A 72,089-nucleotide genomic window follows, 5' to 3' on the forward strand; every position below is an offset into this window, starting at 1 on the left:
GTTTTTTTTTGTTTTTGTTTTTTGACAATAAAATGGTGATAGATTTTGTCTAAAGTTTTTTTCTAATGTATCAATTGAGATGATTAATGGGGTAGTTTCTTTGTTTTATTAATAGGGTGGCATAATAATTGTTTTTTTGTTTGTTGAACCAATCTTGCATCCTTTGGATGAATCTCACCTGGGTATGGTATAACAATTCTATTTATAAGCTGCTGTATTTGGTTTATTAACATTTTGTTGAGAATTTTTGCATCTTTATTCATAAGAAATATTGGTCTGTAGTTTCCTTTTCTTGTGATGTCCTTGTTCAAGTTTAGTATCAGGGTAATACTAACCTCATAGAATGAGTGGGAAAGTGTTCCCTCCTCTTGTGTTTTTTGGAAGAGTATGTGAAAAATTGGTGTTAATTGTTATTTAAACTTTGGTAGAAGTTACCAATGAAGCAATCTGGTTTTGGGTTTTTCTTTGTGGGAAGTTGCTTTATTGCTAATTTAGTCTCCTTACTTCTTTGATATAGATTTATTAATATTTTTTGATTGTTCTTGAGTCAGTTTTAGTAGTTTGTGTCTTTCTAGGAAATTGTTCATCTATTATAGCTATTGTTGGCATAGATTTGTCCATTTTATTCACCATAATATTCTTTTATAATTCTTTTTATTTCCTTAAGGTTGGTAGTAAGATTCCCCCTTTCTTTCCTGATTTCAGTAATTTGTGTCTTTTCCTCTTTTTCCTTGCTCAGCCTAGCTAAAGTTTTGTCAATTTTGTTTTCTTTTCAAAGAACCAACTTTTCATTTCATTGACCTTTTTTCATCTTAAAATTATCCTTTATTTATGCCTTAACCTTTATTATTTTATTTCTTTTGTTTGTGTTGGGTTTAGTGTGTTCTTTTCCCAGTTTTCTAAGGTAGAAGGTTAGGTTATTTATTTGTACATTTTTTTTTTTAAATGTAGGTGTTTATGGCTATAAATTTCCCTCTGGGCACTTCTTTTGCTGCATTCGATAAGTTTTGGTATGTTGAGTTTTTGTCTTCATTCATCTCAAAATATTTTCTAAATTTCTTTGATCCATTAGTTACTTGGCAATGTTTTGTTTAATTTCCAAATTTTCTTCCGTTATTTATTTCTAATTTCATCTTATTATTGTCAGATAACATATCTGATATTGTTTCAATTTTTAAAGAATGTATTGAGATTTGTTCTAACATATGTTATATCCTGGGGAATGTTCCATGTGCACTTGAGAAGAATGCATATTCTGCTCTTGTTGGATGGAGTATTCTATAGAGGTCTATTAGGCATAGTCGGTTTTTATCGTGTTTTTCAAGTCTTCTATTTCCTTGCTGATCTTCTGTCTAGTTGTTCTATCTTTTGTTAAAATGCAGTATTAAAGTCTCCATCTATGATTGTTGAATTATTTCTTTCTCTTTTTAATTCTGTCAGTTTTTGCTTCATGTATTTTGGTGCTCCATTAGATGCATATGTATTTATCTTCTTTTTTTTTTTTTTTTTTTTTTTTTGAGACAGAATCTGGCTCTGTTGCCCAGGCTGGAGTGCAGTGGCCGGATCTCAGCTCACTGCAAGCTCTGCCTCCCGGGTTCATGCCATTCTCCTGCCTCAGCCTCCCGAGTAGCTGAGACTACAGGGGCCCGCCACCTCACCTGGCTAGTTTTTTATATTTTTTTTAGTAGAGACGGGGTTTCAACGTGTTAGCCAGGATGGTCTCGATCTCCTGACCTCGTGATCTGCCAATCTCGGCCTCCCAAAGTGCTGGGATTACAGGCTTGAGCCACTGCACCTGGCCATATTTATCTTCTTGATGAACTTACCCTTTTGTCATTATGTAATGTCCTTGTTTGTCACTAGTAACAATTTTTGTCTCAAAATCTATTTTGTTTGATATTAGTATAGTTACTTCACCTTTGTTTTGGTTGCTGTTTGCAAAGCATATCTTCTTCCATTTCTTTATTTTCAATGCATTTGTGTCTTTGAATCTAAAACCAGTTTCTTATACTTAATTATAGTTGGATCACATATTTTATCCATTCTGTCAATCTCTGTGTTTTACTTTTAATTTAATTATCAACGAAAAAGAACTTCTTCCACTTTGCTGTCTGTTTCTATAGGTCGTGTGTGGTGTGTTTCCTATTCTTCCATCACTGCCTTCCTTTGTGTTAAGTAGATATCTGTTAGTGTACCATTTTAATTGCCTTATTGTTTCTTTTACTATGTGTTTAAAAATTATTTCTTTTAGGTTGCTCTGTCTGATATTATTCCAGAGATGTCTTAAATTTTGACATGGTCAAATGCATCTATTTCCCTTTACAAATCAGTTTTTGTAATTTTCTAAACAAATGCTTTCCCATCTAGGAGGATGTTTTTCTATTAGATTCCGCTCACAGAAGGAACTACCAGTTAGCAAACCTAGATGTGCTTCACATGGACCAACCCCCACACCTGCACCTTACTGCTTTCTGTAATTTTTCCTTTCCCTGACTCCACTGAGTCCTTGCTTAGCCCCCTCCCTCATTCTCCCTTTAAAATGCCCAGTTATCTGTTTACAAATAGAAGTTGAGTTCGACTCTTGTTGGAGTCTGTTCTTTATTGCAATAGTTATTACTGATTAAGATCTGTCCTTATCACTTTAACTAGTGTCCAGTTTAGTTTTTCTTTGATAATATCACTGCCCAGATCCTAAACTGAGCCAAGGGTGGCACACATGCAGGATAGATTAGAAATGCATGTCAAAAGCTTTGAAAAAATAATTAACATTGAAACTATAGCCAACAAAAAAAAATGGGCTGTATCTCATTGGATTGACTGCCTGCTAAAACAAACAAACCAACAAGGAAAAAGGTTATAAGATGACCCACTATCTTACAACATAGTATTCAAAATATTCAGAATACAATACAAAATTACTCAACCTACTAAGAATAAGAAAAACATAAACAGCTACCAATGGAGAGGGCAATCAAAAGATGTCAACCCCAAGATAACCCACATGTTAAAATTATCACACAGACTCCACAGCAGTTATTACAGATATATTTCAAGAAGAAAGACTGAATAATATTGAAACAAATGGAAATATAGAGCTCTTGGCAAAGAAATAGAAGCATTTTTTAAAAATAAAATTTTAGAACTGAAAAATTCAGTAATTAAATAAAAAAGTCACTAGAGTGGCTCAATAGCATAATGGAGATGACAAATGAGAGTGAACTTGAAGATACAGCAACAGAAATTCTTAAATCTGAAGAACACAGAGAAAGACAAATAGAAGCAAAAGAAACATAGCCTTGGAGACTTATGGTACAATACACAAAGATGTAATATTTATGTCATTGGAGTACCATAAAACAGTGGAATAATATTTTTAAAGTGCCAAGTAAAAACAACTGTCAACCCAGAATTTTATATCTGTTGAAAACATTCATCAAGAAGGAAAAATAAAGACATTCTTAGTGAAGGAAAAATCACAAGAATTCATCTCCAGTAGACCTGCTTTAAAAGAAATACTAAAGTAAGTTACTCAGGCAGAAGGGAAATGATGACAAAGGGAAATCTGAAACGTTAAAATTAAGGAAGAGCATCCAAAATGGGAAATATCTTGGCAAATATAATAAACTATTTTCATCTTAAATTCTTTACCTATGTATGACTGCTGAAATACAAAATTATAACATTGTTAGTTAGGGCTGAGACAGCCAGGTGGGAAGGGCTCCCTGGTAGAACCTCCAACCAACCTGCACACTGGGAGGAGTGGGCACTGAGGCGGAGCCCACAGCGAGGAGGAGCCTAGCTCTTCCTCTTCCTGTGTAGAACCCGAGATTCAAACTGTGAGGCGGGAAGCCCACCAGCAGGGACTCTGGCTTTGTGGAGGGTCCCTGTTTCCCTTTTGTCCCTTTTCACCCAATAAAATCCTGCCGTACTCACCCATCAAATCATCTGCAAGCCTAAATTTTTGTGGCTGTGTGATAAGGACCCCATTTTTAGCTGAACTAAGGAAAAGTCCTGCAACATTTTTGGCATGCAGCATGGGGGCTCGAGAAGTGGTGAGTGAAATGGGGACTCAATCCTCTTGCTGTCATTTCTACGCCTTTTCATCCACAGACTTTTGAGCTTATGGGAAACCATGCCTCCACCCCTGTTGCTCCCGGGGGTTGGTAAGATTGACCTTGGTCTCCATGACCTTTTCCTCCCTTTTTCAGGACAGACCGGCAAGCAGCAGCTCCCCTCCACCCTTCCCTCCCTGCCGGGGCTGGAACATATGGTCCAAGGTGCCCCAGGCAGCTGGCTGGCATATTCTGCCACGTGCCCATGGAGTCTCTCCATCCGTGGACCAGGGAGGCCAGCTCTGACCCACAGCAATTAAGCTTGTCTCCCTGGTGGACTTGCCTAAGAATAAGAGGTTCTTCTCCAGACATTTTAAAACATTTTTTCTTTCCTTTTCTCCACCCCATCAGCAGTTAACTTTTAAGCAAGGTTTTTTTTCCCCCCCCTTTTAGAAGACGTTTTACTAGGCCAGCCCCTGAAACTAACACTGTTTATATTCTCTGTAAAGCTTTAATTGTGAAAAAGGATTTGTGAGGCTGGTCTTAAGCTGTAGCCAGTCTGGTGTGCTTTGCATGTCTGTATAGCTCATAGCAAACTTCCCTGCAAGCCTCCATCTTGTTTTACATACTGGGGGCATGGCTTGCAACTCTAGGGGCAAGGCTTTGTTTAGCAATCCTGCCTTAAGGAATAAGTTCCTTTCTGGCCCTGTTTCTTAAAGGGCCCCACCCAGCGACTGGGTTTTCTCCTGCCTGTCATGCGTGTGTGTGTGTGTGTGTGTGTGTGTGTGTGTGTGCGTGCGCGCGTGTGTGCGTGTGTGTGTGTGTGATGTCTGTAAAAATAGCTCTAATTAATTTGGCCTAAAGAAAAACAAATGCTTGGATCCAATTTTTTTTTAAAGGGAAGATAAAATATGTAGTACCTTTCAGTTCATGTGACTTTAATCTTTGAGAAATAAGAACAGCCTTAAAGATTATTGGTAAAATGCAGGTGTCGTTAAAATGTAAATAGGTGAACTAGATTATGCAGGTCAGATGCAAGGCTTACTAAATATTTTAAGGTTATAAACTGCTTTTTGGGTTTTGAAAACTATTTGACTTGCTGGCTTCACAACTGGTAAGGCCTAGGGACATATGGAACTAACCACACCCTTAATTAAGAAGGCAAACCTTGTCTGCACCTAGCACACAATTAAAACTATGTTCCAGGTTTTACATTAAAGGTAAAAATTGCTAGGAGTTACCATTTTAACGTGTAATTGAGACTACTGGAAATAGATTTACATGTAAGGTGTGTAAGAACAATAAAATGCGTTTTTCAGCAAAAGGTTATTGTTAGGCAGGAATCTAGACCCAACATGGCAGCATTACCTGGCGTAGCAGGCCTTTTGTTAAAGACTCCCTTCACCCTTGTACACACCCGCAGACTTACATGCATCAGAGTTCCGGCTGGGCAACCACAATCCCCCATGACCTGCAGCTCACCTGCATTCCACAAGTTCGTAAACAGCAGTTTCCATTAACAGTTTCCAAAGACCCCTTCCTCATGACCCTTACTCAATTCCTGCCCTAGTAGTTTCAAGACCTCCCAGGCCCTGTTTGCACAACCAGCTTCCCTACCACAGTCATGGGAATTGATGGCACTCCCTCCACCTAACACCAGACTCCTCCTCTGTCTTGCCACTTGGATGGCTCCCTCTTCTCGCACTCATTTCTTATCATTCCTTTGTGCCCAGTCCCCTTGTTAGGACGAGATCTCCTCTCCAAGCTAAGGGCCTCAGTTCATTTCCAGACCAACCCCTCCCCACACTTCGCGTTCCTCTTCCCCCTTCTCTCACCTGACAAACCCCGCCAGACTGACCCCCCACTCCCGTTTCCAGTCCCCATTAACCCTAAGGTGTGGGACACCTCCATCCCGATCATTGCCCAGCACCACACTCCGGTCCGCATCCGGCTAAAAGACCCTTCCAAGTTCCCCTCTAGACCCCAGTTCCCTATCTCCCTTGAACATCGACAGGGATTAAAACCTATCATTACACGCCTGCTCCGGCAGCACATTCTAGTTCCAGCCAACTCACCATGCAATACTCCTATCCTGCCTGTACGGAAAAGCTCTGGGGCCTATCGCTTCGTGCAGGACCTATGCCTCATCAATGAGGCAGTAGTCCCTACCTTTCCAGTTGTTCCTAATCCATATACACTCCCCTCACACATTCCCCCAGACACCACTCATTTCACTGTCCTTGACCTGAAAGATGCCTTCTTTACCATCCCTCTACACCCAGACTGCCACTTTCTGTTTGCCGTCACAGGGGAGGACCCAGACACTCATGTTTCTTTCCAGTTGACCTGGACTGTCTTGCCTCAAGGGTTCCGAGATAGCCCCCATTTTTTCGGACAGGCACTGGCACAGGACATCCTCCTCTGCCTCCTAACCCATAGCACCCTTCTACAATACGTAGATGATCTATTACTATGTAGTCCTTCCTTGGAGTGCTCCCTTGCAGACACTGCTACACTTCTAAATTTTCTAGGCAACCGAGGTTATTGGGTTACCCCGGCTAAGGCTCAATTTTGCACCCCTTCTGTCACCTACATAGGCATACTCCTCACACTCACTACAAAAAGCCTCACAGCAGATAGAATAAGCCTCATTGAAACTCTCCAGCCTCCTCAGGATGTGGAAGAGATCTTGTCCTTCCTAGGACTGGTGGGCACAGTGAATCTTATCCCGTGGCCTGACTCAGGATCTTTAAGGCCTACATCAAGGTCGTAAGCAGCCTCGTCAGCCTGGCCTCTGACATCAGACAACAGGAGGAAGCCATCTCAGCTCTAGCCCAGGCAGCAAGCCCCAGGACAGCAGCAACCCTTTTTCCTGGCTAACCTTAGTCAGGGAAGGGGCTCAAGTGGTACACATGGCCGAGGTACACAACATCTCTTTGTTTCTTGTGTGCAGCCTTGAATAAGCCCCCACTGGTTGTGGTACCCTTACCCAGCCCTTTTAACTCCTCTAACCTAACCCCCTCCTTTCCCCTTCCCAGTGGAACACTACATCAATGAGTCAGTACTAGTAGAAACCAATCTCCTCACTCTAGAAAAGATTCAGGAAAGACTCCACCAGAAAAACCTCGGATCAAGGCCCTCACTTAGGTGGTGGCAGTTGTCTGTGGCCGGTTAAGTCCTACCCTTTCTAAGCCCCTTATTAATCATTGGCTTCTTGCTACTCATAGCTCCCTGTGTCCTCCGCTTCATCCAGGACCACATGAAAGAAGTCTCCCAGGTCACTTTCAATCAGATGCTGCTCCACCCCTATACCCGAGTTCTGACCTCCGAAGAACCCCACGACGACCCATATCAGCAGGAAGCAGCCAGATGAACACGTTGCCCCATTTTCTTATCAGAAAGAGTTCGGAATGTTAGCCAGGAATCTAGACCCAACATGGCGGCATTGCTTGGCATAGCAGGCCTTTTGTTAAAGACTCCCTTCACCCTTGTACACACCCGCAGACTTACATGCATCAGAGTTCCGGCTGGGCAACCACACTCCCCCATGACCTGCAGCTCACCTGCATTCCACAAGTTCGTAAACAGCAGTTTCGGTTAACAGTTTCCAAAGACCCCTTCCTCATGACCCTTACTCAACTCCTGCCCTAGTAGTTTCAAGACCTCCCAGGCCCTGTTTGCACAACCAGCTTCCCTACCTCTTGGGCTATAAAAAGCCCCGACCCTCCTCCCTCAGCGCAACTTCCTCGGCCCGCACCTTTGGACCGAGGAACCTCGCCCGCGAGTCCTAATAAAGGCTATTCTCACTGCCATTTGCCTTGTGTCTTTGTTCCCGGTTTGGCTCCAGCCTCAGTTTACCTTTACAGTTATAATAAGGCTTGGAAATGTAAATTTTTGCCTAGGGTTAAATAATTGTTTTAAATTAGATAAGATAAAGCTGAAAGTTCAAACAAGTGGTGGAAGGATTGTGGAAATTAATCTTGCAAAGGAGTTCTCTGTGTGAACATACTGACTAAGTTCAAAAGAGTATTATATGGTTTTTCTGTAAGTGGAGCATTGAAATAAAAGCACAAGGTATTCTTAAGGCACTAATCTGCTCTTTGGCAAAATTTGTAAAGGGTTATAGAAGGTTTTTGCTTCTTTAAAATTTTGGAGTCATCATTTTGGTAAAATAAATAGTTTATGGTAATCTGGAATTCTATTTCAAAATATCAAGTTTTTATTTATTTATTTATTTTGACGGAGTCTCACTCTGTTGCCAGGCTGGAGTGCAGTGGCACAATCTTTGCTCACTGCAACCTCCACCTCCTGAGTTCAAGTGATTCTCCTGCCTCAGCCTCCTGAATAACTGGGACTACAGGCGCATGCCACCATCCCAGCTAATTTTTGTGTTTTTAGTAGGGACAGGGTTTCACATGTTGGCCAGGATGGTTTTGATCTCATGACCTCGTGATCTGCCCACCTCAACCTCCCAAAGTGCTGAGATTACAGCTGTGAGCCACCAGGCCTGGCCAATATCAAGTGTTTCAAACTGTGAACATATTTTTTTTTGACAACTTTTAATGCATTTATATTTATTATATTTATTTACTAAAACTTTGAACATATTTAATAGCCTTCCCAAAATCAAACTTCAGTTTCAAAATTGTCTTTCCTGATGCCTGCCTTTTTGGATGGTTCAGAGAGCCCCTGAAACATCCAGAAAAGAGGTAAATGAATTATTTGACATATTTAGGTACATGGAATTGCCAAAATGATGTTCAGTCTTCTTTAGGTTATATTTTGGTGAATGCTAGTATATGTTCCAACATTATATGGGATGTCTAAAATTCTTGTGTCTGAGTATATGCCATCAATCATAATTAAGGTTGTTAAATTATTGTAAACCACAGAGAAAACCAAACTTCTTTGTCAATTGTGTTTCTAACTGTAACTACCCAGGACATTTTGTTATTCACAGACAGTTGTTGTCTTGTTTTAATCCTTTTCAAAAGATGGTTTATAATAAGCTATAGGACTCTGACAGGTGCTCTCAAATACAGATTTCTGATAACTTTGGAGATTGTGACATAGGGATAAAGAAAAAGTACAGGACTTAGGAAGAGCTGAAATGTTCACAAATATCATGCAAAACAAGAATTGACTAAATGGACCGAACTCAGAAAGCTGAAGCAATCTTTTTGACATTTGATTGGAAAATTGCTGATCCTTATTTTGTTTCTCAGAGCCAAGGAAACGTATTTTGAACTACTTACAGCCTTTAATAATTAAGCAAGGTATATTCCTGTAATCAAAATTTGGAGGATGTTTGTTTCTCTCTGCCTGGTTCCCCTAGAATTTGGAAACTGTCTGTGAGTATTCTTAACTTATGGCAATACAGTTGTTTGCATCAGTGCAATAAGAATCCATTTCTCTTTTGCAATAGGACACAATTGGAAAAAATGGTTATTTTACCAAGGATTTGACAGGGAAGGTATGCTTCCCTTTAAGGAACCAAGCTTGATTTGCAGAGTCAATAGAAGCCCAGTGGGGAGACCAGCTTCATACCCTCATCTACGCAGTCCCTGTACAGGGTTCCTGACCTGTGGTCAGTAAAGAATGTCACTTTCTGGCTGGGCTCAGTTGCTCACACCTTTAATCCCAGCACTTTGGGAGGTTGAGGCTCTGGATTACAAGGTCAAGAGATTGATACCATCCTAGCCAACAGGGTGAAACCCCATCTCTACTAAAAATACAAAAATTAGCTAGGCATGGTGGCATGCACCTGTAATCCCAGCTACTCTGGAGGCTGAGGCAGGAGAATCACTTGAACCTGGGAGGTGAAGGTTGCAGTGAGGTGAGATCGCACCACTCTACTCCAATCTGGTGACAGAGCAGGACTCCATCTCAAAAAAAAAAAAAAAAAAAAAAAAGAATGTCAGTTTCTAACAGGTCCCAGAGCTCCAAGCTTATCTTGGGACCTTAAGAGGAGAGGATCAGCCAACTTGCAGGTATCTGAGGATACAAACCCATGGCTGGTGGCTGGGCTTGGCTTTAAAAGGTTTTATCTGAGATTCCTTGTGGAACAGACTTCTATCAAAGCCAATCCAAAAAGCCTATGTAGAAATAGTTATTCTTGCTGCACTTTATGCAAATAATAAGGCTACATATAAAACTAAAGTCTATTTTGCAAACCACTCAGTCCTATGATCACTTGTTTCTTAACAAAAATGAGAACTGGAGAAGGAGAAATTATGTTCCAAAACTTATCATACATTTGTCATTAAATTATAAACTTACTAAATGTTTTTAAGTTTTCACCCACATTGTAGACTAATCCTGTTTTTTCCTGTGAACCAACCAGCAATCTCCAGCTGCAGTTCAGAAAGAAGAAGGGGATGGGTAATGTAAAAGTCTGGATCAATATTCTAGTTTTGAGCAATTATCCTGCAAATCCTGCCAGGTGATGGGAATAAATAGGATGCCCATCACTCAGAGGTTTCCTTTTTGGGAAAGTAAGACCAAGGGAGCTAACCAAAGCCAAGCTCCATGCACCCAAATTCTAGAAAACATAACTTTAGTCTCCAGTTATCTGGGCATGTCATAAGACATCCTTTTCTCTCCCTTGTTGGAGAAGGACTCAGTTCCACAGTTGCACCTTAGCATTTGGCTTGTGATAAGGAGTCTATGCAACACTCCTGATCTACATTTTTGTCCCAAACTCAATCCCAAGCTTCCGGTCAAAGCCCTAGGAAAAAACAACTGGATCTGAGGAATCCAGAGGCAGATGATAATGGAAAACAAGTTAAAAGGCACAGCGGAGATAAGCATGGCTGATTCCTGCCTATTAAGCCAAGCTTTCAGTTTCGTGGATGGCCTGGTGCCTCTTCCATGATGGATACTCCCTGGCAGGTGCTAACATGTCTTACAAAGATCTTTACACTTTACTCACATTCCCATAGGCTCATTCACAGGCCTCTACTACAGAGCTCATTGTCCTAATCTTCCAATCTTTTACCTTCTAGGTCCCTGACCGATGGACCAAACCATTTACCACTGTCTATGAACCTGAATATATTTTAACTTCAGTTCCCCATAAACTGATGATAAAGTCCACTGCCCTAAGTTCTCTTCTTTAGGAGGACTTCTCCTCACTTCCATCTTTTAAGACCAGCCTTGAGTGAGACCACACTACAGTGTCAGGCCAGTTTTGCCTTGTACTTACATATTGAGTCAACCTATCTAGGAACCAACATCAATATTTTCCTCTCCCAATATCTGATCATAAGAGAATCCCCATGCACATGCAGGTGTAAGCTAAGGGAGAGGCACTGATGGAATGGTGGTAGATGACACGGAGCTCTGGGCTACCTGCTAACGCAGCTTTCTTGTTTCCCCCAGCTCTGTTCATGTTCAGTCAGGAACATCCCACTTCCGTCTTATGATGGATTGATGCTGGGCTCACTCACCCTGTGGATATGACAAAAACTAGATTATGATAGACATTTCCAGTTGCATGATCACTTGGAGTTCCATGGTTGGGCACATCATCTCTATCATAGCCCAGTGTCACACAGGGAGCTATTTGACAAAAGGTGTATAATTTATTGTAGGTGGCATAGAATTGCTCCAGAATCCTAGGAACCTGTGCTATGATTCAAGCAATAAAGTTTGCTATTAAGTTTATATGGCATCTTTTCCCACCACCACTAGAAGTATATTCTAAGACCTACCAGCTCATATGACCCAAGTGGCAGAGTTACTTACACCATGACCCAGACCTGCTGCAAAACATTTCCTGCTGAGTCTGATTCAAAACTGACAGCCATTTATGAGTCTGATTCAAAACTGACAGCTCTCCATTTATTACCTGGTTTCCATATGACCTTACTCTAACATGGGGGCCCTTGATGATGCCTTGGATCCCCAGGTATCAATGTCAACTCAGACTCAGTGCCCTTTTTCCTTTCGCTAGTATATGGTCACATAATATATACAGAAAAACTGGGTAAATCATTAGTTACTGTGTTGCAGAGTCCTTCCTTCTGAGGTCCCAGGCTCTCCTTTGATCAATAAGCATAATGTTTAAACTGGTTCAGATACAGAAACCAGATAAATGCTTGTGACTCTATTGGGATGGTGAATTTTAGCCTCCTGGCAATCTATCTTTGATTTCTTCTGGTTGTATATATTGAGCATACGCTTGTTGGCTGCCTACCTGCTTTGCACCTAGATTTACCACATCCATCTCCAGATCTCTCTGTGGGTCAAGACCTGTGAGTGCTACCCCACTTTTGCCATTCTTCACATTAATTGTACCTTTCTGGTTTACGATAGATGTATGCTTCCGCCTCTATCAATTTAGGATCCTATTATCTGCATTGCTTTCACTGACACCAGTTGTATAGAAGCATCTCTTACTAGTAGCCCTTGCCTACCAAGGAGATACCACATTGAGCTTTTCTCTCCTTTTTATTTCTTCCAGAATTCCTGACGATAGGGAAACACATTGTTGTGGGGGTTTTTTTGTTTGTTTTGTTTTTTGTTTTTTGTTTAGACAGAGTCTCTCTATGTTGCTCAGGCTGGAGTGCAGTAGTGTGATCTTGGCTCACTGCAACCTCTGCCTCCCGGGTTCAGTTGATTCTTGTGTCTCAGCCCTGAGTAGCTGAGATTACAGGTGAGTGCCACTGTGCTCAGCTAATTTTTGTATTTTTAGTAGAGATGGAGTTTCACCATGTTATCCAGGCTGGCCTCAAAATCTTGGCCTCAAGTGATCTGCCTGCCTCAAGCTCCTAAAGTGCTGGATTTGTGGGCGTGAGCCACCATGCCTGGCCCAGAGTAAGCTTTTTAAAATTGATGCTGGTGCTTTTCTCACTAGTACATTTTTTATTGATTCATAAAACAAAATGTCCTTTGGGTTTTCCACAGGATATAGTCAACTGGTGGGTTTTCTGGCTTTATGTATTTACTGTAGCATGCCCACTGCTTCTTTAAGCCTTTTTTTTTTGTTTGTTTGTTTGAGATAGAGTCTCACTTTGTTGCCCAGGCTGGCATGCAGTGGTGATCTCGGCTCACTGCAAGCTCCGTCTCCTGGGTTCACGCCATTCTCCTGCCTCAGCCTCCCGAGTAGCTGGGACTACAGGCACCTGCCACCACACCTGGCTAATTTTTTTGTATTTTTAGTAGAGACGGGGTTTCACCATGTTAGCCAGGATGGTCTCAATCTCCTGACCTCGTGATCTGCCCACCTCGGCCTCCCAAAGTGCTAGGATTACAGGTGTGAGCCACCGCATCCAGCCATAAGCAGATAAGGACTTTAAAGCAGCCATTATAAGTGTGCTCAGGGACTTCAGATGGGGAATCCCACTGGTGCCTGTAATCCTAACACTTCGAGAGGCTGAGATGGGAGGATCACTTGAGCCCAGGAGTTTGAGACCAGCCTGGGTGAGACCCCCATCTCTACAAAAAATTTTAAAAATTAGCCAGGCATGATGGCAAGCACTCGTGGTCTCAGTTACTTGGGAGGCTGAGGTGGGAGGATTGCTTGAGCCCAGGAGGTCAAGGATGCAGTGAGCTGTGATCATGCCACTGCACTCTAGCCTGGGTGACAGAGCAAGATCCTGTCTCAATTAAAAAAAAAAAAAAGAAAGAAAGAAAGAAAGAAAAGAAAAGAAAAAAGAAAAAGAATGTCCACAAACCCCAAATAAGAGAAATACAAAGAAATCTACATTCAGGCACATAATTTTAAAACTGCCAAAAATCAGAGAAAAAGAGAAGATCTTAAAAACAGCTAGAAAAAGAACACATTACATATAGGGACACCACAATATGAAGTTGGCTGACTTTTAATGAGAAACAATGGAACCAGAAGACAATTGAACAGCAACTCTAAAATGCTGGGGGCTGGGAGGAGCCCTTATGACCCAGAATTCCATATCTGGTTTAACTGTCTTTCAAAAATGAAAGCAAAATAAAGACAAAGACAGAGATAATTCATTACTAGTTGATCTGTCTTACAAGAAATCTAAAGCAAGTCCTTCAGCCTGAAAGGAAATGACACCAGAAGATGATTCAAATCTGCAGAAAGAAATGAAGTACATTGTAAACAGTAAATATTTCAGTAACTATAAAATGCTGATAAAATATGTATTTTTCTTTTCTCCTTTTCATTTATTGAGATGACATAAGACTGTATAAAGAAATAATTAAAACACTGTATTTTGGGGTTTATAACATATATAAGAGTAGTATATATGACAATAGTAGCACAAAAATTGGGAGAGAAAATGAAACTATATTGGAGCAAATTCACTATATTTAACCAGAATTAAATTAATGTGGACATTAACTAACTAACTAATTGGAATAAGTTAAAATGAACATTGCAACACCTTGAGCAATCACTAAGAAAACAATTTAAAAATAGTTTAAAAATTAACAGAAATTTAAATGGCATGCTAATATTATTTAACACACAAAAAAGATGGTTAAAGAAGAAAGAAACAAAATGGGCATTAGACTTATTTGAAACAAATAATAAAATGACAGGTGTAAATATAATCACATCAATAGTTACATTTAATACTAATGGTCTAAAACGATACTGTCAGACTAAATCAAAAGGTAAGATCCAACTATATTCTCTTTGCCTTTAAAAACCTGATTGAAACAAAGCCCAAATGGAGCTCATATCCAAGGTTACCTGCATCTGAGTCTTCCAGGCAGCTGTCTTAACTTTGGCTCAAGTAAACTCTTTAAATTATATTTTGTGCCTCAGCCTCTTCCTTTTAGGTCAACACTTTTTACAGCTGAAGAGAAGTCTGTGATATGCATATACCACAGGTTGTCTAACCATTCACCCATTTGGGTTGGTCCACTTTTTTGGCTATTCTAAAGATATAGAAAAACAAAAAACTTAGTTTATCCTATCATACATCCAACTATACTCAGCACAGTACTTCACCTCTGGTCACCAAGAAGTGTGTGGGGATTTCTCCCCACGAAGCAATTCTCTGACAGATTCTTCAATGGACACCAGCTTGATGTCCCCTATCTCAATTCAGTTCTGACAATATCTATGTAGAGATAGAGTCAGATCCCATAGCTTGGGGGGGCTCAGTCCCACAAGACTGCCTCACACTTCAGATGCTAATCACAAGCACAAGTTGTTGCCCTAGAGGATAGAAGGCAACAACAACAAAAAAATCAGAGACCAGGGTGGTTGAAATGAATGCTGTTGCTGTAGTCACTGATGAATGATGACAAGGGCTAGGGCAATGCTACCCAGAGTGTGGTCTGTGGACCAGAACCAGCGTATGAGCTGTTTGTTACCAATGAGATCAGCACAGAGATTGAGGATAAGCATGGAGAAACTATTATAGCAAATTGAAATCCAATATTATGTGTTCTAATAAATAAAAATAAGGCTTTTGTTCTCTATGACTTTTCCATATATTTTTCTCATAATTCATTTTTAATGTTTTACATATGAACTGGTCTGTGATGAATTGGACATTTTTAAGAAGTGATCCTTCTCCATGGACAGTTTGGGAGACAATGATCTAAGGTGGGTGACTGAGATCAGAAGGAAGTCAAAATCACTGGAGGTGAAAAACAGGGGGTTTGGGAGCATCACAGTCCATGCCAAAGTCCCTGGTTATGGTGCCACACACAGGGAGGTGGTGATGGCGGTGGGAGCCCTGTTTGTGTTCAGGGTCCTGGGGAAGCAGGTGCTGAGGAGGCAGGAGGGAGTCAGAGCTCAGGTGCCTTAAGATCGTGGTATCAGCTGCTTCCAAAAGGGGCATTCCTGTCCATCAACCTCCAAGTTAGCATGAGGCTCACAAACCTTGTACCCAGTTGTCACTAAGGACAGCCTCCTGTGCTTTCCCTGGACAACACTGCTCCAAGGAATGCTCCAAGGGCCTGATGGCCTGACTTCTGTCAGGGATTTGGCAAATAGAAACCCAACCTGTGCAAGCCCCAGTTGGCTTCTGATGGTTGAATGAAAGAGCATGGCCTCAGACACAACTGTCTTCCAAGAGGGTGCCCAGATTCTTCAGGAAGGTGAAGCCCATACCCTTCTGATTCCAAGCTCAGGAGACAGGAATGATGCCAGGGCTGTGGAGTGGGACATCTGGCTCTGAACACGAGGACAACCTTGGGCTGCAATTTCTAATTTGCATGTAAAGGCAGCAGCATATGGCCACCATCAGTCCTCACAGGGGCCATAGGCCCTGCTGGGGCAGGGAGAGGGGAAAGAGGAAGTACTTGCACTGAAGTCTTTCCTCAGGTAGAGAAGGAGAGAAAGAGTGGGACATGAATCCCAGGGGTCCCTGTGGTGGGGGGAATCACTGAGACTCACACAACCTGGTCAGACATTTATTGGGGGCAGTGGAGCTTGTTCACACCCCAGGCCTTTCAGATTGATAGGATTTCAATGTGGAACTCTGGCTGCTTTGAAGGGATTGCATATTGGACCTGTAAAAAGCTATCAGTCTGGAAGGCAAGGCTGCTCTCTGGGACCTGGAACAAGCGAAGAGAATTGCACATTTGGCGGTAACATTGCCGGCACTGCCACATGCGGATGCAGGACTGGAGTTTGACCACTGCCTGCTCCTGGATGACATAGACCCTCAACAGGGCCTGCTGCCGTTGATGGATCCGTCTCTGCACCAGCGTCCTCCACCAGCACTGAATCATCCAGGCCCTGAGGGCAGCGACCAGCAGGATCCTGCGCACCAGGACCCCACGCCACCAGGCCTGGATCTTCCCAGCCGCCTTCACCCTTTTTCTGTGATGCAGTTGTGCAACAAGCAACTGGCCAAGCAAAGCAGAGGACTCCCAGTGAATTTATCACCATCAAGCACAGGTGGTTCTCTAAAGAATCAGCCCTCTCCCTGCCAGTTTTGAGGACCCAGGAGACCTGGGTGGGGTTTGTCCTCTACTTTTGTCCTGTCCATGGCTCTGGACACCCTCAGAGTCCCAGTGCCCTCATCTATGAAATTGGGATATGCTTGATCTGTGGACTTCTTGGGTTCATGGGACTAGGGGAGACACTTTCTGGTTCAGAAGACCTGACTGGAAGACCAGGATGTGAGGAACTGAAGGATTCTTATAAGAATCCATGAACCTCTGCATTTATGGCCTATGTCTTGGTCCAAACCCCAGCCACGATGCTGCCTCCTAATGTCTTGCAGCCCTTCAGGGTCTCCCCTCACCTCACTTTTGTGGACTTCCACTACCATGTCTCAGTCCCTCCTCATTCTCCTGGGCCTTTCCACTTCCTGTGCTGAGCCCCACCTATCATGGCTGTGCACACGAAGCTTCCTCCCCTTTTACCGTCTATCTTCATACCTTACTCAGTTCACCCAGGAGAGGGAGGGCTTAAGGGGATAAGAGGGCAATGCTGAGCCAACCCCTGTGGGACCAGAGATGGAGCTCCATTCTAAGAACTCTGGAGTCAAAGAGTCAATGATCTGCAATTCTCTCACCCTCCTGGGCCCCACCTACCTTCCGCTTCCTCTGTCTTTCTACTGCATCTTCATCTGGACCACCTTTCTGCAATCAGAATGTGGGTGTGGGGGAGCATGGGTGAGGACCAGCCTGACTGCAAAGTCCCCACAGGTCCAGTTCCCCATTCTTTGCCTGGGTCCTAAGAAGTGGCCTGGTGCTTTCCTGGGCCATGGGACAACTCCCCACCTGTGGGGGACTGTGTGTGCCTGAGTCTTACACAGCATTTACTGCCCATGGTTTGGAGCAGTGGTTCAGGTGATCATCTCCCTCTGGTTGTTGTTCCCTGACCTTGGCAGGGGCAGGAAAGGTGGAGAAAGAGATGGCCATGATGTCACAAAGGCAACTATGACCAGGGGCCAGGGTGCCTTTTCCAGGCTCAAAATTGATGGATAAAGAGCAAATATCTGGCTCTCCTGTTGAATTCCTTGGGCAATTCTCTGTTGAGGAAAAATTGTGTAAATATCATTTCTCAGATTGTCATCTGCCTGTTAACTTTTTTCATGGTTGCCTTTCCTTCCAGAGTTATCTTTAATTTTTGATATGCTTGAATCCATTGCCCCTTTACAATTCTGCTTTTGTAGTTTTCTAATAAAGTGCTTTTCCATCCAGCATCATAGATTTTTCTATTAGACTCTGGTCTACCTTTTACATTAAAGTGTTTTAACATTTAATGTAGATTTTTTATAAGACATTTACAATTAGAAATGACAAAGGGGATGTTATGTACCACTGACCCCAAAGAAATAAAAATAGCCATCAGAGACTACTATGAACATCTCTATGCACATAAGCCAGAAAACCTAGAAGAGATGAATAAATTCCTGGACACATACACCCTCCCAAGACTGAAGCAGGAAGAAATTGATTCCCTGAACAAACTAATAATGAGCTCTGAAATTGAATTAGTAGTAAATAGCTTACCAACCAAATAAAGCACAGGACAAGAAGGATCCACAGCTGAATTCTATCAGATGAACAAAGAAGAGCTGGTGCCATTCCTACTGAAACTATTCCAAAAAATGGAGGAGGAAAGACCCCTTCCCAGCTCGTTCTATGAGGCCAGCATCATCCTGATACCAAAACCTGGCAACACCAAAACTTTAGGTCAATATCCTTGACAAAGAGTAATGCAAAAATCCTCAACAAAGTACTTGCAAACTAAATCCAGCAGTCCATCAAAAAGCTAATCCACCATGATCAAGTAGGCTTCATCCCTGGAATGCAAGGTTGGTTCAACATATGCAAATCAATAAAATGTGATTAATCACATAAACAGAATTACAGATGAAAACCACATGATTATCTTAATAGAGGCAGGAAAAGCTTTTGATGAAATTCAACATCTCTTCATGTTACAAACTGTCAATAAACTAGGTACTAAAGGGACATACCTCAAAATAATAAGAGCCATGTATGACAAACCCACAGCCAACATCATACTGAACAGACAAAATCTGAAAGCATTCCCCTTAAAAACTGGCACAAGACAAGGATGGCCTCTCTCACCACTCCTATTCAACATGGTATTGGAAGTCATCGTGTAGCTTTAGAACATCAGGGAAAAAGAACATACTAAAAGTTTCCAGAAAAAAAAAAAAAATAGGTCACATCCCACAAACAAAGGAATCAGAGTGATAGAAGACATTGTATTGGTCGATTCTTGCACTGCTATAAAGAAATACCTTTAAAAAAAAAGAAAAAAATACCTGAGACTGGGTAATTTATAAAGAAAAGAGGTTTAGTTGTCTCACGGTTCTGCAGGCTGTCCAGAATGCATAGTGGCTTAATAAACCAATGCAGGAACAGAAAACCAAGTACCACATATTCTCACTTAGAAGTGGGAGCTAAATCATGAGAACTCATGGACACAAAGGGAAACAACAGACACTGGGGACCACTTGAGGGTGGAGGGTGGGAGGAGGGAGAGGAGCAGAAAAGTAACTATTGAGTACTAGGTTTAGTACCTGGTGATGAAATAATCTGTAAAACAAACCCCTGTGACACGAGTTTATCTATATAACAAACCTGCATATGTACCCTGACCCTAAAATAAAAGTTAAAAACCAAAACCAAAACTAAAAACCAACAACAAAAAAGAACTTCATGTACCTTGTTTAAAAAAACTTACAATTATAAATTAATTATAAAAATTATGAATAATTATAATCTAGCATTTATAAAAATTATAAACAATTATAAATTAATTATAAAATTATAATTAATTAAAAAGGACAGTATGCATTTCCTGCCTTATTCTCTCCCAAAAGAATCTCCCATTGCTGAGACAACTATTTTTAACTCTTCTGTATATTTCTCCTATGATTCACCTCAATAACATGCTATATTGAAAATTCTTTATTTTCTCTTTTAGATATTACCTCTTGACTTCTTTTCATGAAGCGAAGATTTACCTGTTCCCATCCTTCTGCTCTCCTCTCAATATGATTATAGCATCACAGTTTTTTGTTCAGTAAGTATTCAGTACTTCCATCATTGTGATTATGTAACCTGTCCATGACTTAGCAACATGGCATATTGCTATGACATAGCCTTTCATGCATTTCCTGTCTGTTTTTCCTGGAGCTCTTGATTGCCATGGTTTGTACTAATTTATCCCCAGCTTTTCATCAAAACTCGGATAATTCATCAACTCTGCTTTTTTCATGGACCCCTGCACCACTCTGTAATCTGGGTAGCTGCTCTTAAAGCCTGCTGCCTGGTCATTCTTCTGGGGTACCCTCTCCCCAGCATCCTAGGAATTTCCTTCCCCTCTTCCCTGTGAGGACTGTCCCACTTACGGATCCCACATGTTGCAGGCACAGTTTTACTGGGGATGCAGAACCACTCTGGATGCTATGGGATAAGGAATTCATAATAGGAATTAGAACATATGCAATTGTGCTAGCATCTGGGGAAAAGAGGGTATGACATTCTAGGTAGAAAATTATTTTTTGTTCCTTTCTTTTTTTCTTTTTTTTCTTTTCTTTGGTTTTTCTGAGCGAGGATCTCTCTCAGCCACCCAGGCTGGAGTGTAGGTGCACAATCACAGCTCACTGGCTGCGACCTCCCAGGCTCGGTGAACTCAGCCAATTTTTCCACCTTGGCCTCCGGAGTAGCTGGGACTACAGGCACGTGCCACTGTGCCTGGCTAATTTTCTTGTAGAGATGGAGTTTCACCATGTTGCCAGGCTTGAAAATTATTTTTCTCTCAGGATATTGAGGAATTTGTTACACTTTCTATTAGAGGTTTGGATCTGTGCCCTTGCCCAAATCTCCTGTTGAATTGTAATCCCCAATGTTGGAGTGGGGGCCTGGTGGGAGGTAATTGGATCATGGGGGTGGTTTCTCAAGGTATAACACCCTGCCCTTTGGTGTTGTCATGGCAGTAGTGAGTGAGTGAGCTAATGTGAGATCTGGTTGTTTAAGTGTGGCACCTCTCCCTCTCTGTCTCTTCCTCCTGCTTATGTAAGATGTGCTGCTTCCCCTTCACTGTCTGCAATGTTTGTAAGTTTCCCAGTGCCTCCTCAGAAGTCACTATGCTTCCTGGACAGCCTGCAGAACTGTGAGACAATTAAATCTCTTTTCTTTATAAATTGCCCAGTCTCAGTTATTTCTTTATTTTTCCTTTTATTTTTAAAGGTATTTCTTTATAGCAGTGCAAGAATTGACTAATACAATGTCTTTTATCACTCTGGAATGTGACCTATTTTTTTTTCTTTCTGGAAGCTTTTAGGATCTCCTTTTTCCCTGATGTTCTGAAACTACAAGATGATATACCTAGAGATGTGTTTTAGTTTTGCTAACCGTTCATTGTGTTGGGCACTGGTTTAGCCATGTAAATTAAAAATTCATGTCATTTACTGGGAAACTTTGTTGTATTTGCTTTTTTTTTTTTTTGATGATTTCTACCCCTCAATTTTTTTAGTTTTCTACGTTTAGAAATCCTATTAGTCAAATCATAGATTGATCCTTGAAGTTTCTAATATTTTCTACACTATATTCCATCTTTTTGTGTCAGTTTCTCCCTGTAAGGTGATGGAATATGTCTTCCTGGCCTTGAGTTTGACTATATGACCTGCTTTGGTCAATAGAAAAATGTAGAATGACAGTATGCAAGTTCTGGACTGGGCTTTAAGAGGCTTGTCCATTTACGTTTGCCATCTTAAACTTTTTGATCTACTTTCTGGTAGTTTTTGATATCTTTTAAAGAGTCATTCACATCCTCTGAATATTCTTTTTTTATAGTACACTATGCTTGTTTTATTGATTTGTTGTTATCTCTTATGGGTCTAAGAATACTAATGATAGCTGTTAGTGGGGTGTGTGTGTGTGTGTGCGTGTGTTTGAGACGGAGTCTTGCTCTGTCACCCAGGCTGGAGTGCAGTGGTGTGATCTTGGCTCACTGCAACTTCCGCCTCCTGGGCTCCAGTGATCCTCCTGCCTCAGCCTCCTGAGTAGCTGGGATTACAGGCACCCGCCACCACACCCAGCTAGTTTGTTGTATTTTTAGTTGAGATGGATTTTCACCATGTTGGTCAGGCTGGTGGTCTCAAACTCCTGACCTCTAGTGATTCGCCAACCTCGGCTTCCCAAAGTGCTGGGATTACAGGCATGAGCCACTGCGCCTGGCTTGTGTGTGGTTTTTAACCTTTTCTCTTGTCTCTAATATTTCTTCTAAGCCCTTCTCTTCTGTTTTTGTTTTTGTCTCAGTTTTCTCAGATAGAAATTCCAGAACCTTGGGTAAGAGAGTAGGATAATGAAACCTATCTGTAAGCCTTTGGGGAGCTGATTTGGGAGAGAGGGCTGGAGGCTTCTCTATTTAGCCTGTACAGTTGCACATACTCCCTTGGTTTTTGGTATGGTGCTTCACCACTGCCGCCAACTACGCCTGCATTCCCTGCATTCAGATGCTCTCTGGTTCAACTTATGTAGTAAATAAACCTGTCTTCTGCCAAGGTGGGGATAGAACTCTTGCCCGGCTATACGCATCAAGGAGGAGGATGGGGTGAACATACAATTTCATAAATAAATGTTTATTTCCCACTTAGAGTCTTAGTAGACAGTGCCTCAATTTCACACTAATCATTTTGTAACACATTTTAGTGTCTGTGAACACTTTTCTGTTTTCAAAATTGATTTAATGAACTGTGGAAATTAATTCTGCAATACGTTTTTTTTTTTTGCATTAGTTTGTCAAGTTCCCGTAAGTCATGATGAGATTTTGATTAGAATTGACCTTAATTTTATTGTATTGGAATGTGAGTTTCATAGATTACCGTGGAGACAAGCGACAATATTACAATGTTAAGAAATTCTATCAATAAATATACTATGTCTCTCCTTTGTTCAGATCTTTTTTTATGTTCTTCTGAGCTGTGGGCAAAGTGGCACTTGCAATGTCAGGGATAAGGAGTGCACTTTGCTTTTGCTCTTCCTTTCTTGTTGCTGGCTGGATTGTGAATGTAATTATTGAGTTTGAAACAATCATTTTTGAATCAATAATGACCTTGGAAATGGAGGCAAAACATAGCAGAGTAACACATTAGAGGGTCCAGGATTCCTCACCCTGTGGAGTGCCATATCAGGTCTGGATCACCTATACTGGACTTACATGGGAAAGAGAAAAAAATCTCATTTATTGAAACCACTGTTTCTTTGGTTGTGCTGTCACTCACAGCCAACTTCATCCTGATATATCTAGGCTCCGCCCCAGTGGTTCTTAGGGTGGGCGGCCCCAGAGCAGCAGCCACAGCATCACCAGGAGTCTTGTTAGAAACACACATCCCGGGATCCTGATACACTGAATCAGAAGTGCTAGGTAGGGCCCAGTAATCTGGGCTGTGACCTATAGGTCAAAGCTGTGACCAATCCACCTTTGATTTACCCTCTGGCCATTCTGATTCTAGGTATGAGCTGATTTATCCACAGAAGATTCCCTTTCACTGTAGTTTTCTGCATTACAGAAATGTTCTGGTCTTCTGTGTGTATAAATTGAGAGACAATTCCACGATTACTGTCAAGAACTCCCTAGGCACACCTTCTGTCAAGTTTCTCATTCAAAAACCAGTGTTTGAAACCACTTCCTGAAATGTTGCTCATATAATATTAAGCCCTCTTTGTTTATTAATCCAATGAAATGTCTTACTCTTTAGATATCTGACCTGGCAAACTGACCTGAGTGAAAATGGAGGTGCCTTGATTCACAAAATTAAAATTTCCAGTAGGACAGCTAGGCAAGCTTTAGGCATGGCTAGGCTTAGTCCCTCCCTTTCCATCCCTTGACTGTACTTTCCTCGGTTGGCTTCATTCTCAGCAAGCTTTTTCTGTGTGGTGCCCTCAGCAGCTCTGCTTACATAATCTCTATAGTTAGCAAACCCAGTAGTTCCAAGACAGCACAAAAGCTGAGGCTTATTGGCCTGGTTTGGGTCTCGTGCTCAGCCCTGAACCAATCATATGCATTAAGTGACCATATGCATCAAGTGTTCTGGTATTCCTCTAAGCACTTGCACATTCTGGGTTGATGAGCCTGAGTGAGTCATGCCTCCATCATGCAGGAGCAACCATGTTGGTACCTTCTCTAAGGCTTCTCCATCCCATGGTTGTGGGGCCATTGGAGACAAAGGGTCATCATAATTTAGAAAAGCAAATTGATCGTCTGAGGACTGGCTGGTGAAATAATCATCTTTACCAGTCATTTACAGATCCAGAAAATCCAGTGAGTCCAAGAGATGGAAGAAGACATGACATCAGCAGAGAGTAGACAGAGGGAATAGAAGCCAATAGGGAAAGATACTGAGGAATGGAAGAGACAGAGTGAAAGACAACATTACGAGAGGTGGGCAGAGACAGAGACAGGCAAAACCCTACAGAGAAAGAGAGCAGCATGCACCCATGAAGTGGAGGGGCAACAACAGACCCTGCCCCACCACGCTGTGCACACAGACACACTCACACACTTGGGAACACTGCCAGAGAGAAACGATAACACAGACAGACTGAGGCTGAGAACAACATGCCTATTGGGTATGAGGGATCTAGGGTGGCTGGCTGAGAGAATCATTCAGGGATGGTGGGATAGTTGTTTCTAGGCAGTAGGATTTCAACTGTGCTTAAGTCACAGATCTAAGATCTGGATGGACTTGTGGATCGTGTATTCATTCATCAGATAAATATTTATTAAAACAACAAAAATACAACAACCACCCAATGAAAATTATTGCAAGGGACTTGAATATACATTTGTCCAAAGATGGTATTCAAATGGAGACCATGCACCTAAGTCAGCAAAATTAGTTATTAGGGAAATGCGAAATCAAGCCCACAATTAAACATCACATCACACCAACTAGAATGGTTATAATTTTTTTTTAAAAAAGAGAAAATGGTGAATGTTAGCAAGGATGTACAAAAATCAGAACCCTTGTACATTGCTGGAGGGAATGTAAAATGATATAGCTGCTAGATATTCACAACAGGTTTATTCACGAGAGCCAAAAGTGCAAACATCCAAATGTCCATCAACGATGAATGGATAAGCAAAGTGTGGCATATCCATACAATGGAATATTACTCAGGATAAAAAGTAATAATATATGCTACAACATAGATGAACCTTGAAAACATTATGTTCAGTGAAAGAAGCCAGACACAAAATATTGTATAATTCCATTTATGTGGAAAATCTAGAATAGGTAAATTCATGGAGACAGGTGCAGATTGGGGATGGCCAGGGGCTGGAGATAATGGAAAATGGTAGTTTAATGAATATGGGTGTATTAGTCCGTTTTCACCCTGCTGATAAACACATACCTGAGACTGGGCAATTTATACAAGAAAGAGGTTTGTTGGACTTACAGTTCCACTTGACTGGGGAGGCCTCACAATCATAGCAGAAGGTAAGGAGGAGCAAGTCACATCTTACATGGATGGCAGCAGGCAAAGAGAGAGCTTGTGCAGAGAAACTCCCATTTTTAAAACCATCTGATCTCGTGAGACTCATTTACTGTCAAGAGAACAGCATGGAAAAGACCCATCCCTATGATTCAATCATCTCCCACCAGGTTCCTCCCACAACACATGGGAATTATGGGAGCTACAAGATGAGATTTGGGTGGGGACGCAGAGTCAAACCATATCAATGGGATTTTCTTTTATTGTGATAAAAATGTCTGAGAACTTTATAGAGATGGTGATTGCTTAATATTGTGAATCTGCTAAATACCACCGAATTGTTAATTTTAGTTCAGTGGTTAATCTTACGTGGTTAATCTAAAAATGATTAGTCTCATTCATTGCATGAAGATCACTTCAAACTTACAGACCACACACACACACACACACACACACACACTCTTCTTTTTCTTTTTATTTTTTTTTTGAGACAGAGTCTCACTCTGTCCCCCAGGCTGGAGTGCAGTGGTGTGATCTTGGGTTGCTGCAGCCTCCGCCTCCCATGTTCAAGCGATTCTCCTGCTCAGGTTCCTAAGTAGCTGGCATTACAGGCACGTGCCACCACGCCTGGCTAATTTTTGTATTTTTGGTAGAGACGGGATTTCACCATGTTGGTCAGGCTGGTCTTGAACTCCTGACCTTGTGATCTGCCCATCTCGGCCTGCCAAAGTGCAGGGATTACAGGCGTGAGCTGCTGTGCCCGGCTCTGCTTCCTGTTTTTTTTTAATGAGTCAGGTGTGGCCACAAGCGGAGACAAAAAGAAACTCAAGAAAACTAAGTTTATTACACTCACAGGACCTGGTTCTTACAGTGGGCGGCATGCCATGTAGGGTGACAAGGGAAGCTCCAGGCTTTGGTGAGGTGGCAGAGGAAGAAGCAAGGGGAGATCTGAGCTCGTGGTCTTAATTGAGTTTCTGAGGGAAAGGCAAGGTAGGGCAGGGTAAAGCGTTAGGGTTGGCTGGTTGGCATAATGTGGTGAGTTCTAAGCTGCAGAGGTGGTCCCTAGTGTTCTGGTACCTGCCCAGGAATAACTAAGGGAGAGGAATGTTGCCTCCCGTGGTGTAAGAGCCAGATGCAGGAGGTCGGCTCTGGATCGGGTAGTTTGGATATCTAAATATATACAGATTGAGTACCCCAATCTAAAAATTCAAAACTCAAAATGCTCCTAAATCGGAAGTTTTTTGTGTGCTGAAATGAAGCTCAAAGACAATGCTGTTGGAGAATTTTGGATTTTGATTTTCAGATGACGGATGCTGAATATGTAAGTAAAAAGTAAATATTCCAACATCCCCCAGAATCTGAACTCTGAAGCTATTCTGCTCCTAAGCATTTCAGATAAGGCTACTGAACCTGTACATATGTGTAGATACATAGAGAGGGAACCACAATGTTCCAAGTCCCATTCTAGGTCCTGGGAACACAGCACTGACCCCAGAATCCTGCTTTCCTGGAGGCAACCCTCTAGAAAGAAAAAGAAAATAGACAATAGGGTAAGACAAGCTCAAGTAGTGATGAGGACTTTGAAAACAGGAAGGCAGACTGAGGAGCTGGAGAGGGTGCCTTTGCACGGAGACAAACCTGCATAGAGTGGGAGCTCCATACAGAAGCCGATGAGCCTAGGAGAGCAGGCAGCAGGGCGAAGTTCTCAGATGGGAACATGCTTGGGATAGTTGCTAAATAGCAGAGCAGCCAGGGAGAACATAAAGAGGATGAGATGGCCAGGGCCAGACTATGCAGGGTTATGCAGACCCAGGGAGGGCTTTTGAACTTGCTCAAAGTGGTAAGGGAAGAGGCTGGAGGATTAAGAGCCAAGAATGGCACAGGCCTCCATATTGCATGGCCACAGGGGGCGCCATTACGCACACCACAGCAGGAACCAGTCCCCCTGGAGCTGACCTTCTTGGTGGCTCTGCAACCCCAACCCCCTCACCTATGGCCGACATTGCCAATCTATCACAAGCCCTGCTCCTCCAGCATGGGGCTGTCACATCCTTCTCCCCACAGGACCCCAGACAAGCCGGCTGACTACTCAGAGCTGACCTGTGAGATACCAGGTACCTGTCCTCATTTCCCTGACCCTTTGCTGAGACAAAGATCTCTCAGAGTTTGTTTAATAGAGAACTACGGACACATAGTTGGAGCAGACCTGGTCAGTTCTTTATTGGGAAGGGGATGCAGTCTGTAATTCGGCAAATCTGTGATCCCAGGAAGATGTCAAGCTCAAGACTCAGCTGGCTTGTTGTGAGCTCATAGCTGCCATGGAAAAAGCCATGGGTATGGCAACTTCTCCAGCGCCAGTAGACCTGGATGATGCGGACAGCATTGAGCAAACGACAGTAACGACGGCGGACACGCCACATGCGGACCCAGGACTGCAGCCTGACTGCTGCCCATAGCTGCCGTGTGCAGAGCTCCAGTGCCGCCCGCCGCCTCTTCGCCTGCAGCCTTGCCAGCACCTGCCTCCACCAGCACTGAATGATCAGGGCTCTGAGGGCCGCGTGCAGTAGTGTGCGTCGCACCAGCGTGCCCCGCCACCAGGCCTGGATTTTCGTGGAGGCCAGTTCAATGTCACCAGGTGGCTTCTTTATTGGGGAGGGGTGCAAGGAAAAGGAAGGACACTCAGGAAACATTATCACACATCAGTCAGTCCCAGTCAGTCAGTCCCAGGGTGTGAGAGGAAGGGGCCTTGATCCTCTATGAGGAAAGGCCCTTTCCTCTAAAGTTCATGAATGGGACAAGAGCTGGACCTAGGAGACCTGATAGGTTTCCACTCTCTGCCACCCACAGGTTAATGGACATGGTCACCTCACCTTGACCTCTGAGTCTCAATGTCCCCAACTGCAAAATGGAAGTAGACTGCCCTGGCTACCTCACTTGAATTTCCATTGACCTTGTCAGCCAGTCTAGAGCAAGGACACTGTGTTTAAGAGGTTAAAGTGTTACCATGATCCACCTGGGCTGAACCACCCCTGACATCCATGACCCTTCCCTTCAGATCCTCCCACCAGCTGGTGTCCTTTGCTGGCCCTGCCCTCTCCTCCCCAGCTCCAGCTCAAATCCACCACCTGCTTTCTCCCTCTGTCATGTCATAGTATTAAAACTTTCCCCATTCCACACAGTTTGGGATCTTTCTCATTTATTTCTCACTTTGACCTCTTTTGACTTTCATACCTTAAACTTCAGTTACCCTACACACACATACACACATGTGCACACAGACATGCACACACACACAAATTTTAGACTTAGATTGATTTCCATTTGGCCATGCATTATCCAAACAGTGCTCATCACTCTACTCTTGAACTTTGCATGATCTTGTCCCCACATTTCAGGGTTTATCTGCCCTGCACCCAAGTCTCCATGTCTCAGTCACCCACCTTTTTCAGGCTGACAAGGAAATGGGAGAAGAAGATATCTCAGGATGAATCACTTGCTGATCATCCCTGCTGTGTGTATGGCAATTATTTGTCCTGGTTGCTTGGGATATTTTTAGTTTATGATGCTTATTCCTGAGAAATAATAGCACCACCTTCCACAAATGTATCTTGGTTTGGGCTGTAAATTTCATGGTCATCCCAAGCTATGAGCCATAGAGAAGATAACCATCACTACTGGGCAACGAGGGTCAGAGAAGTTGCCTGTCAGGGGTCTGTCCCAAAATTAAGGGCCTGCTGTGACCTACCTTTGTTTGGCGTGGAAGAAGAGGTTCTCGTATCTTACTCCTTTCCTCCTTCAGTTTCTGTTTCATCAATATGTTTTTTTCATCATCATTCATTGCATTGTTTTTAAATTGTCCAGGCTTCTGCAATCAAGTAAAGAGGAGAGGTGTGGGTAGGTCGTTCTTTGTGGAACTCAGTGCCAAGTCCACCAAATCTTCAATCTCCTAGCTTACCCAGAGACCCTAGACACAGGGCTTGCACCTTGATTAACTGTGGGAATTCACCTTCCCCTGCCTGCAACTTTGGGTGAACTGGTGGTCTCTTACACCACAGCGAATGCCCATGATTTGGAGGTAGTTGGTTCAACCTCTTCAGGTCCGCAATCCCCTAAATTGCCCATAGTTGGGGGTTAGATGACTCCATCATGCTTGTGTGTACTCCTCTAGCCATATATGTGACAGGAAGAGTGGAGGAGGGGAGAATGATAATGATATAAGGACACCTATGACTCTGGTTATACAGTCTGGTTGATAAAAACATAAAATTGAGGTAACTTTAAATCTCCATCAATAGAAAAGTCAATCACATGGATTTCAAATCAGTCAAACAATAGAGCCAAAGAAGGATGACAAAGAATAAGTTTGCAGCAAAATTCTTAATCAGGTGCTTCAGAAAACAAAGTTTATGTATGGCTAAGAAGCACACAAAAAGATGCTCAACATCATTAGTCATGGGGAAAATAAAAACGGGAACCCAAATGGCATACCCTTAGGCATCCTAGAGAATGGCTGAAAAATAAGGACAGCACTAAATATTGGCAGGGACACAGAATGGCTGGATCTCTTATAGACTGCTGCTGGAAAGGTGTAAAACAGTAGAACCACTTTTGAAAATGGTTTGTCACTTCCTAATGAAGTTCAACATGCATCTCCCTTATAGCTCAGCAGTTCACCCCTAAAAGTTTGCAGATAAAAAATGAAAACACGTATCTACAAAATATATATGCACAAATGTTAATAGCAGCTTTACTGAAATAAGTCAGAACTGGAAACAGCCTGAATGTCCACTAACAGGAGACTAGACAAAAAATTAGTGATATATTCATGTAATATAATAATACACAGTAATAAAAATAATTACATTCATAAAGAGTATACTATGTGTGCATCTCAGAAACATTAAGCTAAATGAAAGAAGCCAGATGTCCAGGCGCAGTGGCCCACGCCTGTAATCCCAGCACTTTGGGAGGCCGAGGCAGGTGGATTCACCTGAGGTCAGGAGTTCAAGACCAGCCTGACCAACATGGTGAAACCCCGTCTCTACTAAAAATACAAAAAATCAGCCGGGTGTGGTGGCAGGTGCCTGTAATCCCAGCTACTCAGGAGGCTGAGGCAGGAGAATCTCTTGAACCCAGGAGGCAGAGGTTGCAGTGAGCCGAGATTGTGCCATTGCACTCCAGCCTGGGCAACAGAGCAGAACTCCATCTCAAAAAGAAAGAAAGAAACTAGACATAAAGGAGTACCTACAAGATGATTCCATTTATATAGAATTATAAAACAGACAAAGTTAATATACAGGTAAGATAAATAAGAATGGAATTTACATTTAGTGTAGGGACAGAAGGCATGTTGCTTGCAAACAGTACAAAGGAGGAGGAATGTGCTGTCTCTTGTTTTGGGTGGTGGTTTCTGGGGAATATAGGATTGCAAAAACTCATTAAGCTGACCACTTAATGAAACCACAAAGAATAACTTTGTTCTGTCTGTACTGTAATGGAAGAGTATAAGGGAAACAAATGGAACTGAAGATAACATGTTCCCTGTCATTTATAACACATGCATATAAATATCCAAGATTTGGAGGTAGTGCTCGTGTTATAAATGTTTTCTTGCAGTAGTTTCATAGTTTGAGGTCTTAGATTTAAGTTTTTAATCCATTTTGTTCTGAAAATAAAAGATGATATACCTAGAGAGGGGTTTTGGTTTTTCTAACCATTGAATGTTATGTCTAACCATTCAATGTATTGGGCACTGGCTTAGTCTTTTAGTCTAAAATTTCACACCATTTACCTCTGGGAAATTTTTTGCATTAGTTTTTTGATAATTTCAATCCCTTAATTTTCTTCGTTTTCTACTTTTCGAAATCCTATTAATTAGATCACAGCATGATCTTCTAATTTCCTAATAGATTCTATTCTATCTTCCTTCTCTTTGTCTTTTTGTTCTACTTTCTGGAAGAGTTTCTGTTTCTGAAATGGTCTTTACCACCCTCTGAATAGTGTTTTCTTTTAGGGCACACTGCTCTTCCATCACTGATCTGTTATCATCCATATGGGACTAACAATATGAGTTACAATCGTTAGGGGTTTAAAACATTTTCCCTTCTGTCCCCAATAACATTTATTTTAAGCACCTTTCTTCTGTTTTAGATTTGGTCTCAATCTTTCATTTGAGAAATCTTTTACCAATGTTAGTGGTCCTTGGTTGGCTCTCCATGTATCAGATTGGGACACTGATAATTCAGTGGGAAGCTCAGTGTCCACGGGTGGGGCTTCTTATCTGGTGCTATTCAGTATACGTTGCTAAGGCAGAGTGTTGGGTTTGGTGTCGGTGAGGGGCCCCAAAGATCTGTATTCATTAGTTTATTTCTTTGCAGCTTGTGGTAGGTTGCGCTGGTGGCCCTACATTTTAATCTTTTGCTACAGAATTTTGTGATTTCTCCCTGTAAGGGGATGGGATATACCTTCCTGTGCCTTGGGTTTGGCTATATGACTTGCTCTAGCCAGTAGAATACTGTGGGAGGACGATATGCAAGTTCTGGGCTTGGCTTTCAGAGGTTTGCTCGTTTACATTTGCCTCTTGCATTCTGCTATTACCAAGAGTAGAACATACCCAGGGAGCCTCCTGGTAGGTGCAGGGTGGGAAACATGGCGCTGAGCTTCCCCAGCCAAGCAACCCTGGCTGCTTGCTTACTGTTTTTTGACGCTGAGTCTTACAGTTGGTTAGGCTGCATTAGTGCAGTAATCATTGACTGAATCCCCAGAGCCAGATTCCCAGAGAAGATTCCCAGAACCTCAGGTCAGAGAGTAGGAGAACAAACCTCCCTGCAGGAAGCTGAGTTGGTACAGAGGGCTGGAGGCCTTTCTATGCAGCCTGCACACTCTCCCATGCTCCCTCTATTTTTAATATGGTGCTTCACCCCTGCCATTAGCCATGGCATGCCTGAATTCTGCTGACTCCAGATGCTGTCTGGTCCAACTTGTCCAGGAAATAAACTTGTGTTCTGCCAGAATGGGGAAGAAACTGTTGCCTGGCTGTATGCATGAAGAGGAGAATGAGGCAAAGCCAAGACATTCTTTCTTTCTTTCTTTCTTTTTTTGAGATGGAGTGTCACTCTTGTTGCCCAGGCTGGAGTGCAATGGCATGATCTCGGCTCACTGCAACCTCTGCCTCCTGGATTTAAGCAATTCTCCTGCCTCAGCCTCCTGAGTAGCTGGGATTACTGTCATACGCCACCAGGCTTGGCTAATTTTGTATTTTTATTAGAGACGGGGTTTCTCCACGTTGGTCAGGCTGGTCTCAAACTCCCAGCCTTAGGTGATCTGCCTGCCTCAGCCTCCCAGAGTGCTGGGATTACAGGCATGAGCCACCACGCCCATCCACCCAACAAATTCTTAATCACATTTTCTTTTCTTTCTTTTTTTTTTTTGAGATGGGGTCTCACTCTGTCACCCAGACTGGAGTGTGGTGGTGAGATCTTGGCTCACTGCAATGTCCTCCTACCAGGCTCAATCGAGTCTCCTGCCTCAGCCTTCTGAGTAGCTGGGATTTTATAGGCATGCACCTCTACTGCTGGCTTTTTTTTTTTTTTTTTTTAATATTTAGTAGAGATGGGGTTTCATCGTGTTGGCCAGGATGGTCTTGAACTCCTGACCTCAAATGATCCATCCACCTTGACCTCCCAAAGTGCTGGGAATACAGGCATGAGCCACGGTGCCCAGACTTAAGCAAATGTTTATATACCACCTTAGTTCTTACTACCTAATGCCTCAATTTCAGACTAATTGCTTTGTAACACATTTTAATGTCGGTAAGCATGTTTCAACTCCTTTTCTCTTTTTTCCCAAATTGACTTAACTAATTGTGGACATTTGCTCTATGGTATTATTTTTTGCACTAATGTGTCAAGTTCCCATAAATCACAAGAAGATTTCAATTAGAATCAGCTTTAATTTTGTGAGTGGAATATGATTTTAATAGATCACTTTGGAGATAATTGACAGCCTTACACTATTAACACATTTTTTGAAAGAATATAGCATATCTCTCCATTTGTTCAGGTCTCCTTTTATGTCCTTCTAAGCTGTGGGCAAACTGGAACCAGAAATGTCAAGAATACACCCTTAAAGAGAAGGAGCATGCATTTCCCCTCCTTTTTTTCCTGCTGCTACATTGTCAATGTAATTATTGAATTTGTAGCACTCATTTTTGGATTATTGACGACCTCGGGAATGGAGGCAATACATAGCAGAGTAATACGTTAGACGGGGCCAAGACTTCTCACCCTACGGAGTGCCATACCAAGCCTGGACCACCTCTGCCAGACATACATGGGAAGGAGACACAATCTTCTCATTTATTGAAACCACTGTTCTTTTGATTATGCTAACATTCACAGTTACCTTCCTCCAGATATCGCTATGCTCTACCCCAGTGGTTCTCAAAGGACGGGGCCCCAGAACAGCAGCCATAGCATCACCTGGAAAATTGTTAGAAACATACATTCTGGGACCTCGATAACACTGAATGAGAAGTGCTAGGTGGGGCCCAGTAATCTGCTTTACCAAGCCTTCCACAGGACTGTGGTGTGTGCTGAAAGTTGGGACGTACTGCTCTTACTGTTTCTCTCTTAGTTCCCATACCCACAATAGGCTCTCTCCATGGGGAGATTGTCCACTTTCTTTAGGAGACAGAGATGAGAGGTTTTCCTGGAAGCGAAGGCTACCACACACTTGCTTTGTATAAGCAGAATACAGGGCAAGAGAAGGGAAGGCCTTGACCAGTTCATCTATTCCTGATCGAGTTGTTTCATGAGTGGCTGATGAGTGTGCCTGGCTCCCTGCTACTGACTTGTTGAATTAGGCAAAGCGTAAAATCCCAAATAAGCCTCGTGGGTGACGAACTCATGTTCCATTCACCCTCTAGCCATTCTGATTCTAGGTGTGAGCTGAGTTATCCATTAAACCACAGCAGCTTCCCTTTCACTACTCTCCTCAGTATCAGAGGCATGCTATGGTCTTCTGTTTGTATTAGTTGAGAGATAATTCCATGTTTACTGTCAAGATCTCCCTAGGTACACTCTCTGTTGAGATTCCGATTCAAAAACCAGTGTTTGAAAACCACTTCCTCAAAAGTTGCTCACATAAAATTAAACCCTCCTTTGTTTAATAATCTGTTGAGGTGCCCTACTCTTTTGCTATCTGTCTTGGCAAACTGAATTGAGTGAAAACGGGGGTTTCTTGACTCACTGACCAAATATTTCCTATAGTAGAGCTCATAATAGCTCAGGCATGGCTGTGTTAAAAGACAAATTTAGAACAAATTGTATTTAGAGTTCTAATTGGCTTTCTTTTGTGATTTCAGAATTGGGTACTACATCATTCTATAAAACAGAAGAGTGTTAAGATGAGCTGAACAGAGGTGTTGGCTTTATAGGCAGAAAAGGGCTGAAAACAGCAGAAACGGGAAACAAAATGGAAATTGCTGTTTGAAAGTTACTTTCCTTATAGGGTTAAAACAGAGGGAACTTCTTTATCATGATCAGTCAGGTGAACTGGGTTCCTTCTGATTGATTGCTGTAAATCTGGGTTTTTTTGAAAACTGGCCCATTTCAGATTTCAGTCTGACTTCATAGCACCTAGTATGAGTGACTCCGTTCTGGTTTGGGCTAATGTGCTGGGACCTAGTGCAGGAGGCTAGTCCAAAGCAATGGCCTCCCATAAACGTTGTGTAGCAATTTCCCCTTTTGTTCAGTCTCTCGTATACCTGAGAGTCTGACTAAAACTTAGGGCATCAGTGCTACTCTCAGGAGCCATCTCTTTGTGTTTTTGGTCTGAACATGTCATTCATAGGTTAGCATGTCCTTGTTTTCATGGTTTCCTTGAGTTTTCATCATTCCAGATAGAGAGAGACCATTTAGCATTTGGCAGATGGCTGCCTGTGAACATTTAAGACCTTTTGAGAGAGTATAACACACCAGGGACAGTACTATCATGACTATCAGGAGGATAATACCAAGTGTTTGGAGTATGCTCCTCATCCAGGCTTCCCAGGAGCCAAACCAACTAAAATTTACTAGATAAAGAACAAGCCAGACCAGAAACCTACTACTTTTAACAAGGAAGCCTTCTCTTTAATGTTGTTTTGCAACTGAGTCTAACAGTTAATGTGCAACAAGAAGTGTTAGCAACTGCACAGTTACCTCCTTGATCAGCCAGTAGGTAGCCATTCCATAATCTAGAATCCCATGACCGTGCAAAATTAAAACAGGGAGTGAGAACAAGTGATTCTAGAAGTACGACTCTATAAAAAGGACCACCAGTACAGTCTGAACAGAGTTGTGGTAGGAATGCCTCTAGAGTTAGCCACTGTGTGGATTAAAGGATCTCTTAGGTCATATAAAGATTTGGGTTTAGCATAACAGATCTAAACTCAGCCAAATTATCTGCAGAAGCTACTGATTGTGAAATTCTAATGACGGCAACATTCTGTCATGTGAAAGAGGTAAGCATAAGCAAGGAAAACATTAAAGGGATGAGTCTCGTGATGGGCAGTCTTGTTCTGACTTCTTGGGAAAAGCTGCCCACAGCATGAAGTCATCAACTTCTCATTCTGCTTTGCAGTTTGAATGTCTCTGGGCATAACACTGGGTATTTCAATGACCTGTCTGAGTGGCCCACACATCAGGCATGAGGGTTGTCCAAGTTGTCCAGCTTCAGCTTACAGGTCTTCATGAGCAAAGCAGTTTCTGTCCTTAGTTGAAGAGTGTATTAGTGTATTCTCATACTACTGTAGAGAACTACCTGTGACTGGGTAATTTATGAAGAAAAGAGGTTTAATTGACTCACAGTTCCACAGGCTCTACAGAAGGCATGGCTGGGGAGGCCTCAAGAAACTTACAATCATTGCGGAAGGGTGAAGTGTAAGCAAGCACCTCTTCACATGACAGCCAGACAGAGAGCAAAGAGGGAAACACGACACCCTTTTAAACAACCAGATTGCATAATAACTCATTCACTCTCATGAGAACAGCATGGGGGAAGCCTGCCTCCATGATTCAGTCACCTCCCACCAAGTCCCTCCACCAACACATGGGGATTACAATCCAACATGAGATTTACGTGGGGGCATGGAGCCAAACCATATTATTCTTCCCCTAGGCCCTCCCAAATCTCAAGTCCTTCTCATATTTCAAAACATAATCATGGCTTCCCAACATTCCCTCAAAGTCTTAACTCATTCCAGCATTAACTCAATAATCCACAGTCCAAAGTTTCATCTGAGACAAGGTAAGTCTGTTCTGCCCAAAAACCTGTAAAATCAAAAACCAGTTTGTTACTTCCAAGATAACAATGAAGGCAGAGGCATTGGGTAAATGCTCCTGTTCCAGATGGGAGAAATTGGCAAAAACAAAGGGGTTACAGGTCCTATAAAATCTGAAATCCAACAGGGCCGTCATTAAATCTTAAAGCTCCAAAATAATCATTTTTGACTCTATGTCTCTATACAGGGCATGCTGATGCAAGGGGTGGACTCCCAAGGCCTTTGGCAGCTCTGTCCCTGTGGCTCTGCAGGGTACAGCCCCCTTGGCTGCTTTCATGGCCTGACATTGAGTGCCTGTGCCTTTTCCAGGTGAACAGTGCAAGCTGTCAGTGGATCTATCATTTTGGGGTCTGGAGGATGGTGGCCCTCTTCTCACAGCTCCACTAGGCAGTGCTCCAGTGGGGACTCTGTTTGGGGGCTCTGACCCCACAATTCCACCCTGCACTGCCCTAGTAGAAGTTCTCCATTAGAGCTCCACCCCTGCAGCAGACTTCTGCCAGGACATCCAGGCATTTCCACGCACCCTCTGAAATCTAGGTAGAGGCTCCAAAATCTCAACTCTTGCCTTCTGCACACTCGCAGCCCTAACACCACGTGGAAGCCATCAAGGCTTTGGGTATGCCCTATCTGAAGCCATGGCCTGAGCTGTATCTTGGTCCCTTTTAATGATGGCTGGAGCTGGAGTGACTGGGATGCAGGGTACCATGTCCTGAGGCTGCACAGACTAGCTGGGCCCTGGGCCTTGCCCAAGAAACCATTTTTCCCCTCTAGGTCTCCAGGTCTGTGATGGGAAGGGCTGCCATGAGTGTTTGTGAAATACCCTTGAGGCATTTTCCCCATTGTCTTGGCTATCATATTCAGCTCCTCTTATGTGAATTCTGCAACCTTGAATTCCTCACCAGAAAAATGGGTTTTTCTTTTCTACCACACGGTCAGGCTACAAACTTTCCAACTTTTATGCTCTGCTTCCCATTTAAATGTAAGTTGCAATTTCAGACCATCTCTTTATGCATATGAGCATACACATTTAGAAACAGCCAGGTCACCTCTTGAATGCTTTGCTGCTTAGAAATTTCTTATGCCAGACTCCCTAAATCATCTCTCTCAAGTTCATAGTTCTTCAGATATCTAGGGCAGGGGGAAAATGCTGCCAGTCTCTTTGCTAAAGGATAGCAAAAATGAACTTTACTCCAGTTCCCAATAAGTTCTTCATCTCCATCTGAGACCACCTCAGCCTGGACTTCACTGTTCATATCACTACCAGCATTTTGGTCCCAACCATTCAACAAGTCTCTAGGAAGTTCCAAACTTTCTCACATCTTCTTGTCTTCTTCTGCGCCCTCCCAAACTGTTCCAACCTCTGCTTATTACTCAGTTCCAAAGCTGCTTCCACATTTTCAGGTATCTTTATAGCAGTACCCCACTCTTGGTACCAATATTCTGTATTAGCCTGGTCTCACACTGCTATAAAGAATTACCTGAGACTGGCTAATTTATTTTTTTTAAAAAGAGGTTTAATTGACTCACAGTTCCACAGGCATAACAGGAAGCATAACTGAGAGGCCTCAGGAAACTGACAATCTTGGCAGAAGGCGAAGGGGAAGCAAGCACCTTCTTCACAAGACAGCAGGAGAGAGAGAGAGAGAGCAAGAGGGGAAGTGCCACATACTTTTAAACCATTAGATCTTGTGAGAACTCTCTTACTAGCACAAAAACAGCATGGGGGAAGTTCGCCCCCATGATCCAATCACTTCCCACCAAGTTCCTCCCCTAACATTGGGAATTCCAATTCAAGGTGGGATTTGGGTGGAGACACAGAGCCAAACCGTATCAGCCAGCTTGACCACACATATTTGTCTTTCAAAATTTCCTTTTCACAAACCTTCTACAAATTTGTTATATCCATTTAGTTTGTCCTATACTCTTCCTCTTTCCATTGTGGAAAAGTGAGTGACTACTCACTTTAGGACAAAAATTACTGTCTTTTTTTCTTACCTCTTACCTTATAACTTCCTTTACAAAACATCTTATTTTTCCTCACATACAGAGTTGTTTCTCTTATTCTCTAGTTTCAGTTAGCACATATTAGAGTTTTAATCCCTAGTATTCTTAATTTTTGATGAAAACTAATAAGCCTTGTGAGCTGTTTTATATCAGCATTCTGTAGATGAGCAGCATTTTCGTAATTTCTAGAGACATGTTTACTTGTAATATAATTTTTCATGTTTATTAACAGACCCAAATATATTTACCTTCTCTATACCACACAAAAACTGGATGCCAAAGTATATAAACTTTAAATTTATGTTCAGTAATTAATGTTTTCATATTTTAACTTTCTTAGAAATAACTTAGCCATTTAATAAATATTTATTACTTAATTTAATGTAACTTTTAGATTTCAAGTTACTAAAGATATTTTTGAAAGTGTAAATTTTTATCCTGCTTACATTTACCTAATTCACTCCTAGCAATTGTTCAAATTGCTCATTAAACAAAGCTAGCCATTGAAGGAGTTCATGAAATGCCACTCCAAAATATGCTGCTTTGGTGTACTGATTACTTCAAGCTGAAGGCACTTGAAAAACAGCAGAATTCAAAAGGAGACTTTCTCTGAATTCCCCTTATCTACCTAAAGACAGATCCTCCAAAAGGAACTCAATTATTTTTAATCTTCTCCCTGGGAGTTTCATCAACCTGGGAAGACTAACTCCTATAACAGGAGTGGAGACTAGATGTCAACACTACACCCAGATAAACTTTGTCACAAATCATCATCTATTCTTTCAAGGGCTCACTTGTCTTTAACAAAAATCATTTACTCTGAAGATATCTCTCTTCTTTACCATATGAACATTTTACCCATGTTATAAATAAACTTTCAGTGCCACAAAAGAAATAGCACTCGAGCATACATTTTCTCAGCAAGGCAATTTACTTCTATAGAAGGGTGCATCTCACAGATGGAGCAATGGTGACAGCACAGCTGAACAAGGGAGGGGAAGGGGTTCTTATTCCTGATGCAGGTAGCCCCTACTGCTGTGTTGTTCCCCTATTGGCTAGGGTTGGACTGCACAGTCTTAAGCTAATTCCGATAGACTATTTTAAAGAGAGGGGGGTATGAGTTGGAGTGGCGAGGTGAGTAGTTTGATGGGGAGGACAGTTACATAACAGGTGACTCAGGATGACTCAGGTCAGAGCGGTGACCAGGGGTGACTCAGGACAGAGCAGGTGACCAGGGGTGACTCAGGACAGAGCAGGTGATAGAGGCTAGGAGGGGACTGTTTACTGAAACTAGGGGCAAGGAGACGAAGAGAACAAGGAAGTTAAACTTTAAAATGAAGAACAAAGAACAGGGGAGCTGAATGTACTGATACATTGGTTCTTTCGAGAGGATCTCAGAACTCATTGTACTTAACAATTTACAAGCTAAAATCTTTGAAGAAGAATTTATTATATCCTACACCTATCCCAGCATGGGGTTGAATCAAAGAATCTTTGCCCTATTGTCAATTCTTATCTTGATTTACCTATCTGGTCATTGCCCTAAGCATGTCAGATCAGATTTCTCATTGTAATCTTTGACTTCTGGTTTTAAAATTTTTCCAAACTGGAATAGGTACAGCAGACTGAATTGGGGTTCTGTAATGTTAGGGGACCAGCAGAGTCCCTCTGGCCCATACAATCTCTGGTATATTAAACCTTCATTTTAACTTTAACAATGTCCATTTTATTTATTCCATTTGTAATAATCATCTAAAATTTTTCTACCCTAAACTTGCATTTTCCTAGGGCTGATGCTTAGGTAAAACAAGGAAGAAAACTTACATACCAAAGTCATAAAACTTAGATCTCAAGCTTAAATACTGTTATTTGCCAAGACAAGGAATGGTATAGGTAGAAAGTTCAGTTAAGACAAGGCAGTCAGCAAAGGTGAAGCTCGTTATGTAGATTTATGCCAAAACTTTCTCTCATTACAAAAATTTTTAGTAATTTTCCTTTATAGGTATCAATTTTTACAAGAGTTTCATTTTTGCATTTAAAATTTTTATTTGTATAAATTTATGGAGAACAAGTATAATTTTACTACATGCATAGATTGCATAGTGGTGATGTCAGGGCTTTTAGGCTATCCATCACCTGAATAATGTACATTATACCTATTAAGTAATTTGTATTACTTTTATTTTTAAAATTTCATTATTTACATTTTTTTCTTTATTTCTTCAAAAAAAAAAAAAAAAGAAACAGGATACATGTGCAGAACGTGCAGGTTTGTTACATAGGTATATGTGTGCCATGCTGGTTTGCTGGACCTATTGACTCATTCTCTAAGTTCACTTCCCTCACCCCCCATCCTCAACAGGTCCTGGTGTATGTTGTTCCTCTCTCTGTGTCCCACATGTTCTCTATGTTCAACTTCCACTTGTGAGTGAGAACATGCTGTGTTTGGTTTTCTGTTCCTGTGTTAGTTTACTGAGGATGATGGCTTCCAGCTATTAAGTAATTTTTCATCATACACCTCCTCCCACTCTCTCACCCTCTATCATTCTACACTCTACATCTATGTGTACCTTTTGTTTAGCTCTCACTTATAAGCAAGAACATGCAGTATTTGTCTTCCTGTTTCTGACTTGTTTTACTAACTCACCTCCAGTTCCATCCATGTTTCTACAAAAGACATGATTTCATTCTTTTTTAGGCTGAATAGTATTCTATTGCATATATAAACATGTTTTTTAATCCAATAATCTGTGGATGGACACTTAGGTTGATTCCCTATCTTTGCTATTGTGAATAGTGCTACAACAGAGATAGAGGAACAGGTATCTTTTTGATATTAATGATTTCTTTTTATTTTGAGTAGATACCAGTAGTTCTACTTTGAGTTCTTTGAGAAATCTCCATACTGTTTTCCATAGACATTGTGCTAATTTACATTCCCACCAACAGGGTATAAGAGTTCGCTTTTCCCTGCATCCTCATCAACATTTGTTGTTATTATTTTTTAATATAATAGTCATTCTGACATATGTAAGATGACATCTCATTGTTGTTCTAATGTGCATTTGTCTGATGATTAGTCATATTGAGCATTTTTTCATATGCCTATTGGCCATTTGTACATCATCTTTAAAAAAAAAGTCGGCCAGGCGCAGTGGCTCACGCCTGTAATCCCAGCACTTTGGGAGGCCGAGATGGGTGGATCACGAGGTCAGGAGGTCTAGACCATCCTGGCTAACACAGTGAAACCCTGTCTCTACTAAAAATAAAAAAAAACTAGCCTGGCGTGGTGGTGGGCGACTGTGGTCCCAGCTACTGGGGAGGCTGAGGCAGGAGAATGGCGTGAACCTGGGAGGCGGAGCTTGCAGTGAGCAGAGATTGCACCACCACTGCACTCCAGCCTGGGCTACAGAGCGAGACTGTCAAAAAAAAAAAAAAAAAAAGAAAGAAAGAAAAAGAAAAGAAAAACAATTACACTAAAGGAAGTTTTTTTTTTTTTTTTTTTTTTTTTTACCTTTTTGATAACTCACCTAAAAAAATGAAGACTTTATGTTTTATCAAGCTAATTCCTGAGTTGTCTTTATTATGTTTTTGATTATTTAAGAAATAATCAAAGAGATCACGCCACTGCACTCCAGCCTGGGCGACAGAGTGAGACTCCATCTCAAAAACAAAAGTCTATTCATGTCCTTTGCCCACCTTTTAATGGGATTATTTGGGTTGTTTGTTGTGAGTTATTGAGTTCCTTGTTTCAAAATAACTAGCTGGGCCAGGTATGGTGGCTCACACCTGTAATCCCAGCACTTTGGGAGGCTGAGGCAGGAGGATCGCTTGAATCCAGGGGTTCAAGACCGGCTGGGCAACATAATGAGATACCATTGCTACAAAAAATAAAAAATTAGCTGTGCATGGTGGCACACACCTATAGTCCCAGTGACTCATGAGGTTGATGTGAGAGGATCACTTGAGCCCAGGAGGTCAAGGCTGTAGTGAGCCACAATCATGCCACTGCACTCCAGCCTGGGTGACAGAGCAAGACCCTGTTTCTAAAAAAATTTTTATTGAAATAAAAATAACCAACTCAATGCCAGAAAAGAATGCATTGGAGACTAATTTAGATAGCCAGCTTTTTAATTTAGCTTCTGTTTCTTAACTAGATTGCTAAATACAGGGCAAAGCCCATTAGTAATAGAGCAGACAGAGCATTTCTTCTTCTCCTTCTCCTTCTCCTTCCGCCTCCTCCTCCTCCTCCTCCTCACTTCTTCTCCTTCTTCTTTTTCTTCTTTTGAGACAGGGTCTCACTCTGTCACCCAGGCTGGAGTGCAGTGGTACCATCTCAGCTCACTGTAACCTCTGCCTCCAGGGCTCAAACAATCCTCCCACCTCAGCTTCCTAAGCAGCTAGGACTACAGGCACACGCCACTATGCCCAACTAATTTTTGTATTTTTTTTTTTTTTATAGAGACAGGGTTTCACCATGTTGCCTAGACTGGTCTCAGACTCCTGGGTTCAAGTTAACTGCCCGCCTCAGCCTCCCAAAGTGTTGGGATTACAGGTGTGAGCCACTGTGCCCAGCCCAGACAAAGCATTTTCTATGCCTGGACTCATCACAGATAACTATAAACTCAAGAATCTTGTCGGGGCATATTGGTGGTTAGAGAAGCATACATGGTGACCTGAGGATTTAACTCTTATAAACATTTTTTTCTAGCTTTCTTTTCATCTTTGAGGTGGGATGGTAACTAATTGAAAAGGTTAGCAGATTCCAATTTTCTTATCAACTAGTTACTTAAGCTATTCCTTTTCCCTTGGTAAGGAGTCTTTTTAAAAAGGCAATTAAAAAAATCTTTTTGGAAGCTTCTGCATATAATTAAAATAGACATCCCTGAGTGGGCCTAATTTTGGAGCCCTTATTTTAAATGCACTTCTTAGATGAATAGTCTTGTTTATCTAGAACATTCTACAAATGACCATTGTAATTCCAAATTATTTTTAATAAGATTTCATTGTTTCTGTAAGTATAATCATGCATCGTTTAATGATGGGAATACATTCTAAACCATCACTAGGTGATTTCCTCATTGTGTGAACACCATAGAGTGTACTTACACAAACCTATAGCCTACACCTATGCTGTAGGATAGAGCTTATATCCCCTAGGCTACAAACCTGTATTACCATACTGTTACCATACTGAATACAATAGGCAATTATAACACAATGATAAGTATTTGTGTATCTAAACATAGAAAAGGTGCAGTAAAAATATGGTATAAAAGATTTTAAATGGTAGACCTGTATAGGGCACTTACCGTAAATGGAGGTTGTGGGACTCAAAATTGTTCTAGGTCAGTGAGTTAGTGAGTGGTAAGTGAATGTGAAGGCCTAAGACGTTATCATGTACTGCTATAGATGATGTTAACACTGTACATGTGGGCTAGACTGAATTTATTTTAAAATTTTCTTTATTCAATAATAAATTGACCTTAGTTTAATGTAACATTTTTACTTTATAAACATATTAATTTTTTAAAATTTTGACCCATAATAACACAGCTTAGAACATAAACATACTATATAGCTGTACAAAAATATATTCTTTATATACTTATCCTATTAGCTTTTTTCTATTAGAATTTTTTTGTACTTTCAAAACTTTTTTGCTGCATATTACGGAACAAACATACATTAGCCTAGGCCTACAGAAGTTCAGGATCATCCATATCACTGTCTTCCACCTCCACATCTTGTCCTTCTGGAACATCTTTAGGTCAAAAACATGCATGGAGCTGTCATCTCCTAAGATTACAATGCCTTCTTTTGGAATTCTTGGTTTATGGTGGTTGTTCTTGAGTAAGGATTAATAGCAACACCTTTCACTCACAAATGTTTCCTAGTTCAGACAAGAAATTCCATGATTAACCAATTCTATGAGCCACAGAGAAGACAACCACCACTACTGGGTGGCATGGGTCAGAGATATTGCAGGTGTGGGGTCTCTTCCAACCTTGAGGGCCTGCTCTGACTTACCTTTGGTTTGCGGGAAGGAGGCATTTTCTCCCGCTCCATTTGTTTCGACAGTGTGGTTTCATCATCATCTTCCGTTATGGTTTGGTGAACACGGCCATCCTTCTGTAATCAGATTTTAAAGAGGAGAGGTGTGGGTAGATAGTTCTTTATAGAACTCAGGGCACACTCCCTCACTGTGACTGAATCCCCTGTGTCTGTCCTGTCTGCAGGATACCCAGTTTTCAGCCAAGTTCACCACATCCTTAACCTCGTGGCTTTCGCAGAGACCATAGACACAGGGCTTGAATCCTGATTAACTGTGGGAATTCACCTCCCCCTGCCTGCATCTTTGGGTGAACTGGTTGTCTCTTACACAAAATTGAATGCCCATGACTTGCAGGTAGTTGGTCAACCCCTTCAAGTCTGCAATCCCCTTCAGTGCCCATGATTAGAGGCTAGAGGTCTCCATTATACTCAGGTCTGTACTTCTCTAGCCACCACTGTGGCAGGAAGTCTGAAGGAAGAGAGAGTGTGATGATGTCATAAGGGCACCTATGACTCTGGCATCAGAATGGCTTCCAACAGCTGAGTCTTTTCCAGTGAATATGTGGAACTCTTGTCCATTCTTTTTTGCAGACATGGCCACAATTTGACTACAAAAGCAAGCCACTGGAAATACTGGCTAATTAGCACAAAGAAGTATATAGCTAGTGATTTCAATCTAGTTAATAAAAACAAAAATTGAGACAACCTAAACCTCCATCAAATACAAAATTCAGTCACATGGATTTCAGTTCAATGAAACAATTGAGCCATATAAAGATGAGAAAGAATGAATTAGTAGAAAAATTCTCAAACAGGTGCTTCAGAAAAGGAGATTTAGGAATGACTAAGAAGCACATGAAAAGATGCTCAGTATCAATAGTCATGAGGGAAATAAAAATGAGAACCAAAATGAAATACCCCTAGACACCCTAAGAGAATGGCTAACACAAGAAATCTGACAGTACTAAATCCTGGCAGGGATTCAGAATGGGTAGATCTCTTATACACTGCTGATAAAAAGGTGTGAAACAGCAGAACCACTTTGGAAAATGGTTTGGCACTTCCTAATGAAGTTCAACATGCACTCGTCCTGTAACTCAGTAGTTTCAGTCCTAAAATTTGCAAATTAAAAATGAAAACACATTTACAAAGACATGTGCATGGATATTCATAGCAGCTTTATTCAAATAGGTCAGAACTGGAAACAACCCAAATGTCCACCAACAGGTGACTAGACAAAACTTTCGTGATATATTAGTATAATGGAGTAATAGTAACAAAAATGAATATATTCATACATGGAATAACATAGATGACTCTCAGAAACTTGGTGCTAAATGAAAGAAACTAGACTACCTATAGGTTCTTCCATTTATATAAAATTCTAAAACAGGTAAAACTAACAGGTAAAATGAACCACAATAGAAAATGAATCAGATGAATTCCTAGATGTAGGGGTTTTGCTTGCAAACAGCAAATGGAAACAAAGAGGAATGTGCTATATCTTGTTTTGGGTGGTGGTTACCAAGGAATATGGAACTGTGAAAATTCATCAAACCAAGCACTTAATGAAACCACAGAAAAGAACTTTGTTCTGTCTGTACTGATATGGAGTACAAGTGAAACAAATTGAGTTGATGGACAAATACTTATAAGCATATCATAATAGTACTATGAAAACAAGGGAATTAGGAAGACATACACAACCAAAATTTATCAATGATTATCTTTGATGAGGCCAGTAGAATTGGAGGGACAGGGCACACTCCCTCACTGTGGCTGAATCCCCTGTGTCTGTCCTGTCTGCAGGGCACCCAGTTATCAGCCTCCTGGGAGAACAGGACACACACAGAGAAGGATATCTCTGAGGCCCCAGCTATGGTACAAATGTCTTTGACTGCTCTCTTGTCACAGGCAGAAGATGAGTCAGCACAGCCACTGCAGAAGCAGGCACCATCTCTGCCTGAACCTAACCACTGAAAAGCCACCTGGTGCCACAGGTCAATGCTCAGTAGAAGGTCCTCTGGCCACGGCCTGAGGAGTCAGCATCAGGCCCTGGTCCCCCTCAGAGTTTCGGCCCAGGGGTCACTAAAGAGTACATTTGAAGTGTTTAGGGTGAGTACTGGGGAGGCTGCAGTGGGGCTCTGGGGGGAATGTAGGGAAGAGGAGGAGGCCAGTTAAGGCTGGGAGTGGATATCAAGGTGAAGATAGTAGGATGAGGGGCATGGAAAAGACAGGCGCTAGGTGGAGGGCAGGATAAGTGGTGAGACAAACCTGTGGGACCGGGAAGGTGCAGAAAGCATTTTTTGATGAAGTGATTGGACAATACCCACAGGGCCAGATTTGCATTTCTGAGTGCCTTTCTTTGGATCATGGCCTAGTGATTTTTTTTTTTACTGTATTGTTTGTTTTCAATTTCTTCAAGCAGAAACTTAAAATGTTTATTGATTAGCTTTTCTAGTTACCTTTAGCAAAAGGACCATTCCAGCTCCTTAGCATGTCATTACTAGAAGCAGGAGTCCGTCCATGCTGTATCCTTACCCACTCCTTTATTTTCAAATTCCCATCTCCTTCTGTGCACAAAATACATGTGTTTCTCTTTTGATCCAGCAAGAAAGTCTGTATTTTGATAGACACTACTACAAATTCATGGTTATTTTCATTTCTAATATGCTTTGACTTACTGCCATATTGCTTCATAATTTCCAGCTGTCGTTTTTTTTTTTCTTTCATTTTCACTTTTGTTGTCTTTTGTTGAATTGGCAAGGAATTGTTTGGATTTTTATTCTTTTTCCACTATAGAAGTTGAGGCAGACTGCACTTGCCCAGCCGGTATCCATTTTCCTTGTCTTTCTAACTAATGGAACCATGAATATTTGGAGTAGCAATATCTCCAGCCTGGTGGCACCTCCAGGGATTTGTCATGCAGAATTCCAGAAACAACCACCTTACAAAGCAAGACATGCAAGAGTAGGCATGGCTTTCATCAGTGATGGCAGAAAGTTGTTCTCTTACTGCTTTGGGAGGAGGAGGAGCTTCTGAAGAAAAGATCCCCTTAGAGAAGTGAGGCACAGGCCAAAGGCAATAGGTCCTGAGCAGAATCTTTGCAACCTGCCCTTGCCAATGGCGTTGGGCACCAGACGGAACCCTGGACCTGAAAATATACTATAGCTGCTCTGCAGATCCCCACTCCCACACCTTCCAACATACAGAAGGGACTTGGGGCTGAGGGAAGCATCACCCAGCTGCAAGGCATGAAGACCCCTGCATACCTCTCCACTGGCCCTCCCACCGCTCATGCAGGGCCCACCATGGAAAGACCCTACAGAGGGTTGCAGACCTCAGACTTCTGGGATGAAGGTTCACACAAACATCTGCGAGACACAGGTAGAGAGTGAGGGGCCTTGGGCATGGATGACAAAGCAGAGACAGTGAGAGACCACGTGAGAGATGGTTGCACCATAGGTGCCCAGAGACAGAGGGAGACTCAGCAAAGCAGTGGCCCAGCAGCACCCACCCAAGGCAGGCCCAGCAGAGGATGAGGCAGCCTGGGGGTAGGCCGGAGAGGGGACATGGGGGTGGACGAGGAGCACAGCTGCTTCTGAGGACATGGTAGGATTTAGAGGCTGTGTGCCCAATGACCTGCACTGGCGGAGGGACAGCCCTTTCCCCTGCCTACCCCTAGTTGTTTACCTACCCCCATGCCACCCCCATCACCATCCTCCCACGCCCCCCGAGTCCCTCTCCCTTCCCAGATCCCATGCCTGGTTCTCCCAGGAAGTGCTGAGCAGAGGGGAGGGAAGCCTCGTTGTTCAGCCCCAGGGTGGGGAGGCAGTAGGCACAGCTGCTGCCCTGCTCCTGCTCTGGCTTCCCCAGGGGCTGGCTCTGACTGGCTGCTCCCCCACTGTATCCCCCACCATAAGGCACAGCGTCTGTCCTGCCGTTGCCCAGCTGAAGTGCCATGTCCTCCTGGCTCCTTGCTAAGCACTCTGCCGGCCCTGAGGGCCCTGCCAAACACAGGCCTGTGGAATCCTGGTCTTCCTAGCTGGCCCTGGCTGCAGCCGGATTCTCTGATGTCTTGCTCTGAATGGAGATGCCTGGTCAGGGGCTGTGAAAAATAAAGCCCAGTTTTTACACTCTCTGGGGAAAGGGGTTGAAACAGTCCTCCTGCCTCTGTTGGCATCCCAGTCAGCCTTAGCACTAGGGCCTCTTTTAGAGACAAGTTTCACCAGATCTGTTGTCAGGGGCAGCAGCCAAGGGTCAGCCTGGGCCAGGCCTTCTTTTATGCAACAGATCTCCCACAAGTGGCCATCAGATTGGCAAATCTGGGGTTAGCTAGGTTTTCCTACAGCCAGGCCTATGTCATTGCATTCTCTATTTCAAGTTCCATCTGGCTTGCTGTGACTTTGCAGACCGGGCAGGTGTGATAGGAAGTGAGGAAGGGCCTGGTAATACTGTCTGGGGTTCCGAATCCAACTACAAAAAATGGGCCTTCTGGTATGCTGACAAATGGGCCTCTAAAAGGTATGCACATGAAATCCCTAGAATCTGTGACTGTTATCTATGACAAAAGATGTGATTAACTTAAGGGTCTTGTGAGGAAGGATTTATCCTGGATTACCTGCGTGGGACCTAAATATAGTCATAGGTACTGTATTTAGGTACTGAATGGCAGAGGAAGTTTTAAGAGAGACACACTTTAGACAAGGTGATGTGAAGAGGAAGGCAGGGACAGGAGGGATGTGACCTCAAGCCAAGGAATGCTGGGAACTACCAGAAGCTGGAAGTGACAAGGAAGGAAATCTCCCCTAGAGCTTCCGGAAGGAGCTTGGCCCTCCTGACACCTGGATTTCAGCCTCTAGCCTCCAGAACCGTAAGAGAACGTATTTCTTTTCTTTTAAGCCACCAGGTATGTGGTAATTGTTACAGCAGCCACATAAACAAATAGACCTCTTAATTTTTTTTTGTTTTTTGAGATGAAGTTTTGCTCTTGTTGCCCAGGCTGGAGTGCAATGGCACGATCTCAGCTCACTGCAACCGCCGCCTCCTGGGTTCAAGCAATTCTCCAGCCTCAGCCTCTAGAGTAGCTGGGATTACAGGCACCTGCCACCATGCCTGGCTAATTTCTGTGTTTTTAGTAGAGACGGGGTATCTCCATGTTGGCCAAGCTGGTCTCAAACTCCTGACCTCAGGTGATCCATGTGCATTGGCCTCCCAAAGTGCTGGGATTACAGGCATGAGCCACCGTGCCCAGCTTAGACCTCTTAACTTTTAAATAAACCAATAAATTCCCTTTTTTGGCTTCCAAGTCTATTTTCTGTCATTTGCAACCAAAAGAGTCTTAATTTAGACAATAACTTAAAAGAAGGGAGACAGGCAAAAGAAAAGGATGGATTGTTATATAGGAATCAGTGGATGAGAGAAGGACACTTTCAGGGTAGAGGAAAGGAAGACGATGAGTGTGTGCCAGTGTGATGATGTGGACACTGTTGTGGGAAGTGAAAGACTGGTGGAAGTAGCAATGGAAATTTTATCCAGGCCACAATCGTGACAATAATAATTGACAGAGCTGCTGTGGTCAGAATGTTTGTGTCCTTTCAAAATTCATATGTTGAAACCTAATCTCTAATGTAATAGTATTAAGAGGTGGGGCTTTGGGAGGCTGTATCCTCATGAATGGGATTCGTATCTTTATAGTAGCACCTTGAGGGAGTCATTTTGGCCTTCTATCATGTGAGGACGCACATTTGCCCCTGTGAGGACAGAGCAACACGGTGCCGTCCATAAAACAGAGCAAGCCTTCACCTTCCTCTGCAAACACATTGATCTTGGACTTCCCAGTGTCCAGAACTGTGAGAAATAAATTTCTACATCCCATGCCTGGATCTCCCAGGAAGTGGCCAGGGACACAGGCTGAGAGTGAGGGACTATACGCTGTGCTATAAAATTACCCAGTCTAGGGTATTTTTATAGCACAGCATGAATGGCCTAAGACAAGAGCCATTATAGTAATAAATTAGGGAGTAGGAACATCATGACATTCTCAACTGTGTGTGTGAGTGTGTGCATGCGTGAGGTGTGGAGGAGTCAGAGAGAGACAGAGAAACAGAGACCGAGAGAGATTAAGCTAATCTGAGACGTGACGTAGGAATTGTCCACCTAAGGTTGCCTGAAAACCTAAATGATGGGGCATCAGCTTTTTGAGAGGAAAGAGGAACACAAATGATGGTAAGTCAAATGCCAATAACTTATAGAGCAAAAATAGAACCTACTCATTTATGCAAAGACATAGAGACCCTGGCTGTATACTAAGGGGAGACAAAGTAACACAGAGTTGGAGGCAGAGGATTAGAAAATGTAGAACTTGCCCAAGGAAGGAAGGAGAAAGTAAAAGGAGAAGAAATGAGTGGCTTCCTCTCAAATCCATGAAGTTGCTGAATGTGCAGACAAACCCTTTATCCGTGAGTGGAAGGGCAAGTGTCCAGCTATAGGGGATGTTCAGTCATGAGGGGGGATCCAGCCATGGGTGGGGATGTCTAGTCATTGGTGATTATGTTCAGTCAGGAAGGGGATGTCTAGCCATGACTGTGAATGTCCAGACACAGGAGGATGTAAGCCACAGGAGGAGATGTCTAGCCATTGGTAGCATGTCCAGTCATGGAGGAATGTCCACACATTGGCAGAATGTCCAGCCATGGAGGAAGCACTCCCAGCCATGGTGAGGATGTCCAGCTATGGTTGGATGTGCAGTAACGGGAGGAGGTCCAGCCACTGGGGCAATACTCAGCCATGATTAGGATGTCCGTTCATGAGTAAAAAAGTGTCAAGAGCTCAGCTGAGCTAAAGAGAGCTGAACTGAGAGGCATCAGAGGAGGTGATTAAGACAACAAGCCAAAATGAAAGTAAGGGTGAAGTTGTTAATTACCTGCTGCAATACAAGCAAGAGGCTAAACTAGAGCCAGTGCCCACTCTCCCATATTCCTTTTCCCTCATACTGGAAAAAGGATACCGGTACAGCATACCGGTTGAGGGTCAGGTGGATCAGCATAGATGCAGGGATGGGCAGTCTTACTGCCAAAGGAGCCCTGAATAAAAGGCGTCTGCAGTTTTATGAACCCAGAAGCTGGGTAAAAGGAGAGAATGAAGGGCTAGGGGTGGAAACAGACTGAGTACGAAGTCAAAGCAGTGAAAAATATCTTTAAGCACACCGCAACCCACCCACTTAAGGATATATTGGCAGAAGCACTTAGAGAAAGCCTCAGCTGAAGGTCTGCAAGAATGAGGCCTCCAAATGAAGCTGCCTGGACTACAATGAGATAAGTACTATATGAGTAAGAGCATAGCAAGCCAGAGGGGCCTTATTCCTTAACTGTAACTCCTTTCAGAGATTGCAATGCTTTGGTTGCACACCAAGTCTGATGCAGGGAGGGCAGCCTTCTCCCATGAGGCCTGCCAAATAATGCTTTTGTCGTTGCCTGTGTTTAGGCCTGAAAAGTCACAGGAGCTGGACTCTTCAATGTCCATGCATGAGTAGGGATGTCCAGCTATGAATGGGAATGTCCACCCTTGAATGGGGATATCCAACCAATACATCAGGGTAACCAAACATGTGAATATGCCTAATTATGTGTAGAGATGTCTATTCAAGGACATAAACAACCATGCATGGGGACGATCCTCCCAGCAGAGGGAATGTCTAACCATGTATGAAGATTTGTCCGATAATGTGAGAGAACGTCCATCCTTGAACAGAAATATCTAAACCTCATACCAAGGCTGGACACTTGGACTTTGGCTCTGACATACATCATGTCAGCCTTGGCCTCTGTTTCTAATTTACAGAGTGTATCAGTGGAATATGGTCATCGTCAGCATGGATTGGAAGTCCTTGGAGTCTGAAGACTTGAGGAGTTTGTGAGACGCAAAAACACAGGCCAGATCTTTATCAAAAAAGGGAGCCAGTTTTCCTCACAGGGACTCTTCACACCAAGATTTCAATGTGGAACCCAGCTGGTTGGAAGTGATTTCATATTGTTCCTGGAAAAGGCTGTGGGTCTGGAAGATGTACTATCAACAGTGGGCCTGGATCATTCACCATAGCACTTGACAGAGGTGTGGGTGGATATACCACATGCAAAGCAAAACTGCAGCCTGGTTTATATAGAATCCCTGCCTCCACCTCTAAGCTGCCAGCCATTTCTGTTCCAGCAGCCTTGCCAGTCTTGGCCTCAACCAGCACTAAATGATCAAAGTTATGAGCACAGCATACAGCAGCATATCATACCTAAGCCAAATCTTCATGGTTGCTTTGTTCTGCTGTGTGTTCTTTAGTTTTAGGAAGCATAGGTACTTAGAGACATATAACTACCCACACCTCACCCCCAGTGCCTGCCAAGAAGGGGCACTGGCTCACTCTTAACAATCCACCCTTCCTTGGGTAGTTCCAGAGAAACGGGCGGGTGCCAATATAAATCTGGAAGTTTTGAGTTTATGTCCTGCTTCTCACAGATGATGACCTACATTCTCATCTGAGAGACACATCTGTCCTATTCTCCTCAGAGGTGCGGGATCTAGGAGAAAGCATATGATGAACAGGAGTATACCGTGTTAGTATGAGGAACCCTGTTCATGATACCAAGACCTTTTAGATTTCTTGGACTTTATTATTTTTTTCCTTGATCTTTTATTCCCTTTTCATTATTTTCTGTCCTTATCTCTATTATTTTTCTCCTACTTTTACTGGGTTTAAATTGCTTTTTTAATTTTAAGATGGATAATTACCTCATGGTTTTCTACCTTTCCTAATGCATACATTTGAAATAATAAGTTTCCCTCTAAGCAAGTTTTAGCTGCATCCTACAATTTTGAATATGTAGTGTTTTGTTATCATTCAGTTTGAAATATCTTCAGTTTAAAGTATCTTCTAATTACTATTTTGATGTCTTCTTTGGCTTCTGAGTTGTAAAGAAGGATGTTGCTCAATTTCTAAAGATTTGGAAATTTTCTAGTTGTTTTTATTGTTATTGATTTCTGGCTTAATTCAATTGTGCTCATAGAACATAATCTCTATGACTTATATTCATTAAAACTTGTTGAGGCTTTCTTTAAGGCTCAGCATATGGTCAATTTTGGTAAACATTCAATATGTACTTGAAAATAATGATTCAACCACAGCAGTTGGGTGCGGTATTCTATATATGCTGATCAAGTCAATGCTGTTAATTGTGTTGTTTAAATATTCCATATGCTTACTTACTAATTGCTTTTCTTCTTATTCTATCAGACACTGAAGGAAGTATGTTAGAAAGGCCCACTACATTGTAAGTGTACATATTCCTCATTGTGATTCTGTCAATTCTTGATTTATATATTTTATACCTATATTATTAGGTGCACACAGATTTATAATTAGTATATCAACCTGTGGGTGAATATTTGTCACTATAAAGTGATCATCTTTATTTCTAGATGCTTTTTGCATTAAAATATGCTTTGTATGATATGATTAATTAGACCAAGTTTCTTTGGTTAGTGTATTTGTCTGGTTTATAATTTTCCATCTTTTTACTTTCAATCTTTCTAAAATCTTTGTATTTTAGAGATGCCTCTTATAAGCAGCATGCTCTTTTGTTTAAAATCCAGTCTGACAATCTTTATCTTCCAATTAGAGCCCTTTGTCCTTTTACGTTTAATGTAATTATTGGTGTATGTTTCAATCTACTGTCTTACTTATTTGCTTCATCCGTTATATATGTTTTCTCTTTCTCTCTCTCTGTCCTTTCTTTCCTTCTTTTGACTTGATTTTTTAAATTATTCCACTTCCCCCACTACCCTCAACTTCATTAACTTGGGAGTTAAACACTTTTTTTTTTTTTTTTTACTATTTACTTAGTGATTACCTTAGACTAGCACTGTCCAATAGAAATATAATGCATGCTGCAAATATAATAATATAATCTGTGAGCCATATATGTAATTTTAAATTTTCTAATAGCCAAGTAAATAAAGGAAAGAAAAAGGTGAACTTAATTTTAATAATACAATTAATGTAAGATATCAAAATATTATCATTTCAACATGTAATCAATATAACATTAATAATGGTATCATTTTCCTTTCTTTTATTCTCCTTTTTTTATTTTCTTGCCCTAAGTCTTTGAAATCTGGTGTATATTTTACATTTACAGTATATCTGAAGTAGGACTGATCACATTTCTAAGTGCCAATAGCCACATGTGGCTAGGGGCTACCGTAGTTAACAAAACAACCTTGTAATACAATATGCATCCTCAACTTATCAAAGTCTAATATAAATGTAGTACTTTTACCTTACCACTTCTCAGACATTCAAGGAGCTCAGAATATTTTTATTTTATTTAATTGTCTCCCCAAATTATATAATTATTGCTTAATGTAGCATATTCATTTGAATTTTTCCAAATATTTACTATTTTCATTGATTCTTAATCTGTCTGCCATTTAGGCTCATTTTCTTTGCACCTGAAGAATACCCTTTCATATTTCTTTAAGTGTGATTAATTTTCTCAACTTTTGTTAAAAGTTCTGTATTTCACCCTAATTATTGAAGAATGGTTTCAACAGGTAGGTCAGTAGTTATTGTTTATTGCTTTCAGTACAATGTGATTTCACTGTCTTCTTGCTTTCATTGCTTCTGTTAAAAAGTCAGCTATTAGTCTAATTATTCTATATATTTTCTCCTAACCTATCTTCCAGTTCAATAATTCTCTCTTTGTCTAATCTGCTGAAACTTACCCACTGAATTTTTAATTGAGTTATTGTGTTTTTCTGTTCTAAAATTCCCATATGATACTTTCTGAAAGATTGTAATTTCCTGCTGAATTCTCATTTTGCCTTCTATTTTCTTTAACACATTAAGGTATAGAGTGCTCACAAATTTTAAAATGTGTATAACTTCATGACCTGGTTCCTCTGTGAGTCTGTTTTTGTTGTCAATTATTTCTCGTGTTTTGGGTGGGGTTTTTCTGTTTTGTTTTTAAGTTTGGGTTTTTTTTTAATGGAGTGCTGGGTGGTTGTATAAAAAACATTTTAAAAACAAGTTGAGGTCTGAGATTATGCTACCTTCCTTCAGAGGCAATGTACGTTTGCTTCTGGTAGGTGACTGGAGCATTAACAATCCTGGATCACTTTAACCCAGTTTCAGAGATTAAGATGTGAAACAGGGCGTCCACCATGGGAAATGGGGGCATATTTTAAATCCACCTTTCTTCTGGTATGGTATAGCCCTGTTGGCTCTCACTGCTAAATATTGGGGATTTACTAGTGTGCCCCCATCCTTAGCAGGCCTGGTCTCCAACTTCAGAGCCTCCTTACACAGAAACTGTCAAAAATTCTGCCTAAAATTTCAGCTCCTTGGCTTTTCAACTGCCTTCTCACCACCCCTCCCACTCCCTCTACCACTACCCAGGAAGATGAGGAACGAGATGCCAGTGTTTACTGATCAGGGTGACCCTTTTTATTTTTGGGTTCTGGATCCACACAGGAGGCACAGTTCAGCATCCTCAGGACACTTAAGTTTCTGATAGTAATAATCTGGGTTTCTCTTTTTTATATGGAGTACCTACTTACCTTCTGCTTCCCTTAAAATATTTCTTCAACTTTCTGGGTCTCAATTATAGTTGCCTATGCATTTTTGTAGAGTTGATTTTATAGAGAAAGAGATAGGTTTGCATAAGATATGATTCTTTCTCCTTTTGGCTTATAACAATGACATCCACAACCCTAGCTTCCTAATCAGTCTCAGAGTCTATGAATTTCCAGGGTCCCTCTCATCCTGGGATAGTCATGGGATACTTCTGCCAACTGGGTGGATACAGTTATGGGTTTCCTATACAATGGCAAATGCCCAAAGCTTGTTTTTAGATGGTTCAGTCACCAGGCATGGGTAAAGGTGATGAAAAATTAAGATGGAAAGTGACTACAGCCCAGGGATTAGGGTGCTGGCCATATAACCGAGTCTTCTTCAGGGAGAGGCTCTGTGGACAAGAATGTAACACTTGTCTGTTTCCCTCCTGTCAAAGATAGGGACATAAGTAAAAATACGTGAAACCTGAATCCCATCACTCACCAAGTTCTCCTCCTGTGTGGTCCGGGCACAGTTCTTTCCTGATATAGTCTTTTATGAAAACAGAAAGTCCGGGCTTGGTAGCTCATACTTATAATCCCAGCACTTTGGGAGGCCAAGGCGGGTGGATCCTTTGAGCCCAGGTATTCAAGACCAGCCTGGGCAACATGGCAAGATCTTATCTCTATAAAAAATTTAAAAATTAGCCAGGGCATGGTGGCACACACCTGTAGTCCCAGCTACTCAGGAGGCTGAGGTGGGAGGATTGCTTGAGCCTAGGAGGCAGAGGTTGCGGTGAAACAAGATTGCACCACTGCACTCCAGCCTGGGCGACAGAGTGAGACCATCTCAAAAAAAAAAGGACCAAGACCACATTGCCCCTTGAGGGCCCTCTCTGTACCCTCTTCTCAGGCCCTAACTGGCCCTGGACATGCTTCCCTTGGCCCTGATCCTTTGTCCTTGGTCTGTTTTCTTTTCTGTGCTTTTGTGGGTACTTGAGGATTTCTCTCACATCAAATCTAGATGCTGCCCAGCTCTTCAGCTTTCCTCAATGCTTCCCAGAGAGGCACACTATTCCTCTTTGTTTTCAAGGTTTCATACAGGGGAACACACAAAAAAGTGGGGATTGTAACAAAGTTTACAGCATTCATATAGTACTGATTCCCAAACCCTTGCTCCTTACTGCACATGAGACAGTATAGGAAACCCAGGTATTCACATGCTTGTTTTGACATCTCAGGGCTGATGCATCTATTTCCTTCCAGAAGAAGCCAGAAATCTCAAGATTAGCTGTGACAGTTAGCATCAGGTGGAGGGACAAGTCCCACTAAGACTTCCTGGCAGACCAGGTTCTCCTGGACTTCACCCACCCATCTATGTGTCTACCATGGCACTGTGTCATAGCTGTGGCAAGACATTCAAAAGGAGATTTTACTTTATTTCCCTTTATTACAAGAAGGATGACTTTTCTTGGGCTAGCTCACATGATGGACAGCCAGTACAAGATCAATACAACAAAGAGGGTGTTCTGGAGATACAGGTTTAAAAAGTCATAAAATGGACCGGGCGCAGTGGCTCGCACCTGTAATCCCGGCACTTTGGGAGGCCAAGGCAGGTGGATCATTTGAGGTCAGGAGTTTGAGAACAGCCTGGCCAACATGGTGAAACTAAAAATACAAAAATTAGCCGAGCATGGTGGCACGCACCTGTAATCCCAGCTACTCAGGAGGCTAAGGCAGGAGAATTGCTTGAACCAGGAGGCAGAGGCTGCAGTGAGCTGAGATTGCGAGATTGCTGCACCCACTGCACTTCAGCCTGGGTGACAGAGTGATACTCCGATACTCCGTCACAAACAAACAAACAAACAAACAAACAAGTCATAAAAACGAGCATCTGAAAGACTTGAATGGAATGCAGGGTAGCTCTGGGACTCCTCAGAACTTTAGTGACATTCACTCTGGGCTGGTCTCTCCAGTTTGGTTAACTTTTTTATGCTCTAATTGTTCTTGTTACTACCATGTTTTAGTGATTTCTATTGTCTTTGCTTTCTCTGCCTTGTAACATTGATGGCTTCATAATTTTGGCTGGTCATGACCACTATGACCCCTCACGCATCTATGCATATGATCCTCAGCTCTGCCACTCTCTGTCCAATCGTCTCCATTTACCACAATTCCGACCTGTGTGTATGTGTATGGACTGCATTTTTCAAATATCCTATTATCATTTTTCTGTCTCCTTGATACATGAGTGTCTGAAATAGGTATAAATGTAGAACTATCTACTTTGTAATTCTATCAGCCTTTTTATTTTTATATTTTGAAGTTTTGTTGCATACATACAAATTCCCAAGTATTATAGCATCTTAGAGTAGTGTTCCTTTCATTGGTTTATAACTAGAGTTGGCAAAGCTTTTCTATAAAGAGCCAGGTAGTAAATGGTTTAGGCTTTGACAACCATTCAGTGTCTGTCACAACTACTCAACCCTGTCATTGTAGCTCAAAAGCAACCACAGACTATATGTAAACAAAGGGGAGTGATGTGTTCCAATAAGATGTTATTTCTAAAAACAGCTGGTGGGTTCAGCTGGCCTGCAGGCCATAGTTTGCTGATTCCTTCATTCCTTTTAAGGTTTAAATTATATTTTGTTGTGATAGTTTTCTTTGATTGGAAATTTGCCTGATATATCTTTTTTCTATCCTTTTGTTTTCAAACTTTCTGTGTTACTTTGTTTTTGATATATACCTTATGAACATTATATAGATCTATTAAATGTAATCTATCAAACTGCTTTTTAATTATCAAGTTTAACTCATTGAACTTATTGTGATTACTGATCTATTTGGACTTATTTTCATCCTCAGTCTGAAGATTCAGGTCTGTCCCACCACTGGGAGGGTAGGCTAGACTTCAAATTCAAGACACGACAGACTTTAGCACTAAGTTTCCTTAGCCCTGTAGAAGATACAGGTCAGGAAATCAGCTTCACTCTCCTCAGGAGTCCCAGCAACTACTCAGAATGCAGATTCTGATTCCTCCCTAACCCTACTTCCACCCACAAGGGGCAAGGAGGGGTGCAAACATCCACCAGGAACGAGGTCCAAGTGTGTGCAGTTCCCCTTGCCACAGGGAACCACTGCCTCATTTTTCCACTGGTCTTTTCTATCATGCTAGTCACACGGGCACATCATCAGCATTACAACTTACAGCTCTCCCAGTTCAGAGGCTTCACAGTAACTGTGACAGATAACTGACCCCCAGGACGTGGCCTTTTTGTCAAGCACACACAAGGCACACAAGAGAAAACCAAGGCCCAGGTCTAACCGATCCAATCGAGCCACTTCAGACTGATTGTTTGTTACTCACATAGACAGAGAAAGGAAGATTAGTCAAAAGTGCCAGCTCCCTGTGGTTCTTTTCTCACATAGCAAAAGGAACAACACAAAAGGGGATCGATGACTACAAGGCAAGTCGTGGAATACCCTGTGGCTGTTGAGCCAATTCTAGACTGCGGCTATGTAGTTTTATATTCTGTAGCTCTATTCTGAGGGGCACGAGGCAGAAAGCCCCACACCTCATCAGGACTAGGGAGGAGATAGAAAACTGTCTCATGACAGCCTCCCAAAGGAGACAAGGGCCTCAGAGCATGCCTTACAAGCCTCGCATCGTCTTCTGTTCCAGAGGGGATCGAGAAGTGTTCTGCCAAGACTCAGATTAACTGTGGTTCAAGCCTTCACCTTTGCAGGGGGTGTAGATATATGCAAGGTTGCCATGGCAAAGTCATTCCCCTACATCTCCATCCTTTGACGTTCATGTATCCTACTAAGAATTCTCAGGAGCCTGGGTCACCCCATCAGATACCCCAATTCATTATACAGATTAGGGCTTGAATAAGTGCATTTTGTTTGTCACAGACAACAAGGTGTGTGACCATAACAATGACTCTTTTTTTTTTTGTCATTTTTGAATTTATTTGTTAATAATTCATGCTTTTATTACATAATTAATTTAAAGTCAATGAAACAGTATGCATCACTTGTTAAATGGGAAAAGTAAAAATTTGTCTTTATATTGTATGAATAATATTAATGGATCTATTAGCATCTTTATAATATGATATTTAATAATGTATGAATCCTGAACCACTTTTTTCTTAAATCACTTATTATACCCCCAGAAAATGAGAAAATGATACAAAATAATAAGAGGGGGCTCTCAAGGTTCTATGTGACAGGAATGGTTGTTTTTAAAGACAAGCAAGATTGTAGTATATTTCAGGATATGTGATAAGGTTCGGATGCATCCCCATCCAAATCTCATCTTGAATTCCCATGTGCTGTGGGAGAGATCTGGTGGGAGGTAATTGAATCATGGGGGCAGGTCTTTCCCATGCTGTTCTTGTGATAGTGAATGAGTCTCATGAGATCTGATGGTTTTAAAAAAGGGACTTTCCCTGCCCAAGCTCTCTTCTCTTGAACAATGACTCTTAATACGGTGATCAGGCCGACTTAGAGTACAGACTGCAGCCAGGCTTTCCATCTGGAGCCAGGCTAGCTAAATATGTCACGAATCCAGATGCAGCAAGAGGTGTTGGCACACACCCCCAACTCAACTGGCCAGCAGGAAGCCCAGGACAGCACCATCGCCCATCACCACTTACCCTACAAAGTTTAGAACAATTCGTAGACTTAAAAAAAAATACGAAAGAATCTAACAATAACAAAATGAGGCTAAAGGGAATCATATCAGTGTCCAAAAAGGTTAATCTTGTTTTGTCATCTCCAGTGGAGGCTGTTTCTTTCTGGCTGTTAGGAGGTTTTGAGAGTTTTTAGATTAAGATTCTTTAATGAGAGTGGTGGTTGCAGTTAAGTGGGGCACGATGCCCTACAGACAGGAGCTGGGAGAGCTCAATGGTCCCTTCCTCCACCTCTGACATCCAGGGTCTAAAGTGCTCTCTCGTTCAGCTTAGTTCAGCCAGAATCCAATTCAGTATGTTCTCCCCTCTATCCTACAACATCTCCCGCCTCATGAGAGGTGGGCTGCAGCAGAACTACCTTAGGCATTGTTACCTCATATTGATGATCTGACTCTTTCCAAGAAAATGGTCTCAGAGAAAACCTGAAAATCACCTTTAGAAGCAGGGAAGGATGCAGGAAAGGCCTAGGCCTGCTTTTGCCCTTGACTCACAAGGACCTTCCTCACTGCTAGAAAATCTTCAAACATTCTCTCTAGGAATTTCACACCTGTAGGCCACATCTTTCTGACTCCAGTCCCTATCCCTCTCCCTCTCCCTTACTCTGCTCTGCTGTACCAGCCTCCTCCGCATTCTTCAAACATGCTGGGCACGTTCCTGCTTTGGTGCCTTGATGACTGTCTCCCAGATGGCTGCTCAACCTTTTCTCTCTCTCCTTCACCTCTCAGTGAAGCTTTGTCTCACCACAGATAAAATCAAGACCTCCTCTCCATGCCAGAATACTCTATCTCCCTTCCCTGTTTGATTTTTTCCCCATAGTAAGTATTATCATCTCAACATTCTCTGTATCACTGCTCCTTAAGTTCAGGAATCTTGCCTGCCCTTTTCACTGTTGGGAGCCCCGCCCCTATAACAGTGTCTGGCACACAGTGGGTGCTCGATACATAAGCATTGAGTGAATACATTTGGCCTAAGCCAGTTAAATAAACCTCACCCACACCCTCAGCACAGACTACTCAGCCTTAGGTCACAGACAAATGCCTGCCCTTGGCCACAGAGCCTAGTCATGGATTTCAAGCTACACTAAGCTCAAAACTTTTGTTCAAAGATTTGTTCATTGATTCAAAAATTATTGAACCTTGCTATGTGTCAGGTACTGTTATTGGTATTTATTAAAGAAAAGAATAAAACAAGCAAAGCCCTCCCCACATAAAGGTCACACTCTGACAAAAGAGACAGGCCAATATATGTGCTTTCCATGCGTTGGGAGAGATGATCATTTGTGACTGTGCTGCACTGACAAAGCATTTATGGATTGCGTTGTTTAGTTATAACAATGCTAAGCCTTACCAGCATAGGCAAGGGGATTAAAAAGATTTCCACAAAAACCCCTAGGCGAAACGCACAAGAAACCCTGGTGCTGATATTTTTCTCTCCCCTAGAGGGAGCTCCTCATCAGTCAAATTAAGATGCCGTGGAAATGCTTTTAGAAAACAGATGTTTTGAAATGTTTCCTTCTTTATGTGATTCTGTTGCCAAAAGGAATGTGACTCACTCATAACAACTCTCTCAGCCAAACACTTAAAACTTTGGAGATAGAATTTCCTCACCTACTTATTACTTACAAAATCACTGTGTTGGTTTTGGACTCATTTGTTAAAAATGTAAAAATGCAACAACTTCTGACTGATTTATAGAACAACTGATTATCATTAGGGAATATGAAATTTTTTTCACCTGACTTCAATAAAAACCTTTGCTTAACTGGTGGATGCCACTGGACAGTGAATGTCTTGAGTTGGAAGGCAGAACCAATCACGCCATCTTCCCTCTGCATTGCAGGTCTTTGTGAGGGTCTTTTCCAGTTTCGACAGCCATTACAACCAGCACCCAGGAACTGAGTTTAAACTTCCGACCAACAGGTCACTGTAGGACAAAAGGTGAAACCCTGACTCTCTCATGCCTCCTCCCTCCCCAACAAAAAACATAAGAAGAAAAACTAACCACCTAGTCAAAAAACATCAACAGACGGTTCATAGAAAACAAAACAGCTGGAGAAAGAAAGACTCTGAATATATGCAAGCATGCTCAACTTACCCATAAAAAAAAAAATAAAGAAACAGATTGATAACAGGTCCTTTGTGTTGGCAAGGATAGAGAGAAACAGGCAGTATTATATGTTGCTGGTCAAAATGTAAACTGGCAAAATTTCTTTGGATAGCAATTTGACAACGGTCATCAAAACTGAAAATGCACAGACCCCTTGGTCCAGCAATTCTGCTGTAGGAATTTTTCTAACAAAAAATTCCCAAAAGTTGGCACCCTCTTAATACTAAAATAAGATTAGAACAGTGCAAGAAGAGAAAACTATCAGCCAATCTGATTTATGAACACAGGTATAAATATCAACAAACTGAATCCAATGGTGATATCAAATAATGCTTGAATGAGTAGGATTTATTCCACAAATGCAAATATATTAGTCATTGATCTTAACTACAAACATAAACAGATTCATATTTATTTAAGCAAAATAGAAGTGTATTGAAACAATATTTAGTAGCTCACCAAATTGTCAGAAAGCCCAGGGACCAGGCTCAGAAAACAGGCAGATCAAAGAGAAGTTATGCACCCAGAACCACAGAAAGCATCATACCACAGAACCAGCCTGCTGAGGAGTCCAGCACCAACACAGGGGGTGCTATCCTCATTCTCTGCATCCCAAGCTGCAGACTGAAAATTCTCAGCACACAAATTTGATTGGCCAAACCTGGTCACATGTCTGTCCCAGCAGCCAGGGGAGCTGGGAAAGTGAGAAACTGGCATTTTCGGCTCTATAATTAGAGGCAGACTGTTTCCCACCCAGATAGATAAGAAGGACAGTCCCCAGACATGGGGAAGGAAATCAGGTGTGTTTGGGCTCAGAAAACAACACCCCCAAAGTATAACTCTTTGGCGTACTAAGCACCTTGAATGAAAGGCCTCCCAAGCTGCCTCAGAATCAAGATCTCTGATCTTCCCTTGTTTCTCCCCTCCAAGCGCAGGAAGGGGCTCTCTCTGAAGTTCCTTTATCTGACTGAGGGAAGTTCTTTTAAAACACCAGAGTCTCAGCAAACTATCACAGAACGAAAACCAGACGCATGTTCTCACTCACATAGGTGGGGAACTGAACAATGAGATCACTTGGACTCGGGAAGAACATCACACACGGGGCTATCGAGAGAGAGGAAAGGGGAGAGTTGCATTGGGAGTTATACCTGATGTAAATGACGAGTTGATGAGTGCTGACGAGTTGATAAGAGTGCAGCCACCAACATAGCACAAAGTATACATATGTAACAAACCTGCTACGTTATGCATATACCCTAGGCAAGAGATATAATAAAAAAAATCAAAAAACACAGGTGGCACAAATCCTGTTTTGATAAATTAAAAAGGGATAGTTACTCACTGAAGAAGAAATTAAAGATCATCTGCATGAGCAGACTTTTCATCTGTTCTGAGGGCTGTCACCAAGAGACTTTATCTGCATAATAAGACAACTTTGGCCGGGCACGGTGGCTCACTTCCTGTAATCCCAGCACTTTGGGAGGCCAAGGCAGGAAGACCACAAGGTCAGGAGTTCAAGATCAGACTGACCAACATGGTGAAACCCCATCTCTACTAAAAAATACAAAAATTAGCCAGGCGTGGTGGCACGTGCCTGTAATCCCAGCTACTCAGGAAGCTGAGGCAGGAGAATCGCTTGAACTTGGGAGGCGGAGGTTGCAGTGAGCTGAGATAGCACCACTGCACTCCAGCCTGGGCGACAGAGCGAGATTATGTCTCAAAAAATAAAAATAAAAAAACCGAAAAAACCCCCACAACCTTTGTTTGCAATGCAATTCCACCCTGCACCTTCCTACAACTTATCACTACCCCTATCAGAGCCTAGAAGAACTTTGCCTTCAGCTATTGTTTGTGCTTCAGGCTCATTCATCCTTCTTAAAAATCATTTACTCTTCCTCTATAATTGTCTACATCCTCCACTTATCTCTCCCATATGAAGAGGGTATTTAAACTTCAATTATCTGACTTTTCTTTGAGTCTCATGCTTGTATGATTCCCATGTGCTTGCATGCTAATACACTTGATGTCTTTTCTCCTGTCTGTCTATCATCAGTCTATTTCAGCAGATTCAATTATCAAAACTTCAGAGGGAAAATTTAAACTTCCCTGAAGGTGTCAGGTAGCCTAAAATCTGGCTAAAGTCCACCACTCTGAGGAGGTTTCTGTGGGAAAAATATATTGATGTAATTTACCATATTAACAGATCAAAGAGGAAAACCGTGAAATCCTTCCTGCTTGAAGCTGCCTTTGCAAAAATTATAACTGAGAGAATTCTGACAGTGAAAGAGATCTGACCTAACTAACTCCATCTTGCTTCGAACTTCCAAGCTGTTCTTGTTCATTCCTGGGCATAGGCTGAACTAACTTTGGGAGGAATTTAGTTTGTAGTCCAACTTTGAAACAAAGATGGTAATAGCCCTTTCACAAAACAAACCTCCTTCCTGCCTGGGGGCTAGACTGCCTTTGCAGGACTAACAAATTAGCCACAAGATTAGAAATTATGGTTTAGGAGTCACGCGGCTAGAGGCCACAAGATTATGAACCTCCCCAAATTGCGCCTGGGGATAACATCACTATTATAAAACCTAAGATCAGTGCTTGAGATATTTTCAGACCCGTACATGATGGATCAGCTGACACCACCCAAACTAGTAAACTGGTTCATTTAGTCCTGCAGCCTCCCCACCCAGGAACTGACTCAGCACAAGAGAACAGCTTTGACTCCCTATGATTTCATCTCCAACCTGACCAATCAGCACTCCCCACTTTCTGATCCCCTACCCGCCAAATTATGCTTAAAACCCCCTATCCCCAAGCTTTCAGGGAGACTGATTTAAGTAATAATAAAACTCAGGTCTCCCATACAGCCAGCTCCGTGTGAATTAAACTCTTTCTCCATTGCAATTCCCCTGTCTTGATACTAGCTCTGTCTAGACAGCAGGCAAAGAGAACCTACTGGGAGGTTACATGCTGTTATTAAAAAGAAAAGCATTTAATAAACATCTTGATTTAAAAAAACAATTAGCACACAAGAATGGAAGGAAATGTACTTAATTTGCTAAGTCTAGATAAAATGAAACTCCTGCAAATATCCTCACTGGTGGGAAAGTATAAGAAATATCCCCATTAAAGTCAGAGGGAAACGTGGTGCCACTCCCCACAATGCTTTTCAACGCTGTTCTTGAGTCTTTGTGCAACAGCGGAAGGAAGGAAGGAAGGAAGGAAAGAAAGAAAGAAAGAGAAAAGAAAGAGGTATCATGTTGGGGGAAAAAAACTACAAAGTTGTTAGTATTTATAACTGATATGGTCACCTACTTTAAAAACCCCAAAGAATCAACTAACAAATTATTAAAACTATGAAGTGCAAGGAGAATGTGATTATTATTGTAAGAAATTTCGACATCAGTAGCCAAAAAGCAGGGACAGGGGAATTGAATAAACAGTAATCATCAAGCAGTCATCAGCAGATACATACAGAACTTTATATCTTTCAAACAGAGAATTATTTATTTTATATGTCCACAGAATATTAACAAAGAACTGCCATGTACTTGGCCACTGAAGGAAGCTTAAAAACAAAACAACAAAAAAAAGAAATTGTATACATATTTTCAGTGATCATATCCAATAAAATCAGAAACAAATAATTTAAAAATTAATAAAAATCTTACCTCATTGGAAATTAAGAAAAATTCTTAATGGAAGGTGAAATCAAGATAAAATTGCAAACTACCCATGAAACAATGAAAAAATAGACCACTTCCTAATAAAGCCTGGGCTTAGAGGGAATTTCACAGCCTCAGATGTCTTATTATGGAGGATAGACCCCAATAGCCTCAAATGCTTTATTATGGAAGATAGATCCCCAAAATACACCCCAAAATGTGGGAACTCATCCTAACAGTGAAAAAAGACAAAATAACATAAATGAAGACTAGGAAATAATAAAAGTTTGAATTAGTTAAATGGAAAACCAAGAAAAAAAGTTAAAGGAAAGATATCAAAAACTGTTTATTTGAAAAACAAACAGACAAACAGATAAACTCTCCAGTTCGCTTATAAACCAGATTAAAGAAAAAAAGAGGGTAAAAATATACAAGACAGAAAATGAGAACTGAGACTCAACTACAGATGTGGTAAAATTAAAATTATATTAAGGAGAACACTCTATGCAAATTTATGGCAAACCAAATTTGAAAATATTGAGGGAATGGATGGTTTTCTAACAAAATCTAAATTACCAAAATCAATCCAAGAAAAAATAGAAAACTTGAATAAACCAATTACCAAGGAAGATTATATTTTTATATATTAAATATTGCCCTGGAAGAAATAGTTTCATAGCTGAGCTTTATCTAACCTTTAGAGAGAAGATCATTCCAAAGATATTTAAACTATTCCACATAATAGAAAAAAGAAAAGAAATTCTCCAATTCATTTTACGAAGCCAGATTACACTTCATACCAAATCTGATAAAGATAGCTCCTCCCCCAACAAAAAGATAGATCAGAGAGGTTGGCAAACATTTCTGTAAAGAGCCAAATAGTAAATATTTTAGGTTTGGGGGCCATGCAGTCCCTTTTGCAAGTACTCAACTCTACCACTCTCAAAAGCACTCCGAACAATATGTAAATGAATGAGTGCAGTAGTGTTCCAAATAAATCTTTATTTATGAACACTAAAATTTGTATTTGATATAATTTTCCATTGTCACAAAATACTACTCTTCTTTTAATTTTTTTCACAAACATTAAGAAATGCAGAAACCATTCTCAGGTCATGAGATGTACAAAAATGAGTTGTGGGCTGAATTTGGCCCAGGGGCAGTAATTGCTGACCTCTGCTATGACCCAATCTCAGTAATCAATACAGATGTCAAAGTAAAAAACTTGAACATTACCAAATAGAATCCAGCAATATGTCCAAAGAATAAGACAGTAAGAGTAAATAAGGGTTATTCCAGGAATATTCAATAGCAGAAAGAATTAGTCATATGTCTTTACATCAACGATTTAAAGGGAAAACAAAAAGCCCCCCGATCAACTCAATATATGCTGAAAATGCTGCTTATAAAGTTCAGCAGCCAATCTTAATAAAACTCTGAGAAAAACTAGAATAGAAAGAAACTGCTAAAAACTGAAGACTAGTTTGTTGATTTTTTGTTTTTTTTAAGGCAAGGAGCATTCTGAATGGTTTAAAAAAAAAGGTGCAGTGGTGGGGTAGGGGAGCAGTGGCGGGGGAGGGGCGGTGGTGGCAGTCACAGTAGCTCTCGCCTGTAATCCCAGAGCTATGGAAGGCCTAGGAGGAAAGAGTGCTTGAGGCCAGGAGCTCAAGGATCTCACCACTGCACTCCAGCCTGGATGACAGAGCACCATTTCCATTAAAAAGCCATTTCCATTAAAATTAGGAACCTGACAACAATGCCTTTTACTATCACTATACATATTGTTGTGGTTCCACCAAATGCAACAGGATGGCAAAATGGAAACATCAGAATACATTTTGAAAAGAAGATAAAAATTACTTCTTTCTGATGCTGATATAATAATATACCCAGGATATACACCTACTATGTACCCATAAAAATAAAAAATAATAATAAGGTACCTAGAAATTCCAAGAGAATCTAATGAGGACAAAATAGAGAAATTAATAGAGAATTTGGCATGTGGCCTAATAAAAAATACACAAAAATCTATAGTATTTCTCTGTATTAACAATAGCCAAATGAAAAATGAATTGGATAAAATATCCATCCATAATAGCCAAAAAATCCCCACAACTGTTAAATACTTGGGAATCAATTAAATATGGAATCTGTATGAAGTAACCTGTAGGTCAAATTAAAAGACACAAAACAGGATCTGAAAAACGTCCTTGGATGGTAAGATTATTAACGTATTTTCTAAGAGAGAGAATAGATTATGATAGCAAATATATAATGAATACAATCCCAAATAAAATACCAATGGATTTTTAATTATACAAAATGATACAAAGGCATATCTCTTAAAATAAATATCCAGTTACCAAGAAATCATTAGTAAAGAACAGCCAGGGATTCAGTGCCGTAGCTCATGCCTGTGATCCCAGCACTTTGGGAGGCCGAGGTGGGCAGATCATCTGAGGTCAGTAGTTTGAGACCAGCCTGGCCAACATGGTGAAACCCCGTCTCTACAAAACATACAAAAATTAGCAGGGCATGGTGGCACACACCTGTAATCCCAGCTACTCAGGAGGCTGAGGCAGAAGAATCGTTTGAACCAAGGAGACAGAGGTCGCAGTGAGCTGTTGTGCCACTGCACCCCAGCCTGGGTGACAGAGCGAGACTCCATCTCAAAAAAAAAAAAAAAGAGAGAATAGACAGGGAGTCCAGACTTAGCACTCTAAAGTAACTGTACTCCAAACAACAGGAATAGACATACAGAAGATCAGAACAGAGTGGACAAACAAAAAGAAATAGACCCCAACTAATATGAAAATGTAATAAATGATAAAGATGGTATTTCAATTTTATGGGAAAATCACAGCTTCTTTAATAAATAGTGGGTCCATCTAGAAGAATAAAGTTGCACCCCTCATCTCTCAACACATGTCCACATTAATGTCTGGTAGACTAAAATCTAACTGGAAAATCAACCCCTGAGGTGGCTGACTCCCAATTCCCAGTCAACCGATTCCAGCACACTCTGGATGGCCCACCCTTGACAAGATGATCAGGCAATGAGATCTGGGCCAGGATAGCTCAGACCCTTCCAAGGGCCCTAAGGAGAGGGCACCCACTTTTTAAAGCCCTTGTTTCCAGTTCCTGGGATGTCCAACTTGGATGTGTAGCAGCAGCAGGAGATCTCCGGCCAGCAACAGCCAGGAGTTACCTGCCAGCTACTGGACTGGAGCGAGTCCTTCCACACCCGAGGTATAGTCTACACCAGGGGTCCCTGAACCCCAGGCCAGGGACAGTAGCAGTCCATGGCCTGCAAGGAATGGGGTCACACAGCAGAGGGTGAGCAGCAGGTGAGCATTACAGCCTGAGCTCTGCCTGTTGTCAGATCAGCTGCATTCGATTCTCATAGGAGCACGAGCCCTATTGTGAACTGCGCATAGGGATCTAGGTTGCACGCCCTTATGAGAATCTTATGCCTGATGCTCTGAGGTGGAATAGTTTCAGTTTCATCCCCTCTAACCCCGTCCATGGAAAAATTGTGTTCTATGAAACCAGTCTCTAGTGTCAAAAAGGTTGGAGACCCCTAGTCTGCACGTTCCTGACACCAGCACACATCACCTGGCAGGCCTCCCATGGTGCAGAGCTCAGCAGACACAGGAGCCCTCCTCTTGTGACATTACCTCATTTCCACATAGTGTCTCTCACTATAATTCTATGACCACAGAGGTTGGGATACTAGTGCCAGAGTAACCGGGAGAGGAATTTGCGAGAGAGGGCAGCTCCAGGTGCAACCTTCATCTGGGCCTTGGCTCCCTCGCTCTTGAGGTTAACAGAAGACAAACCTTTCTACCTGCTGCCTGCCCCCTGCCTGTTTTCTCTCTTTCACCTCAAGGCTCTAGCTGATGGGCATAGTTTCTCCTGGATGTCCTAATTAACTTTCTTGATGTTTTCCTTTCCTCCCTTTTACTAGATTTTATCTGTAATCAATATTTCCCTCTCCACAAAGTTTGAGACAATACTGTATGACCTGTAGGTTTGGGAGAACTTTCTAGACCAGAGAGGAAACACAAAAGCTAGGAAAGAAAAAAGATATGTTTGGCCGGGTGCGGTGGCTCATACCTGTAATCCCAACACTTTGGGAGGCCAAGATGGGCAGATCATGAGGTCACGAGATCAAGACCATCCTGGCTAACATGGTGAAACCTCTTCTCTACTAAAAATACAAAAAATTAGCCAGGCGTGGTGGCACGCACCTGTAGTCCCAGCTACTAAGGAGGCTGAGGTAGGAGAATTGCTTGAACCCAGGAGGTGGAGGTTGCAGTGAACTGAGATTGTGCCACTGCACTCCAGCCTGGGCCACAGAGCAAGATTCCATCTCAAAAGAAAAAGAAAAAAAGAGATATGTTTGACTGAAATGCTTCATTGGCAAAAGACACTTTCATAAGCAAAAGTTAAAAAAAAAGCAGAAAGGAGAATTGCAAGACAAATGACAGATAAACAGTTTGAATGCCTGTAGAGTTGTCCCGGATGACAAAACTACAACCCAATAGAAGAATGGTCAAAAGAATCTAAATAGAAGGGCAAATATATATTAGATTGGTGAACAAGTAATTGCGGTTTGCCATTGAAAGTAATGGCAAAAATAGGCCAGGCGCAGTGGCTTATGCCTGTAATCCTAGCACTTTGGGAGGCCAAGGTGGGCGGATCACCTGAGGTCAGGAGTTCAAGACCAGCCTGGCTAACATCATGAAACCCCGTCTCTACTAAAAATACAAAAATTAGCCAGGCATGGTGGCAGATGCCTGTAATGCCAGCTACTCAGGAGGCTGGGACATGAGAATCGCTTGAACCTGGGAGGCGGAGGTTGCAGTGAGATCGTACCACTACCCTCTAGCCTGGGCAATGGAGTGAGCCTCTGTCTCAACATAAAAAAGTAATGGCAAAAACCGCAATTACTTTTGCACCAACCTAATATTATCAATGAACAGATGAAAGTATCCCCAATCCTCCCAGTAGCAACAGAAATGTAAAATAAAGTTACTATGAGATATTACTTTATACCCTTTAGACTAAAAAGAATCTGTAAGTGTGATAATGCCTATTGTTGTCAGAGATGCATGGTGTTCTCATACACTATGGTTGGTGGAATTATAACTTTTTAAAGGGGCAGTTTGGCATCACCTGTTAAAATTTAATAGACCCACAC

The 72,089-nt window shown here is 41.8% G+C and overlaps 2 protein-coding genes across 3 annotated transcripts; both read right to left on the bottom strand.

The window, feature by feature from the left end:
• Positions 1-13,860: 13,860 nt before the first annotated feature.
• Positions 13,861-18,202, bottom strand: IQCF3 (IQ motif containing F3). Of its 2 annotated transcripts, XR_001899808.3 has the most exons (4): positions 17,730-18,202; positions 17,541-17,588; positions 14,734-14,921; positions 13,861-14,108 (listed from the first exon to the last, which is right to left on the bottom strand). XR_001899808.3 is itself a non-coding variant. In XM_009200649.4 (3 exons), exons 1-3 carry the CDS (start codon positions 17,776-17,778, stop codon positions 16,449-16,451), a joined length of 465 nt encoding a protein of 154 aa, XP_009198913.2. In that variant the 5' UTR covers positions 17,779-17,967; the 3' UTR covers positions 16,394-16,448. The 2 variants fall into 2 exon arrangements, 1 of the variants encoding a protein (XP_009198913.2); XM_009200649.4 differs by lacking the exons at positions 13,861-14,108; positions 14,734-14,921 and adding an exon at positions 16,394-16,847 and having other exon boundaries at positions 17,761-17,967.
• Positions 18,203-27,628: 9,426 nt separating this feature from the next.
• On the bottom strand, positions 27,629-45,303 carry LOC101023453 (IQ domain-containing protein F5-like). The gene is made up of 4 exons (XM_009200648.2): positions 45,143-45,303; positions 44,791-44,892; positions 29,179-29,298; positions 27,629-28,075 (listed from the first exon to the last, which is right to left on the bottom strand). The coding sequence occupies exons 1-4, from the start codon at positions 45,158-45,160 to the stop codon at positions 27,644-27,646; spliced, it is 672 nt and encodes a 223-aa protein (XP_009198912.1). The 5' UTR covers positions 45,161-45,303; the 3' UTR covers positions 27,629-27,643.
• Positions 45,304-72,089: the final 26,786 nt, after the last annotated feature.

This window comes from Papio anubis, chromosome 2 (genome assembly GCF_008728515.1).
Source record: "Papio anubis isolate 15944 chromosome 2, Panubis1.0, whole genome shotgun sequence".
NCBI classification, from domain to species: domain Eukaryota; kingdom Metazoa; phylum Chordata; class Mammalia; order Primates; family Cercopithecidae; genus Papio; species Papio anubis.

Excerpts from the sequence above, each read along its gene's own strand:
- IQCF3 (XM_009200649.4), bottom strand. Across the intron at positions 16,848-17,540 it reads AAAGACAGAGGAAGCGGAAG|TTGCTTGTTGCACAACTGCA; the intron begins GTAGGTGGGGCC and ends TTGCTTGGCCAG.
- LOC101023453 (XM_009200648.2), bottom strand. Across the intron at positions 29,299-44,790 it reads CTCCTTCCCGCAAACCAAAG|AAGCCTGGACAATTTAAAAA; the intron begins GTAAGTCAGAGC and ends ACTTGATTGCAG. Across the intron at positions 28,076-29,178 it reads TTCTTCCACGCCAAACAAAG|AAGCCACCTGGTGACATTGA; the intron begins GTAGGTCACAGC and ends TCCCCAATAAAG.